Source organism: Apium graveolens, chromosome 3 (genome assembly GCF_009905375.1).
Source record: "Apium graveolens cultivar Ventura chromosome 3, ASM990537v1, whole genome shotgun sequence".
Taxonomy (NCBI): Eukaryota; Viridiplantae; Streptophyta; class Magnoliopsida; order Apiales; family Apiaceae; genus Apium; species Apium graveolens.
The window spans coordinates 124,957,963-125,030,051 of record NC_133649.1 but is presented as its reverse complement, the minus strand read 5'-3'; positions in this window follow the sequence as shown (position 1 = coordinate 125,030,051).

The window sequence follows — 72,089 nt, the reverse complement described above, 5'->3', positions numbered from 1 at the left end:
AAAGGTCCTGAAAGAATTTCTCACCGCATTGTTTCCTCAGGGTGGTGGTTGGGGATAATAGTCTAAGTCCTTTTTAGACAGGTCCATGAATTGCCGTATAGGAGTACCGTCTCGGGTCTCCTTTCCTTACTCGACTTTCTGTTTCCTTAGTATGAAATGTTTCATCCTTCTCCCATACTTGGGGTTATCTTATACGTTAAAATCCTCATTTTCCACTTCATTATGTTATGGGTTCCTTCTATCTTGATGGCGTCCTCCCTGACTATCACATTCAGGGTTTGCCTTTAATCTTATTCCTTGAACTCTGACTTTCATATAAGATCTCATCTTTAAGCTCTTGAACATTTGGAACCCAAATTCTATAGGAATACCTCATTATTCCCTTATCATCTTTCTCGGTATTAATCTCATATCTATTTGTTGGCTCTCTGCCTTCATTCATCACTTTTTCTGGCACAATATGTTCTTTTCCAATAATTCGGTCTGTATTGCAATCTCAAACAGCTTTTCGGTACCGGCTCCGGTTACCTTCACTTCTATTTCCATTTTCTCAAAATCTCTTATAAACTCTCCCAAAGACATTATTAACTTGAGTCTCTCCTTTTTACTAAGGGCATCAGCCACCACATTGGCTTTCCCCGAATGATAAAGAATCTCCCAATCATAATTCTTGATTAGCTCTAACCGCCTTTTCTGGCGTATGTTGAGCTCTTTCTGCGTGAAAATGCACTAGAGCACGTATGGCTTGTGTAAATCTCGCACTTCTCTCCGTACAAGTAGTGCCTCCAATATTTAGGGCAAAACTATTGCCACGAGCCCAAGCTCATGGGTGGGGATATCGAATTTTATATTCCCTTAATTGTCTTGACACGTACGTGATTACCTTGTTGTGCTGTATAAGAAGCACCCTAATTCCTTATGCGAAGCGTCACTACACATCACAAAATCTCCTTTTCCATCCGGCAACGCCATCATAGGGGCCGTCACCAATCTTTGCTTCAGTTCTTGAAAGTTGTTCTCGTATTTCTCTGTCCATTCAACTTCTCAGTCTTACGAGTAAGCCGCGTTAAAGGGGGCTACTATCTTTACAAACTTGAACGAACCTCCGATAGTGACCGACCAATCCTACCTCTGGTAGTCGACCTAACCATGGTCATCAATTCATCAGTGGTCCTTTATTCATTCTTGTCAGGATCCTCCATGGGATCCTCCTCAGCAACTATCCCTTCTAGGACAACATCCTCAACCGCTACATCCTCAATATGAACATCATCTGGTCCCGTGTTAGGACGCTCTATTGGATCCACAATCTGATCTCTAATAACTAATGAAACATCATCGCGTTGTTGCTCCTCAACCTCAGGGTTCGGAGTCCCGCTAACATATACGATAACGAACTACGCTTCTATCACGATATTTATAAGGGTTCCCATAAGGGTTTTAACTGTCAGTACTACGTTAGGTAGCCCGACCATGAACTTGGCAAGAGTTCTTATTATCTTAGTGAACTTATTATCTTAACGTCACATCATCTCTAAGGTTTATAACGCTTGGCTCTGATACCACTTCTGTAACACCCCCAAATCCGGGGTCGGGGATCCGGGTTGTCACGAGTTCCATTTCCCTTAATAACACCCAATATAAATAAATAATCAACTACTCTGTACTGTGACCCCACAATAAACACACACACCACAAGTTATAGTCTCAAAGATGAATATCCAACAATAATCACAAGTCGTTTTATTCCACAATTATATGCCAATACACCTTAAAAGGGTTCCTGAATAAATTTACATTTCTTTGCCATTATTACAATTGATAAAGATACATAAGTCTGGTACATCAAAATTTGAAAGCCTAGCCTATTGGTAGATCCTACCTCAGCTACAATGGCATCAACGCCTACAGGAAATTGCGGAACGTTTCCTATCCGCTCGCGAATTGGGAGCTTAATCATGTTCATCTTGTCTATCTAATGTTGTGTGATGAAAGAAGAAAGCAAGGGTGAGCAACAAGCCCACCGAAATAATATGTATAATAATTAACAATATATGAGCATTCTCATAGTACTCATGAAAGTCTTGGTCAAGAAGAAATGAACCAAGTTTGATATCTTAACGCGACCAAGTCGCAAAATATTCAGTATATATACATATATACTTTTCAAAATCTTGGAAGTCCTCTTCCATGCATAATATACACAGAGTTCCAGTTTATAACTGTATAAAAATATCGTTGCAAGGTGATCTCATATATCTAACCTTGTCTCAACGTTTTTCCGAAAATCTTTGACACGCACAAGATAATCATTTACTAGATATAAGTTTAAAAGATGAATTTACAAGATACTCCAATATACTTATATATTTCCGAATACTACTTGAACTACCACCGTTCAAGTTATAATTAGTTTCAAAAGTTCATCACATAGATGAGAATACAAGATAAGACTTGAATAGATTCAATCTTTGAAATATTATTGAATGAAATGAAGTTACAAGATACTTCATTAAGTCCCGATATATATATATATATATATATATATCCATATATATATATCTCTCATACATTTCCTGAAAACCTCTGTCATGTAAAGTATGAACAGAGTTGCAATATCCAATGAATTTTGGAAAGAAAATAATTTTGGCATAAACCCGATATCTTGCTGATCAGGCAAAGATACCAATAAGTAACCTTTTCTACTAGTAGATGGATGAATCCCCCACCGGTCATCACCCTGGCCACATAAGGACCTTGTGCTGGACCGCCACCCGGCCTCTTACGCGTTGATGGACTGCCACCCAGCCATTTACACTTTGATAGACCGTACCCCGGCCTGTCGCTTATGCCGACTCATTAGATGGGCTTACTTCCCGAACGTTGGGTAAGTAATCAATTCATTTGTTTTCTCAAAACAGCAACCACGTTGCGGATGTAAAATGCACCACAGAGCTGGATCCCCCAGGTTTTGAGCGAGTATTTAAATCCCCTTTGAAAGGAAGATCTTAAATATAAAAATGAGTTTTGGGGTCCACTCTAACTTTAAAAATCATTTTGAAGACTCGAAAACATTTTTAAGAATGTTTGGAGTACTGCTGATTTATTAAAATAAATCAGTCCCGATATATTAGAAAATATCTGAATATTATTATTTAAATAATATTCTCATAAAGATAATCCTTACAAAAATAATCGAAGTAGAAGTTTTAAAACTTATACTAGAAATGGATATTAAATAACCAAAGATATACATATATGAAAGTACTATCTTTATTTGAATAATCGAAAATAAGTTTGATTATCGAAACATTATTCTTTAATAAAATAAAGAATATTATTAAATAATAAGCGGAGTCATAATACCTCGAATGAATATTCAAGTAATATTCAATAAATAATATAAAGTGAGTCATAAGTCCTCAAATGAATATTCAAGTAATATTCATTAAATAATATAAAGGAGTCATAAATCCTCGAATGAATATTCAAGTAATATTCATTAAATAATATGAAGTGAGTCATAATTCCTCGGATGAATATTCAAGTAATATTCATTAATAATATAAAGTTATCGAATAAACCTTATTTGGTCAATAGTTTTGAAAACTATATCCATATATATATATAAATATATATATATATATATATAATATACTCGGGAACATCGACTCCCGGTTTAGAAATATGTTCACCTTTTGATCCCCTATACTAAGGGTAAACTCAAATACCGCTTATCTCTAGCATATGTATTATGAAACTATAAGCATTGAACCAACAGATATATAAATCAAGAATATGAAACAGGCATGCATATATATCATATCACATGCTACAATATATCGCAAGAATTTGCTAATAACAAATATGCATTTATCGCAAGATCAAGCATATACACATATACATCACACCAATACATCACAACAACAGTTATACGGGTAGAAAACTTGCCTGAGTGCTCCCGGATAGGCTTAAGCTTAGAGTGGGTCCGATAACCTATGAACAACAACATAAGTCAGAATTAAACCCCGGTCGCTTAAGAAACTAGACTTTAACCATTTAGAGTCCTAACGTTCGCTTTCGCGCTTAACGATTTACTTAAGTCGCTCAAGTATCCTCGACTCCACCATTTTTAATAATTTAACCATTACGAGTTTTAAGGCGATTCTTTTGCGAGTGTCTTACCAACTGCCTAACACACTCTACATAAATGTTTCATACTCCAATTAGCCCTTTTTGGTCTTTAACATATGTTTCAAAGTAAGGCGAGGGGTAATGTTTCGTTCGCGAAACGTCGTTACTTAAAACGGCCATTTCTCCTAAACCGTACATCGGAATCAAACGAACCACATATCAAAACGAAGCTCATAACATGAACTATCTAAACATGGAAATTGTCAAAACCTAGCAGGGAGTTCTCGGGTCCTAATGTTATGAACAAAAGCAGTCTAAAGTAAATCGGACATTACGACGGCTATGTTTACGCGATTTCCCAATTTAAAACACTCCAATTCAACCCACAATCAATCCACAATCACAACCCAATCAAAACTCCATCTATACCATACTACAACAGCCCCAACAACTCAATATTACCAATTCATACTTATTTCTCAATTATGAACTAAGAGTTTACTTAAGTTCATTAACTAATAACCAAGACTTCCAACTCCAAAAATATCACAAAACCAACCAATCTCTAAACACACAATAATCATGCCTCTCATCAACTAAACTACTCATAACAAGCTTTAAACATGATTACACACCCATTACACTAACCCATCATCTAAACATTAGGAAATCTAAACAACAAAACTTAAGACTAAGATCATGAAGAGTTATACCTTCCTTGAAGCTTTTAATCCATGAAAGATCCTTGGAATGCCCATGAAAGCCTTAATCTAACCTCCTACAAGCTTGATCTTTCAAAGAAATCAAGAACACAAAAATTAATTTCAAGAAGTACTATTCACCATCTTCTTCCTTGATTTATAAAAAAAGATTGGCTTGGAATTAGAAGCTTAAACTTATAGGAAGTATGTAACTATCCATGGGGAAGCTTAGATAAATACCTTGCCAAATAGTAAGTGGTGGAGCTTGGATCTTCATTTTTGATAAAAGAAGCCGAGAGTTTGAAGTATAGAATGAAAGATGAAATGCTTTTTCTTGCCTTGGTGAATTTGTGTGGTGTTTTGATAGTTTGGTTAACAATTAACCTTGGTTTGACTATGGTTTAAAATGCTTGGCTAGGATTCATTCTTGAAAAATATCTCTTTAACCTTCTTGCTTACCTCATCATCCCTATGTCACTTTCATGCCACATGTCTTTATCTTGTGGTTTGATGACATCATCATCCACTAACCTCTTTGATTATCCCCTAATTACTTGGCTAATGACCGTTTATCTGTTATACGGTTCGCTTAACTCTCGTTCTTGTTTATCGTTTGAGGGATCATACCCGGGATCTTATTACTTAGGTTCCCTTAACCTTTCTCAATACATTATATTCCTTTTTATGATCCTCTAATAAAATCCTTTAATTTAAATCCTTCTTATCCCATTACATTATACTCAATTCTTTCCGTATCTAGTGGATTTCCAGGAAAAATCAAAGTGTTCGGATTTGGATTCTCACGATCTTTACATACACTTATATATCACATAGAGTACCAATAAAATCTCAGAATATCCATAAAAGAACCCCTACATAGTGTGGCATGAAAAGTTTTCTCATTCAGCATAATCTGCAAAATCACTATTCATAAGGGTTTCAAAAATTGGGGTTATTACACGTTAAGATTTGGGGATGTCCAGCTTATGTCAAGTAAGTTGACCCAGATAAGCTGGAATATCTATCCGTAAAATGTAGTTTTGTGGGATATCCTAAAGAGACTTTAGGGTATTACTTTTACACCGATCATCGGGTGTTTGTCTCCAGACATGCTACCTTCTTGGAAAAGGAGTTTATCCTTGAAGGAAACAGTGGGAGCAAAATTGAACTTGATGAAGTTCAACAAGCACAAACTACTACAGATCGAGTGGAAACACATGTTCTGACTGAACAACCTTTTGTGGAACAGCCCATTCATAGATCAGGGAGAGTGTCTCGCCAACCTGAGAGGTATTATGGCCTTGTCATTGATAATGACAATGAGTTGTCGATCATTGATGATGACGACCCTGTAACCTATAATGAGGCTATGAGTAGTGTTGACTCAGAGAAATGGCATAGTGCCATGAAATCCGGAATGGAATCTATGTATACGGTATACAAAAGATAGATTATAGTAGATGGCCAGGTGGAGACCTATAAGGCCAGGCTTTTGGGAAAAGGATTCAGACAAAGGCAATGGATTGACTTTGATGAAACCTTTTACCTGTATCCCTGTTAAAATCAGTTCATATTTTGCTTGCGATTGCTGCTTACTACGACTATGAGATCTGGCATATAGCCAGATGGTTTTCTTTCCAAGGGAAATGAAAACCTAGTGTGTAAGCTGCTGTGAACCATATGTGGTTTAAAGCAAGCTTCTCGACAGATGGAACATTCGTTTTGATGAGACAATCAAAGAGTTTGATTTTATCAAAAACGTAGATGAACCATGCATTTACAAAAGGTTAGTGGGAGCGCAGTAACATTTCTTATATTGTATTGAATTAGAGTTGACACACATAACAACATAGCAGACCCACTCACAAAGCTACTTTATGAAAGTCACTTTGATCGTCATAAAGACAAGATGGGTATTAGATACCAGAGTGATTGGCTTTAGTACAAGTGGGAGATTGAAAGAAATATGTCCTAAGTCCAATCTTGTCTATCTGATGTTGTGTGATGAAAGAAGAAAGCAAGGGTGAGCAACAAGCCCACCAAAATAATATGTATAATAATTAACAATATATGAGCATTCTCATAGTACTCATGAAAGTCTTGGTCAAGAAGAAATGAACCAAGTTTGATATCTTAACGCGACCAAGTCACAAAATATTCAGTATATATACATATATACTTTTCAAAATCTTAGAATCCTCTTCCATGAATAATATACATAGAGTTCCATTTTATAATTGTATAAAAATATCGTTGCAAGGTGATCTTATATATCTAACCTTGTCTCAACGTTTTTCTGAAAATCTTTGTCATGCATAAGATAATCATTAACCAGATATAAGTTGAAAAGATGAAGTTACAAGATACCCCAACATACTTATATCTTTTCCAAATACTACTTGAACTACCACCGTTCAAGTTATAACAAGTTTCAAAAGTTCATCACACAGATGAGACTACAAGATAAGACTTGCATAGATTCGATCTTTGAAATATTATTGAATGAAATGAAGTTACGAGATACTTCATTAAGTCCCGATATATTTATATATATATATATATATATCCATATATATCTCTCATACATTTCCTGAAAACCTCTGTCATGTAAAGTATGAACAGAGTTGCAATATCCACTGAATTTTGGAAAAAAAGAATTTTGGCGTAAACCTGATATCTTGCTGATCAGGCAAAGATACCAATAAGTAACCTTTACTACTAGTAGATGGATGAATCCCCCACCGGTCATCACCCTGGCCTCATTAGAACCTTGTGCTGGACCGCCACCCGGCCTCTTACGCGTTGATGGGCTGCCACCCAGCCACTTACACTTTGATAGACCGTACCCCGGCCTGTCGCTTATGCCGACTCAATTAGATGGACTTACTTCCCGAACGTTGGGTAAGTAATCAATTTATTTATCAAAACAGCAACCTTGTTGCGAATATAAAATACATCACAGAGCCGGATCCCTCAGGTTTTGAGCGAGTATTTAAATCCCCTTCGAAAGGAGGATCTTAAATATAAAAAAATGAGTTTTGGGATCCTCCCAAACTTTTAAAAATCATTTTCAAGACTCGAAAATATTTTTAAGAATGTTTGGAGTAATGCTGATTTAATGAAATAAATCAGTCTCGATATATTAGAAAATATCTGAATATTATTATTTAAATAATATTCCCATAAGGATAATCCTTATAAAAATAATTGAAGTAGAAGTTTTAAAACTTATACTTGAAATGAATAATAAATAACCAAAGATATACTTATACGAAAGTACGATCTTTATTTGAATAATCGAAAATAAGTTTGATTATCGAAACATTATTCTTTAATAAAATAAAGAATATTATTTAATAAACGAAGCGGAGTCATAAGTCCTCGAATGAATATTCAAAATAATATTCATTTAATAAAATAAGCATAGTCATAAGTCCTCAAATGAATATTCAAAATAATATTCATTAAATAAAATAAAGTTATCGAATAAACCTTATTCGATTAATAGTTTTGAAAACTATATCTATATATATATATTATACTCGGGAACATCGACTCCAGGTTTAGAAAATGTTCACCTTTGGGTCCCCTATACTAAGGGTATACGCAACTACTGCTTATCTCTAGCATAGGTATTATGCAACTTATATGCATTTGAATCAACAAAGAGATATCAAGATTACGAAACAGACATGCATATATACCATATCAGCATGCTCCAATATATCGCAAGATTTGCTAATAACAATCATGCACTTATCAAAAGATAATGCATATACATATATTTACATCACAACAACAGTATAACGGGTAGAAAACTTGCCTGAGCGACTGGGGGTGGTAAAAGTCCTTGGATGAGTCTGGTAACCTATAAACAATATATAAGTTGGAATTAAACCAAAGTCGCTTAAGAATCTATACTTTAACCAATTAGACCCTAACGTTCGCTTTCGCGCTTAAGGATTCACTTAAGTCGCTCGAGTACCCTCGGCTCCACCATTTTTAATAAATTAACCATTAGGAATTTTAAGACGATTCTTTCGCGAGTACTCTACCAACTACCTAATCTACTTTACATAATTGTTTCATATTCCAATTAGTCAGTTAAGGGCCTTAACCAAGGTTTCAAAGTAAGGTGAGGGGTAATGGTTCGGTCGCGAAACGCCGTTACTTAAAACGGTCATTTCTCCTAAACCGTACATCGTATTTAAGCGAACCATATATCAAAACGAAGCTCGTAACATGAACTATCTAATAATTTCAATGGTCAAAACCTAACAGTGAGTTGACGGGTCCTGATGTTAAGAACAAAAGCATTCTAAGGTAAATCGGGCATTACGACGGCTATGTTTATGCGATTACCAAATTCGTACAACTCCAAATCAATCCAAAATCAATACCACAATCATTACTACAACCAAACTCCATCCATACTCTACTATAACAGCCCCAACATCTCAATCATGAACTAAAAGATTATACTTAAGTTTCATTAACTCTAAACAAGATTCAATCATCCAAGTCGCTACAAACCCAACCAAACTTTAAACACACAAGCATCAGGCTTCTCATGAACTATATTAATCAAAACCACTCCTAAATATTCAAAGTAAAACTAGGGTTTGAAGTTTTATACCTTCCTTGAAGCTTTTAATCCATGAAAGATCCTTGGAATGCCCATGGAAGCCTTTATCTATACTTAAGCTACCTTGACCTTACAAATAAAATCAAGAATAAAAAATTTGTTCTTGAAAGTTACTATTCATGCTAAACTAAAATGATTTGTTTGAGATAGAAAACCTTTGATTCAAGCACTCAAACTACTTGCTCTTCTTAGTTATGAAATATAGGATCCAAAGAAACAAACCTCTTGAATTATGATTGAGTGGAGCTTGGGTTTGGAAATTTTTCTTCTTGTTTTTCTTCAAAAAACCGTGAGCAAGGACATGGGGGGAAGAGAAATGAATGTGTTTGCTTGGTTACTTTGTTTTTGTTGTTAATTAACCTTTTACCATGGTAAAATTTGTGTGGCTTATAATCAACCAACAATTCATTCCCATTGTGTCATGCTTATGTCATCCTCTTATGTCATCTTCCCACACTTGTCTTTTTCTTGTTGGTGTGATGACATCATCATAACTAACCTCTTTGATTAACTCCTAATTACTTGGCTAATGATCGCTGATCTGTTATACGGTTCGCTTAACTTTCATTTTCGTTTATCGTTTGAGGGATCATACCCGGGATCTGATTACCTGGGTTCCCTTAACCTTTCTCAATGCATTATATTCTTTTTATGATCCTCTCATATAATCCTTGAATTTAAATCCTTTTTATCATGTTACCTTATACTCAATTCTTTCGGTATCTGGTGGATTTTCGGGAAAAATTAAAGTGTTCGAATTTAGATTATGACGATCTTCACATACACTTATATACCATATAGAGCACTAATAAGATCTCTGAATAACAATAAAAGAACCCCTACAAAGTGTGGTATGAAAAGTTTTCTTATTCAGCATAATCAGCAAAATCACTATTCATAAAGGTTATAGGAAGTCCAAAATTTTGGGGTTATTACACCATATACAGATTTCAGCAAATCTGCTGCATCCGATTCAGAATCGTATCAAATACAATTCTTATAATAAGAAAAAATTCAAAACATGTATATATTAGTATATATACAGATTACATAATCATCATATGATTATACAACTCTCATGAATATCATATATTCAAAACATATACATACGCATATATAAAGATAACAACATGTAAAACATACAAAATCGCATACATAACAGTTATGGAATATTGTATACATGTTATCATCATAAAACCAGTAAACATATAAATGAATTAAATACTTTTCGCAAGTAGCTCTGATGCCATTGAAGGGTTTCGAGCACATAAACGCAATGGAAACAGTAACTAAAAATATAAAAAATCAGAATTTTCGAAACCCACCGCAGGATCCATGCGAAAAACATATATTTAATTCGTAGATCAGATTATTTACCTTAAGAAGCTTTACCAATTGGTTGACTAATGGAGATCCAAAGCTTGTTCAATCATCACGCATCCCGCTCTCGCTATCTACGCTATATCGGTATCCACACGAATGCTTGAACTCAAGGATTGGATGTGTACTAGCACAAACCCGTTTCTTCTTGCTCTCTCCATCTTCTTTCTTGGTGGCTAGGGTTTTAGTAAAAGTCTTATACACCCAAAAAAATCAGCCACACAAGAGATATTATATAGAGAGTAGAAAAACGAATTATAACTCTTAACTAATTAGGAGTTATTATTAATCTGAAATCCTTATTTGTATTATAATTAAGTCTCACTTAATTATTTAATAAATAAATTTCATAATTAATATTAGTAAATTCGAATATCAATATTTATCTAATTAATTAATTCATACTTAATAAAAGACTTGTTTTGGTTTTATTGCGGGCTTTATCTATTTAAGTGTTTAAATAAGATATACTATAGTTTAGAGTAAAGCTTTTTATGGATTATGATGAGATCATAATAATGAGACCTAAAAGATGATAACTCTGAACTTAAATATTTCCTGGTCGTAGGATTACTAACTGGTAATTAGTAATCCGCAAAGATCGGTACATACTATGCTTGCTTTATTATGAAGGATGTCTGTTCTCATAGACATTTGTGTGGTGACACTATAGCTAGTATGTAGGTACTTATTATAGAATAAGTTCACTGAACATGACTCACACAGCTGAACAACAGATGGAGTTCACTCACGTGTCAGCAGATGTTCACATAGTGATAGTTGTACAAGTATCCTTAGACTTGAGGTCATCATAGTCATCTTGTGTACACAGAACTATACTTTGGTTTAGTTCTTAGTCTCCAGGGACAGTAATAAGGGCTCTACTGGGTGTAGGAATTTGTACACGAAGATAGTGTATGATCAATAAAGGATCTACCCTTTCCAGTGAAAGGAAGAGAATGTTCTACGCTGATCCACTTATGCTAGTTCAGGAATCTCTGACCAGAGTGAATGAAATTAGAAAGGAGTTTCTAATTCACATTAATTAGAACTAAGCATAGTGAATGGGAAAGCATATGATTAAATAAGATAGGCTTGACACGAGTTCTATGCCTTGTATTTAATCATGACATTGCAGGATAGAAGGAATTAAATGTACGGTAACTATTCACTGAATGAGTTCTTGGTATTCTAAGTAGTGAATTCGTATTATCCGGATAGTCGCGATATGCTGAGAAATATCCCTCAAGATGTAGAATAAATATGATTAATTAATTAATCATATTTAATGAATTAGAGAATTTATATAAATAACGATAAAATAGTTTTATTATTATTTATTTCTACTACCGGCTTAATATTGAACCTACAGGGTCACACCATAAAAGAGAATGATTTAATGGTGGAGGAATTAACTAATAATGGCTGGTAATTATTTTTTTGTGAAATAAATAATTAATTAGAAAATTTAATAATTGATTAAATGAGATTTATTTAATTATAAATTAATTAAGAAAAGTTCTTAATATTATTAATTAAGAATTTAATTTTGGAAATTAAATAAAGTGAGAGAAATATTTCTAAAGTGTTTAGAAAAAGGATTAATAATTAAAAGGTGTTTTAATTATTTGTTAATAGGTTAATAAGAATAAAGGGTTAATAATAATTATAATTTATGGGCAAATTTTCAACTGAAAATATACTATTATAAACCCTTATTTTGCCTCAACCTAAAAGGTGAAGAAAACCCTAATTCTCCCACCCCTTCCTCCTCCATCACATTGATCTCTTGGTGGATACCGGTGGAGTGCTTCACACTTGAGGAGCAGCTGCTAGGGATCTCCGCTCATCGTTCTTGGATCGCTTTTAAAGGTTAGAAACGATCCCATATGATTTAATCATGATTTGTATGCCTTTATTTGGATTTTATATCAAGAAAATTGTTTTACCATGCTTTCGTGATGAATAAAATCCTACAATGGTATCAAAGCATAGGTTGTATGCATATAGATCTGTGATAAAAATTTCAGAATTTTATGAGCTTGTATGAATTTATTATGATTTTTGCAAGTTATATCATGGATTAATTATGATTGATTAGAAATTGTTTCTCAAAATTGTTTTGACTGTAGATCTGGGTTCTACAAGTGTTGTAGATGGTCTGGTTATTTTTACATAATTTTCTGATGTGTGGATTAATTATTATGAATTTTTGAAGTTGTTTTTATTAAATTTGTAATTAAATATATATATATATATAATCTGTTAGTATATATATATATATATATGTTTGGTATCCTGCTGATTAAAGAAAAGGGCAGTACGTTCTGATGTTGATGCTGATGGTGATTGGCACGTCGTTCAATGGCTGTTGCGGCGACTGTTTGATTAATAAAAAAAACTGACAGGCGCAGAAGAAAGGAACAGGCGCGTGCAGGGAAGGGGGTGTCGCGCATTCCGGGAATGCGTTACACCCTGTGGTGCATTTACGGAATGCGTTACACCTTTTAATGGCTTAAAAGAGTTGTAACGCATTACCGAAATGCGTTACAGGGCTTGTAACGCGTTCCTGTAATGCGTTACAGCCCATCTATTTTTTTTAATTTGATTTCTGGGAGTTTCGTAACTCCGTTTTGGGCGTGCAATATATCGTTGGATTTATTTTTCCGAGACGGATCTAATGGAGTGGTCAAATATTTTTTATATAAAAGTTTTGAACTGTTTATATTCTCGAAAGTGTTTTAAAGCATGTTTTAATTGTTTTAATTGCTTTTAAATGCTATAATAAATTCATACATCATTATATCAATGTGTGACATGATATTGCTTGCATGTTTACTTGTTTATTTATTTTTATATATGAAATATATGCCTATGTTTACCATGCGATGATAGATTTAGGTGAACTTAAATCAATATAAGGCGTTTGTTAGACAACCTAGTATAGTGAAATTGTTTTATAACCTTAATAACAATATTATGAATACAATCATGAGATTCTTGTGTTTATGAAACACGTAATTGAATATGAATTTTCAATATTGAGAGAAAGGATGATTCTGTCAACAACAGATTTCTATCTGTAAGAAAGGGGTATTAAGTGACGCCTCTTGACAATGCTCCTCCCGAATTGGGAATCATCTAATTATCGATTATTGATTTGAAATATTTAATTTAAAAGGAAGAATCTCTTTATAATATGATTATGATTGTAACGTAATATAATCCCTCTAAAATTAAATAATATCAAGTAGAAATTGGTCAATGACACAACGGGTTTGTGTCGGTCAAAGCCTTCCAACATGGTAGAAAGTAGTTCTTATTTTTGAATCATTATCGTTTCATGCTACAGCCGAGGGCTTTGATTTCGAAATAAGAAATACTTGTCTATTACATAGAGATGTGTGCATTAAATTAGAATCTAAAGGTCGTTACGTGCTGTAGCCGCGTTGGAGACTGATTCAATTGTACGAAATGTTGGGTTAGACTTGACTTAGAATATTGAGTCTGTCGTGCTACAACCGTGACTCAATTATTCAAGAGGCTAAAGTTTTATTAGGGAATAACATAAGATGTAATTGACAAGAGTTGTCTGCCTATTGAACATCACATGATGTTTCGTGCTACAGCCGAGGTTATGTGATGGAATATAGGATCCCTATTCCCACTAGCATTATGAATGCTTAATTTTCACTTAGGGGTTGTATAAATTAGATAAACTAGTGGGAGCCACTTATGAATAAAGACCCGATTCATATAGTGTTTTGAAATGAAATTGAATATTTGCTAAGTATTGTTATGTGTTCATCATTTACAGATTTACTATATACGTTATGTCTTTTGCACTATCACTCCGGAGCATACTAGATGCTCACAAGTTGACTGTTCCTAATTTTATTGACTGGCTTCGAAACTTGAGAATTGTTCTCAAGGTTGAGAAGCTGGAATATGTGACTCACCTAAGCCTACTGAACCTGCTAGCGATGCACATAATGATGAAAATGTTGTGTATCGTAAGTGGTTAGATGATGCAAATATTGCTCAATGCATCATGCTAGCTTCCATGAACATTGAGCTACAGAAGCAACATGCGAATATGGATGCTCACACTATCCTTATGCATCTACAAGAGTTGTATGATGTGGCAGGGAGGACAGCTCGATATGAGATATCGAAGGAGCTGTTCGGTTGTAGGATGTCTGAGGGATCATCTGTGAATGACCATGTACTTAAGATGATCAATTTGATTGAACGTCTTGGACAACTTGGTTTTGCCATGGATGGGGAGCTGAGCCAAGACTTGGTCTTGCAATCACTTCCTAGTTCGTTCTCGCAGTTTGTTGTGAACTTTCACATGAATAAGCTGGATGTCAGCCTGCCTGAACTCCACAACATGTTGAAGACTGCGGAATCGAATTTCCCCCCTAAGAAGAGTTATGTTCTTCTAATTGGTGAAGGTTCCAATCCTAAGAAAAGGAAGAAGAACCCTTCCAAAAAGAAGAAAGTAGGTGAGAAAAAGCCGGTTCCACCAAAAGCTGAAGACCCCAAGAGCAAAGTTGTTTGCTTTCACTGTAACAAGGTGGGGCACTGGAAGAGGAACTGCAAGGTTTACCTTGCAGAATTGAAGAAGAAGAAGGATAGTGAGACTAACGCTTCTGATTCAGGTATGTTCATGATCGAAGTTAATATGTCACTAAGTCAAATTTCTACTTGGGTATTAGATACCGCCTGTGGTACTCATATTTGCAATTCGTTGCAGGGACTAAAGGGAAGCAGGACTCTTGAAGAAGATGAGGTGATTCTACGTATGGGCAATGGAGCAAGGGTTACCGCCATATCTGTAGGATCATTTAGTTTACATATGCCTACGGGCAAGACTATTATTTTGAATAATTGTTATTACGTTCCCTCTATTGTGAGGAATATTATTTCTATTCCTATGTTGGATTTGGATGGTTTTTCATTTATTATTAAGAATAATGAATGTTCTATTCTTACAGATAATGTTCTTTATGTTATTTATGGATGTGGTACTTTAAATAATGGTTTGTATGTATGTGACGTTGAGCATAATTTACTTCAGATTGAACAAACTAATAAAAGAAAAAGGGATGATGAAAATCTCACTTTCTTGTGGCACTGCAGACTTGGTCATATTAGTGAAAATAGACTGCGGACATTGCATAAGGAAGGGTTACTTGACCCCTTTGATTTTGAATAATATCCTACATGCGAGTCTTGTCTATTGGGTAAAATGACCAAATCTCCATTTAGTGGACATGGAGAGAGGGCTACAGATTTGCTAGGATTGGACACAAAGATGTATATGGACCAATGTCTACGCAAGCCATGCGTGGATTTTCATACTTCATTACTTTCATAGATGATCAATCTAGATTCGGATATGTATATTTGATGAAACACAAGTCTGAATCCTTTGAAAAGTTCAAAGAATATAAGCATGAAGTGGAGAAACAAACCAAACATAGTATTATAACTCTTCGAACAGATCAAGGTGGTGAATACTTGAATTGAGAGTTTCTAGATTATCTCAAAGAAAATGGTATAGTCTCCCAGTGGACTCCTCCATATACTCCACAGTTGAATGGGGTATCTGAAAGGAGAAATCGAACTTTGTTAGACATGGTTCGGTCCATGATGAGCTATGCGAATCTTCCAGTATTTTTATGGGGTTATGTATTAGAAACCTCAGCATATTTACTAAATAAGGTGCCTTCCAAATCTGTTCCTCAAACTCCATATGAGATATGGAAAGAAAGGAAACCGAGTCTTAAACACGTTAAGATTTGGGGATGTCCAGCATATGTCAAGAAAGTTGACCCAGATAAGCTGGAATCTCGATCCATAAATGTAATTTTGTGGGATATCCTAAAGAGACTTTAGGGTATTACTTTTACACCGATCATCGGGTGTTTGTATCCAGACATGCTACCTTCTTGGAAAAGCAGTTTATCCATGAAGGAAATAGTGGGATCAAAATTAAACTTGTTGAAGTTCAAGAAGCACAAACTACTACGGATCAGGTGGAACACCTGTTTAGACTGAACAACCTTCTGTGGAAAAGCCCATTCGTAGGTCAGGGAAAGTGTCTCGCTAACCTGAGAGGTATTATAGCCTTGTCATTGAGAATGACAATGAGTTATAAATCATTGATGATGACGACCCTGTGACCTATAATGAGGCTATGAGTAGTGTTGACTGAGAGAAATGGCATAGTGCCATGAAATCCGAAATGGAATCTATGTATACCAACCAAGTATGGACTCTGGTTGAGGCGCCTGAAGGTGTTAAGTCTATTGGGTGCAAGTGGGTATACAAAAGAAAGATTGGAGCAGATGGCCAGGTGGAGACCTATAAGGCCAGGTTTATGGCAAAAGGATTCAAACAAAGGAAAGGGATTGACTTTGATGAAACTTTTTCGCCTGTAGCCCTGTTAAAATCAATTCGGATTTTGCTTACGATTGCTGCTTACTACGACTATGAGATCTGGAAAATGGACGTGAAAACGGCCTTCCTCAATGGGGAACTTGAAGAGAAAGTGTATATGACACAGCCGGAGGGTTTTCTTTCCAAGGGAAATGAACACCTAGTGTGTAAGCCGCTACGAACCATATATGGTTTAAGGCAAGCTTCTCATAGATGGAACATCCGTTTTGATGAGACAATCAAAGAGTTTGGTTTTATCAAAAACATAGATGAACCATGTGTCTACAAGAATGTTAGTGGGAGCGCGGTAACATTTCTTGTATTGTATGTGGATGACATACTTCTTATAGGAAATGATATACCGATGCTGCAATCAGTCAAAGTATGGCTATCGAAGAACTTCACCATGAAGGACTTGGGAGAAGCATCCTACATTCTCGGTATAAAGATCTATGGAGATAGATTTAGAAGAATGATAGGTCTTACCCAGGGTACATACATCCAGAAAGTGCTTAAAAGGTTTAGCATGGAAAACTCCAAAAGGGGTCTCATACCGATGAGCCATGGAGTGTCCCTTTCCGGAAAGATGTCTCCTAAGACACCTGAGGAAAGAGAGCGTATGAGTAAGATTCCTTATGCTGAAGCAATATGATCTATCATGTACGCGCTGTTGTGTACTAGGCCTGATGTTGCTTATTCAATTAGTGTGATGAGCAGATATCAGTCCAATCTAGGTGAAGACCACTGGAAAGCAGTGAAGAACATCCTTAAGTACTTGCGAAGGACTAAGGACATTTTTCTTATTTTTCGTGGTGAATCTGAGTTGAAAATAGAGGGTTATACTGACTCTAGTTTTCAATCAGAAAGTGATGATAGCAAATCCATGTCAGGGTATGTGTTTACTCTGAATGGTAATGCGATTAGTTGGAAGAGTTCCAAACTGTCTACAACGGCTGACTCCACAGCGGAAGCAGAATATATAGCTGCAAGTGAGGCTGTAAAAGAAGCCGTTTGCATGAGGAAATTTTTTTCTGAGTTGGGAGTTGTTCCTAGCGTTGAAGAGCCTATTATGTTGTATTATAATAACAACGAAGCAATATCACAAGCCAAGGAACCTAGGTCTCATAAAAATTCCAAACATGTCCTGCGGCGCTTTTATCTGATTAGGGAGATTGTTGAAAGAGGAGATGTCAACATCGAGAGAGTTGACACACATAACGACATAGAAGACCCTTTAACAAAGCCACTTTCTCAAAGTCACTTTGATCGTCATAAAGACAAGATGGGTATTAGATACCAGAGTGATTGGCTTTAGTACAAGTGGGAGATTGAAAGAGATGTGTCCTAAGTCCAATCATGTATGATGAATTAGGAATAACTTTTATGTAATCTGTTTTGATTTCATTGATATTAATAAAAGACTTGTTTTGGTTTTATTGCGGGCTTTATCTATTTAAGTGTTTAAATAAGATATACCATAGTTTAGAGTAAAGCTTTTTATGGATTATGATGAGATCATAATAATGAGACCTAAAAGATGATAACTCTGAACTTAAATATTTCCTGGTCGTAGGATTACTAACTGGTAATTAGTAATCCGCAAAGATCGGTACATACTATGTTTGCTTCATTATGAAGGATGTCTGTTCTCATAGACATTTGTGTGGTGACACTATAGCTAGTATATAGGTACTTATTATAGAATAAGTTCACTGAACATGACTCACACAGCTGAACAACTGATGGAGTTCACTCACGTGTCAGCAGATGTTCACATAGTGATAGTTGTACAAGTATCCTTAGACTTGAGGTCATCATAGTCATCTTGTGTACACTGAACTATACTTTGGTTTAGTTCTTAGTCTCCAGGGATAGTAATAAGGGCTCTACTGGGTGTAGGAATTTGTACACGAAGATAGTGTATGATCAATAAAGGATCTACCCCTTCCAGTGAAAGGAAGAGAATGTTCTACGCTGATCCACTTATGCTAGTTCAGGAATCTCTGGCCAGAGTGAATGAAATTAGAAAGGAGTTTCTAATTCACATTAATTAGAACTAAGCATAGTGAATGGGAAAGCATATGATTAAATAAGATAGGCTTGACACGAGTTCCATGCCTTGTATTTAATCATGACATTACAGGGTAGAAGGAATTAATTGTACGCTAACTATTCACTGAATGGGTTCTTGGTATTCTAAGCAGTGAATTCGTATTATCTAGATAGTCGCGATATGCTGAGAAGTATCCCTCACGATGTAGAATAAATATGATTAATTAATTAATTAATCATATTTAATGAATTAGAGAATTTATATAAATAATGATAAAATAGTTTTGTTATTATTTATTTCTACTACTGGCTTAATATGGAACCTACAGGGTCACGCTATAAAAGAGAATGATTTAATGGTGGAGGAATTAATTAATAATGGCTGGTAATTATTTATTTATGAAATAAATAATTAATTAGCAAATTTAATAATTGATTAAATGAGATTTAATTAATTATAAATTAATTAAAAAAATTTCTTAATATTATTAATTAAGAATTTAATTTTGGAAATTAAATAAAGTGAGAGAATTATTTCTAAAGTGTTTAGAAAAAGGATTAATAATTAAAAGGTGTTGTAATTATTAGTTAATAGGTTAATAAGAATAAAGGGTTAATAATAATAATATTTTATGGGAAAATTTTCAGCTTAAAATTTTGCCTATAAATATACTATTATAAACCCTTATTTTGCCTCAACCTAAAAGGTGAAGAAAACCCTAATTCTTCCACCCCTTCCTCCTCCATCACATTGATCTCTTGGTGGATACCGGTGGAGTGCTTCACACTTGAGGAGCAGCTGCTAGGGATCTCCGCTCGTCGTTCTTGGATCACTTTTAAAGGTTAGAAACGATCCCATATGATTTAATCATGATTTGTATACCTTTATTTGGATTTTATATCAAGAAAATTGTTTTACCATACTTCCGTGATGAATAAAATCCTATAATATGCTCTGTCAGAGCTTTAGAACATGGAATAAATCTGGTTCATTCAACTTCTTGGTCCACTCAACACCTCTGTGAGTATCCTCCCAAGGAATAGGTGCTTCACTTTCAACAAATTTCTTCACCAATTCTTCCTTGCTCAGAGTAGGTACTGGAGTCTCAACAGAAACACTGTCATCAGAACTTGAGGAAGACTCATTCTATTCTGATAGCTCAGCAGTGTGTGAAGCAACTAGAGATTCAGGAATAACATCATCTAAATTCTGATCAACAGAATTTATCTCCAGAGCTGGTGTCTTTGATGTAGATGGAGCTTCCAGATAAAGGACTTCAGGTATATTCAAATTATGAATATCTATTTCAGAATTATCAGTTTATTCTTTAGCATCATCTGTAGCTTTAATAGGAGAGACAGGAGGGGTAAGAACTGTGTCATTAGCAGTGTCTTTGGCTTGAGCTGGAAGGGCTTCAATGATAATTGGTTCTTGTGAGATCAGAGGTTCCTGATCCCCTTCCTCAGCTTCTTCAGTATCTTCTGATATAGCCTTATCCAAATACCTCATTGCCTTCATTTTCTTCAATCTCCTTGCCAATGAAGGAGTTGCTTCAGCAGCATCAGAATTTACAAATGTCCTTTTCAAAGTATCAGAACTTTGAGCTGCTGTTTCTTTCTGAGAAGTAACATTCTCAACTTCTGTTATCACAGGTTCAGATGCATGAACTCGTGCTTTAATTATTTCTTCTTCGCTCTCAAACTCATTTCTGAGAATCATCTTCCTTCTCTTTTGTGGAGGTTGAGGAACAGACTTTGTCCTCTTAGAAGTTTTGGAAGATGAAGGTCTAGTTGTTTGTGCTGATGGTTGAGAAGTCTGAGGTGTTTGTGTAGAGGTGGTAAGTGCTGATGGTTGAGGTTCAGATGGTTTGACATCAGGATATAGTGCAGTATATTTAACTGGATCATAGATTATTTAGGCTTGTTTGACAGATAAAGGAACTCGAAGGGGTCTTAACATAACCTTCTTATTATCAATAGATAATAAGTCATTAAAAGCTCTTTTAGCTAGTCTGAATGATGGAATTAATTCACTAGATGACTGGGGCTTATCATCACAACAAAAACTATAAATAAGCTGACAGAATCTAGCAAAATAAACAGTATTTTTGTCTTCTGTCATCCTATCCCCAATAAAACCTAAGACAACACTTGCATAATCAAAATCAGTTTGATTAATGAGAGCATACCCGATTTATTGACTGTATATGGGGATTGCATCAAAGTTAGAACATTTGTTTGCAAAAGTCTTGGTAATGCAGTCAAAGAAGAAACTCCATTCCCTCCTTATGTAAGGTCTCTTCAATTGACCCATCTTGGCCAATGTCCTTTCATACCCCAGACCAGCCATCATATTTTAAAGAACTGGCTCCTCAATAGTTGAATAGGCGCAGTTCTCAGGTAGCTGCAGTGCTTGGCGTACTGTAGCCAAAGTTACGACATGCTCGTCCTCCCCTGATGAAAAGATTATACTTGGGGACCCTTGAGCACCACCATCATCATATACTCCACTTCTCCAGAACTCCAGCACTTGAGTTCCAGAGACTGCATCAGGTTGGGTTAGAGCATACCCAATATCAGAATTAGCGAGAAATTCCTGAATGAAGTGAAGTTTCGATGGAGTTTCAGCCTTGCTAAGAATGACGGAGTAGTTATTAGGAACAAACTTAGCTCCATTAAAAATTACATCTTTTGGTGCCATCTCTATAAGAAATTAAGTGAGAAGGAGAGTGTTTGCAAAGTGTTTGTTAAAAGTCCTGAAAGAAAATGCTTCAGAGAATATTAGAGAGAGAGAATAAGAGAGATGAAAAATAGAAAAGTAAGTAAAAGATTATAAAATATGTTAACTCCCATATATATACTCTCTCCACTCAACAGTTATATTTTTGAAGCATAATATACACTTTACACCTGGCACCGTGTGAACAGACAAAAACGACTGGAGAGGAGTTAATGGGCACGTAAAATAAACAATAATTACCGTGCACATGCAGGTTTTTAGGATATACACGTTAACCACTAACCCATAATGATTATGACTGTTTTTATCGCACCCCAATTTTATTCTGATTTAAATATGACTGTTTCATATTTTATCACAAATAAGTCAAGTAAAGAAAAATGCCACGTAAGCATCAAGGATTCCATCAGGATTAAATATCAGAACTTAACTTATATCGGATTTTAACAGTCATCAGGACATGGCTTCTGTACTCAAATAGTGAATATATTTTTCTGTGATTCTTCATACAAATACTGACTTGTTTTCTTCAGAGTTTAATCATAAGAATTTCCATCAGAACTTGTCCTCAGAATTTATGCAAATGGCACTTAACTGTTTGTCAAAAACAACTTAATCACCACAGTAATTTTCACCATTCATATGGAGTGAAAGTGTGTGCATTCAGCAAAATATCAGATACAGATTAAAGTCTGATCAACTTCAGTACATCTTAGAAATAAGGCATAACTAAGAAAAATGCTTAAAATCTGTCATCAGTCATGATGTCTACTATAGAACAAATTTATGCATGAGTCTACCTCAACTATTTGTGCTCATTTTATGCATCTTTTGAAATTCCTTTTTACAGTGGCTTCTTAGTGTAAGTGAGTCATGACTGGTTATCTGAATTTATGTTGTTATCAGAGTATTTCTCCAGTAATCATAGAGTATGAAAAGTCATCAAGAAAATTATTTGCTTTTCTAATGCATACTACTTAATACCAGCAATGCACTTGGGTCTTCCCTTCCACATTTTTACTCTAGATCTCAAAGGAGTACTTGACTTTTATTCTTTTCTTTTCTTTTCTTTTGATAAGTGAGGCTTATCAGCACTTAGTTCATTCTTAAGATTTACTGACATCAGAATTTGAAAGATAAGAAACAAAAATCTAGTTTGTGACTTAGTAATAAGATACACAAAGTAAACTTGACTAAGCTCAATATCAGAATATGCTTGTGTTAATGAGTTTCCACATAAACAACTAATTCAAACATGGGAATTCTAGTATGTTAAAGACTACTAGGTCAGCATCTAGCACAGTTATCCTCATTGGATTGAATAGTCACAGAACATTCAAAACACTTATCAGAGTATATAAATCCACATCAGATAACAATCAGCATTTAATGAATTTTCAAATTACGCACATATTACATATAGATAATATAATCTGTAAACACTGATCAAAAAGTCTGATGCATGAGAACAAAAACTAAGTAGATTTAGAGAAAGAACCTGAAACCATTCCAAGTTCATTTACCAATCTTATAAAAGTAGCTTCACATAGTGGTTTTGTGAAGATATCTGCTAGCTGTTGATCTGTTGGAAAAAAATGCAATTCCACTGTACCTTCATCCACATGTTCCTTATGAAATGGTACCTAATGATGATGTGCTTTGTCATTGAGTCTTGAACTGGATTACCTGTCATAGCAATAGCACTTTGATTATCACAGTAAATAGGGATTTTAGAAAATTCTAACCCATAATCCAGTAACTGATTCTTCATCCAAAGAATCTGTGCACAACAGCTTCCTGCAGCAATATATTCTGCTTCTGCAGTTGATGTGGAAATTGACATTTGTTTCTTGCTAAACCAAGAAACCAATCTGCCTCCAAGAAATTGGCAGCTTCCACCAGTGCTTTTCCTGTCAATTTTGCATCCTGCAAAATCTGCATCTGAGTAACCAATTAGCTTAAAGTATGATTCCCTAGGATACCACAATCCTAGATCAGCTGTACCCTTAAGGTACTTGAAAATTCTTTTCACAGCTAATAAGTGAGGTTCTCTTGGATCTGCTTGAAATCTTGCACAAAGACAGGTAGCATACATGATATCCGGTCTACTTGCAGTTAGATAGAGTAATGAGCCAATCATACCTCTGTAGTTAGTAATATCTACTGATTTACCAGTATTCTTATCTAACTTGGTTGCAGTGGCCATGGGAATGGATGCAGTTGAACAATCTTGTATTCCAAATTTCTTCAGTAAATTTCTGGTATACTTGGATTGACAGATAAAAGTGCCATCTTCAGTTTGCTTGACTTAAAGGCCCAGAAAATAGCTGAGTTCTCCCATCATACTCATTTGATATCTTGACTGCATTAGCTTTGCAAACTTCTCACACAGTTTGGAATTAGTAGAACCAAATATGATATCATCAACATATATATGTACCAAAAGTAATCCTTTCCATGGTTGAGGTAGAATAAAGTCTTGTCAATTGTGCCTCTGTGAAATCCACTTTCCACAAGAAATTAAGCTAAAGTCTCATACCATGCTCTTGGAGCTTGCTTAAGGCCATAAAGTGCTTTTTCAAGCCTATAGACATGATTGGGAAATTTAGGATCTACAAAGCCTGGAGGTTGTTCAACATATACCTCTTCTTCCAATTCTCCATTGAGAAAAGCACTTTTCACATCCATTTGAAAGACTTTAAACTTCTTGTGAGCAACATAAGCCAAAAAGATCCTTATGGCTTCTAATCTAGCAATTGGTACAAATGTTTCACCATAATCAATACCCTCCTGCTGAGAGTAACCTTTAGCAACCAGTCTTGCTTTATTCCTGGTAATTATGCCATCAATGTCAGTTTTGTTTCTCAACACCCATTTTGTACCAACAACTGATCTATTCTTTAGTCTTGGCACTAGGGTCCAGACTCTATTTCTTTCAAATTCATTTAACTCTTCCTACATTGCTTGCACCCAATCAGCATCTTGAAGAGCTTCTTCCACTTTCTTTGGTTCAGTCTGAGATAAAAAAGAATGATAGAGACATTCATTTGAAGTTGCAGTTCTAGAAATGACACCTGCTTCAGGATCTCCAATGATTAAATCAGGTGTATGTGCTTTAGTCCATTTCCTTGCAGATGGAAGTTGATCTCTAGAACTTAATCCTCCCCCATAATCCATGCTGTCTCCATCAGCATTTTCTGATGCTCCCCCTGTAGTTATGCTCTCTGAGACTTCAGAATTTGAATTTGATTTTTCAGGAGTTGAAGAATCAGAGCTTCCAGAATTATCAGAGTTTGGCTCATCAGAACTAGATGAATCAAAACTTGAAGAGCCAATGACAGGTTCTGATGCTTCTCGAGAGTCTTGAGATGTGGTAGGATCTTCAGCTTGTTCCCCCTGGACAGGTGCATTTTCCTTTGGAGTTGTTACCACGGTTTCAATGACATCAAAACTTAATCCATCAGAACTTACAGGATTAGAATTTTCTAAGATCAGAATTTAAATCTTCATTCTCAAATCTCAGCTGATCATGATCATCAAAATCTTCAAGTCCAGTAATCTTCTTATCATCAAAAGAGACATTGATAGATTCCATGATAACTCTTATTCTTAAATTGTAGACTCTGAAGGCTTTTGTGGAAAGTGGATATCCAACAAAAATTCCTTCATCAGCTTTTAGATCAAATTTTGACAGCTGCTCAGGATGAGTCTTAAGAATAAAACACATGTAACCAAATACATGAAAGTATTTCAGATTTGACTTCTTCTTCTTCACCATCTCATATGATATTTTTCTATGCTTGTTTATAAGTGTAGCATTTTGTGTAAAACAAGCAGTTTGCACAGCTTCAGCCCAAAAATAGGTTGGTAGCTTTGATTCATCAAACATTGTTCGTGCAGCTTCAATAAGAGTCCTGTTCTTTCTTTCTACAACTCCATTTTGCTGTGGAGTTCCAGGTGCAGAAAATTCCTGTTTGATTCCATGATCTTTGCAGAACTCTTCCATGATTGAATTCTTGAACTCAGTGCCATTATCACTCCTTATGATTTTAACAGAATCTTTGATCAATTTATCCAGCTATCTGACATGATCAGTTAGGGTAGATGCAGTTTCAGTCTTCTTGTGCAAGAAGTACACCCATGTGTACCTTGTGAACTCATCCACTATAACCATAGCATATTTCTTCTTTACAATAGACATGACATTGACTGGACCAAATAGATCAACATGCAGTAGGTGATAAGGCTCAAGAATTGATGACTCAGTTTTTCTCTTGAAAGAAGATTTTCTTTGTTCTGCCTTCTGACATGAATCACAAAGGCCACCAGGAGCAAATACTGTTTTTGGCAGTCCCCTCACAAGATGTTTCTTTACAAGCTCATTTATATTATATAAATTTAAATGAGAGAGTTTCTTGTGCCAATTCCAGCTTTCTTCAATTGATGTTCTACTCAACAGACAGATTGCAGAACCATCAGTACTTGTTGAAAGTCTGGCTTCATAAATGTTACCATGCATGTATCCTTTCAGAACCACTTTTCCTGTTGAATTACTTATTACTACACAGTGTTCTTCAAAGAAATCCACATGATAAACTCTATCACAGATTTGACTTATACTCAACAGATTGTGTTTAAGTCCTGAGACAAGAGCTACCGTTTCAATGATGACATTCCCAAGATTGATCTTTCCATATCCCAGAGTTTTCCCAACGTTGCCATCTCCATAAGAAACTTCTGGGCCAGCTTTCTCCACAAAGTCTGATAGCAGGGCTTTATTTCCAGTCATATGTCTTGAACATCCACTGTCCAGAACTAGGATGTTCTTCCTGTTGCCCTGCAATCACAAAGACCATTAAAGGTTAGTTTTAAGGACCCGGACTTGCTTGGATCCTTTGGCTTTTTAAGTTTGTTAACATTTAGAGCGGATTTAACATCAGAGTTTATGCTAACATTTTTCTTATCAGTATTGACAGTATCAGACTTTGCATCATACTTTACACTAGAAGGAATTAAAGTAACTTTCTTCAAAGAAGGTTTAATCTGATAATAATCATAGTACAAACTATGATATTCCTTACAAGTATAAATGGAATGCCACACACTACCACAATAAAAACAAGGATTTTGTGGCTTAAACCTAACGGACTGACTCTTAACTCCTGACTTAGAAGGTAAGGAGTTTATATGCTTATTCTTCCTGCAAAAAGAAACCAGATGGTTAGAGTTTCCACAGTTATAGCATTACTTTCTAGGAGCATCAGGAACAGGTATATAATTGTTGCTTTTATTCACACCTTCCTTTCCATTCCTATTTTTCCTAGCTTCCTTTACCTTGTTTACACTGGTAATCTCTTTCAGCTTATATTTAAGCTGCTTCTTTGTCATTAAGCCTATATTAACTTTAGTTGGTTTATCCTGTTCTAATTTGTCAGAAGTTGACTCTGCTATCACTTCTGTCTCAATATCTTTCATCTTTTTAGAATTAGACTTTACCGTTTTAGCTACAAATTTAACAGGATTTACCTTTGGCTTAGTAGTCTATTTATAATAATTGACTTAACTTGTTCAGTTCCTTTTTCACTTTTCTCTTCTCCATAACCTAAGCCCTATTTCCAGTTTCCACTACTTAGTATATCCTGAGTTGCTCTGTCATAGTTAGTCCAAGTCCTGATAATCTCTCTCTCCTTTTCTAACTCAGTTTTTAGAGATTTATTCATTTTTAGCACTTCATCTCTTATATAGAAAGAATCATCTCTATCCTTTTGAGTTTGATGGAACATAACTAACTTTTTTTCTAAATAATCATTCCTCTTTTTAAAAGCAAGATTTTCAGAAGTTAATCTTTCACATGTTAAAGTTTGATCTCTATAGCTAATAAACATGGTTTTAAGATATAATCTCAACTCAGTAATATCATCAGTATGAAAGGCATAAGTTGTTTGAGGTACCTTTAATTCAGCAGCATCAGAACTGCTATCAGCACTTGCCATTAAGGCATAGTTCTCCTCATCTTCAGAATTTGAGGTGTCTATCCAGCTTTTCTTCTTTGTGACAAGTGCCTTGCATGTATCACTCTTTCCTTTCTTGCATTCAGGAGATATGTGGCCTTTCTCACCACAATTGTAGCATTTGACATTTTAGTAATCTCCTCTGTCAGACTTTCCTCCTTTACCTTCAGATTTTATAAAGCCCTTCTTATCAGAACTTCTACCTTTCCTGGAAAACTTCTTTCCTCTTCTGAATTTCCTGTATGTTATCTTTGTGATACCCTTCACTATAAGAGCACACAGCTTCATCATCTCTTCATCAGCATCTACTTCAGGTAGACTTTCAGTTTCTTAATCATCATCATCAGAACAGTTTCCTTTTCCTTTCTTTGAGACAGCCACTTTGGGGGATTCCTCCTCAGCGTTAAGAGAAACTGTTCTTGACTTTCTCCCATATCTCTTGCTTCTTTGATCCATCTCAGGTTCATAAGTCTTGAGCATTCCATAAATTTCATCAAGAGTAGTTTCATCAAGACCATAGCTATCTCTTATAATAGTAGCTTTCAAATCCCAACTTTCAGGAAGATCTAAAAGGAATTTTAGATTTAAATCTTCAATGTCATATTCCTTGTCCACCAGTGACAGATCATTCAAGAGTTTGACAAACCTGTCATATAAGTCAGTTAATGACTCATCACTTTTTGAGTCAAAGTGCTCGTACTCTTGAGTGAGTATAGTCCTACTGTTTTTTTTATTGCATTAGTTCCCTGACACCTTGTCTCCAATGCATCCCATATCTACTTTGCAGTCTTGCAGTGAATTACCATATTTGACATGACATTATCAATGGCACTATGCAGCAAATGCCTTACCTTTGCATCCTTGGCAATAGATGAGATATCTTCAGCTGTGTATTCACTTTTCTCCTTTGGTATGGTCTTTGCTGGCTGATCTGCAACTACAACAGAGAGCTTGGTTGGATTTTCTCAAGGTATTCTGGATCTGTAACTTCCAGAAACATAGCCATCTTCACTTTCCATATGGGATATTAGGACGGTCTCAGCATGGGAACCCTGATAGTCTCATATCGACTATGGGTTTGAGTCTTTGGAGTTTCTTCAGTTTTAGCGGGCTTGGTTGGATTTTCTACTTCTTCAGACATGATTGTTTTGGATCTTTACTGTATGTGTGTTAACAGATAGGCTCTGATACCACTTGTTAGGTCACATAACACTGTAGAAGGGGGTTGAATACAGTGTAAAATACAATCAAATCGATTTAAAGCACAAGTAATAGAAAACAGATGTATTCGATATAACAAACTCTGTTACAATGGAACTGTTCTCTCTCAGTGATGAACAAATATCACGAGAGCTGCTAGGTTACAATATATGATCTTCTCGATGATCGTAACTCTTATAGAGTAAACCTATGTCTGTGTTTATATAGACACACAGTTACAAGATAACTTCTAGTTGATATGGAATATAATTCTGTCTCCTAATATATATCAACCAGATATCTTATATAATTCTTCTAGTCCTCGAACTCTTTCCATGCATATCTTCTTCTTGTATTAGTCTCGATCTTCTTTCCTGTGAATCAGCTTCCTTCCTTAACCGTTAGTCCTCCAGTACTTAAGTTCTGATATCCATCTTCTGATAATCTAAGTCCTGATATTCTTAAGTCCTGACTTCCAGTAAGTCATTATTCCAGTAAGTACTGATATTTCCTGTTAGTTATGATCTGAAAACTAAACATGAAACATATTAGACATGACATCTCAAATATATCCAACAACATCATTGCTACCCAAGTAATAATAATTGAATCGGTGATCGATTAAACCTTTCGTGAATAATGTATAATGTAATATAATCCCTTTAACCACATATTATAGATTAAACTAGAGGCATGTAATGTGTCATCCTCATCAATATTTAATCCAGGTTTCCTTGATCAATTAGTAGACTATCATATCAAACCAACATTTGAGTGTGGCCACGCATTTCGTATTCTAGCTCACATAAGAGGCCAATAATATCACTCCTAAAATAGGACGGTTAAATCACATCTAGATCATTCATATTTCTCATACGATTCATAATATACCCAATGTCCACTTTTATTATTACCTGGTCAAGGATAACTTTTAATGAAATCAATGTATATTAATTCTCGTATATAAATATAATGACTTCAGGTCTAAGGACCATTACATCATTATTACTGTGAGAATTACTTATGATACAATAGACATGTGGAATCTCACATTGGGTCTGTCCAGCACCATGTACATATACATATGCCTATGTTTTTGACTTTAGTATCACTATACCTATGATCAATGAGATGTGATCATCAGTCAACAAATACACCAGCCTTAATGCATTATTATTGTCCCTTAATAATAATACTCGACTAGGGACCTTTAGGAATATTGATACTATTCTCATATCTAAGTCACGTACTTAGAGATATAAAATTGCATATCATATTCCAAAGACATTTATTAATCTAACATTTATATCGCAGTAAATTAAGAATTAATAAATTATAAAGAGAATAATCGATAGAACATAAACATTAATAATCCTAATATCTTAAACTAAAACATCATAGTGTTGTCTCTAGGACATAAACACTAACAGTTTTAACTACTTACGTATAATTTTGGTTGTATTTTTCTTTCTTACTTTTTAAGATTTTTTATAATTAATAATTTTATTGAAAATTGTCACAACTTATGGTTACCCTTCGGTTGTTCATCTCGATAACACCGGAATTGACATTACTCTTGTGGAGATTCTTCTTCTATGGTAGTTCATGGTCATGATACTACTTTTCCTATTACTGTTGAAAAGACGAGAAAAAAGTCTCACATTGCATCAGATATAAGATGCTACATCATTCAAATAAAATTCCATGTGATGTGAAATATACTTTTAATACAATTAAATAGGATCTTTCACATCACCATGGTCTATAAGTTTTATCTGAATGAAGTAGCATTTTATGTTTGATTCATTATTAGATTGTTTCCCCTAATGCTCTTGGAAGATCAACCTCGACGAGTCCGACAATTCGACAAAAGTAGCAGCAGAGTCCGACAAGTCAACAGAAGCTATCAAGTGGTCTACTGATGTCAAACATGACATGTTAGTGAACTTTCACAGTACTCAAATTTACCCATTTTTCTCAGTATTGCATCATGTTCATCATGTTTACAATTTTTATTTACATGCTTATTCCAGTCATTGGCAATGTAAGTTTTAGTTGGAGCAGTTGTATCAAAGTATATGCGTTCGAATATGCCTAATATTTATTCTCAAATGTTTGATTAAATAAAAAGAAAAATAGGAGATGGCTTGGTGTGGTGGTTGTCATATGTAATAAATGTTTCATAAATTCATGATTTGTAGAGATATTGAGAAAAGATTGTTATGATCGAATTGTTGACACGTGGTTGTTGATGCCTACTTACGGTCTAATTATAAAAGTAACAGATCTTTACTGCTGGAAATAATACTGAACCCTATCTTTAGAGATGTCATTTACATTATCTTTGTAAGGAGCTCAAACGTCAAAGCTATTAATTTGCATTGAAAACCCTGTACGTTTTTTGGTCTAAGCTTATTCACTTGTAATCTGTAAGAGTGTTTCTTTTTCAATTTTCAAGATTTTGTATTGAACATGGGCTTAATAATAACATGGATTAATTAATAGTGAGGTGCATGATATTTCTGGTCGTTTCATTTTTTTATTTAGTTAAAAACATCACAGATTTTAGTATAATTTTGATTTTTAAGTGTCTAGAATGAGAGGGTAAACCCAAATATACGTGATTACTACTAACAAAAAAATTCATCTACCTTATAGGGTCTATCTCTTCTTTGTATGCCATCTCTCAATGTTGTTATACCAATTCCATTGGAAACAAAGGGCTGCAAAGCGCAATATACCAGCAGCAACCACCTCAACAAATGCCATCTAGAATTATGGCTGAGGAGATACACAGGTAGTTTCTATAGACAACATGACTCCTTCAAAGTTGTAGGGTACAATAAATTTTCCAGATTTTATGCCACTTAAAGCTTTTCGTGCAACTTCCTCAGCTTTCATTGAACTAGACAAAGCTGCTATATACTTGTTTATGCAGAATTTTTAGAATATTGTTTAACTTAAGAATATTGTGATTGCTGTATGGCTTGGTTTTTATGGATGTTTTACTAAATTTGGGGTTGCTTAAACATCAACATCACATTTTCAACTTTTTATTTGTCAAAGTGTTACATTAGCTTCATAAATTATTACCAAAGGCAATGTAAATATTTCAGTAGCTTACATACAAATGTTACATTAGGTAATAAAGTGTTACAATAGCTACTAAAAAAATACAAGTAAAATAGGTCCCACATGCCATGTCACCACTGTGGGAACCACATGCCACGTAACCACTGTGGGAACCACATGCCACGTCGTTTAATGATGTTTTCATAATTAATAATTAATTATTCAATAATTATTAATTAATTAATATTAATTAATTAATTAATTATTATTCATTAACAACTAAATTTACAGAGAAATACTAAGGATGCAGCTTACAATTATTTCTCTGAGATAATGTTCTTAGTCTTGTTCTTGTTTTTCTATTTGCTACTTCTTGGTTTATATATCACCAAGGTTACAAAGTAATAAGACAAGATAATAAAATAAAATCTATTAAGTCTAATACTATGCTGCTTCATTACTCTATTCCAGCATCTTTAAATATCTTCATAATAGCATGGAAATGGCAATGCTTCTTTGTTCTCTAAAACCCAGTTGAATAGGCTTCCACATTCCTTTTGCATACATTTGACGCATGTGACTGTGTTGTCACTGTCAATAGATGTTTGAATTGATTATCCGTCAGGTACATGATCATCCGTCGGGTTGCCTTGTTGATCATCCGTCGAGTGGCATTGTTGTTTATCCGTCGGGTAGCTATCTGGCACTTGACTTCATTTCATTTATGCAGAATTACAAGACATCATCTATGTACAATTAATCAACCTATTCTGCATATCTAATTAAAGTCAATATGACTTGAGTGCTACTACAGAATCTAAACAAGGTGTATGCAGAAATGTGCTACAGACTCATTATTACACAAGCTACTCACTCGATGGATAATAAATCATCATCCGTCGGGACTATATTGAGTCATCCGTCGAGTGCTACATTTTTCACTAAGTAAAATCTACTAAGGTATTTTGTTAATGAAATCATTAAGTTCACAACATATCCACAACATTCTCCCCCAATTTATATCTACTGGAATTGTAGTCATAAATTAAGAGAAACTTGATGATAATAAAACACCCTAAAAATACAACTTTAAAAGTAAGTAGATAAAACTGTAAAGTGCTTCAAATAACAAAATGCACAAAGATTAGCTCACAGTCATTTTCAAGGTGCTCCTCTAGCCTGAGCAGATTAATCTAATTCCTTGAAGATCTGGATCTCTTTCCAAGCTTTTTATTGTTTTCTTCTATCTGATTTTGGAGCTGTCCGTGGAATTCCAGTTCATCAGTTTCTGAGAGATTTAGCTTTTCTTGCACTTCCAAAAGAGTCTCATTGCTAGAGATGCTCAATTGGTCTTCTAATCTGAAAAATCTTCTAACTCCTTTGTCATCCATGAACTCCATCAGCCAGTAGGGCTTTAGATGCACTCTACTCCCTGTGTAAGGAATAGTTAGAGTCTTTGGGATTGCATCTTTAGCTCTAATACTTCTCAGTTCTTCAATCTTCTTTAGAACAAGTCTTCTTGCAGTTACATTGAATCCAAAGTTCTTCTTGAATGATGAATAAACCTTTATCAGCACAAATTGACTTTCTTGAAAGATCCTGTGAATTGGCCATTGAATCTTCCTTTCCTTCCTTGTACTTGAAAACTAACCTTTCAGGTAGATTCTTGTAGGCATCAATCCCTCTAACTTCTTCCAGTTCATCTAGATAGAGGTTTAGATCAGAGAATTCCTTGATGTCACAGAAGTACATGTAATCTCCCTCATTGACTTTGGATTGAGCATTGGTTAGAGATTTGGATTTGATAGATGACAGCTTCACTTTCTTGACTGCTCTTGACTTTGTTCTCTTTGGCTTGTTAAGGATTGGCAAATTGAAGTCAGGAATTGGTAGACTTTCCCAGTCTATTGGTTCATCCTTAGGCACAATAGGTTCACCATGAATGTTCCTGTAAAGATCCACCACCTTAATGTCTTCAAATACCACTGAGGGTTTTGATGCTTGAGTTGTAGTTGGAATGGATTCCTTGGGAAATTGATCCTCCAATTCCTTACAAACAAAGTTCAATTTCCTTTTGGTTCTTTTGGCCAATTCCTTGTATATGTGAGATTTCTTCTGTTGTGGTTCAACTTGCTTCTTTGAATCTTGAGATTCAGTGATTTTAGATGGCTGAGCAGGAATTTGTTGTGTTGGTTTCACAGCTTGTAGTTTGGCCAAGATAGCAGCTTGCTCTTTCTTTTGTTTAACCTTTTTAGCATCTAGAGCAGCTTGCTTCTTTTCTTGCTTCAATCTTGCCTTTTCTTCTCTCTTTGCTTTAGCAAATTGAGGATGTCCAGCCACCACACAAATTTCTTTACCATTCCTGAAAACTTTAGTAATTCTATTTTTCAAAGCTGAATCAGCTGGATCCTTGTAGAAGGCAATGGATCTTGACAACAGTTTCTTCTCATCAGGCTTTGGTGTCTCATACACTGTATCCAAAGGGTTCTTTAGTGATGATTTTGGATAGTTCACCCTTAGCTTCAAAAGTACTTCATCCTTTGGAGATTTGATGCATGATGGCTGTCCTCTTTCCCGATAGTTCATGCTCATTTCATTCACAGAGATTTGCCTGACTTAAGAGTGATGAATGGCTGACTTTTATGGCTTCTTTGCTAGCCCAAACTTCTTTTGAATATCCTTATCAATTTTCTCCCAATTGATTGGATTCAACTGCTCCTTTTTAGCTACTTGCAAAGTAGCTGCTGCTTCCTTTATCAGATCAATATTGTCCTTAGCTGGTGGCTTTGAGATAGTAATTGTAGGCACAATTACTTTGCAAAATTGAATGTTGAGCACTTTTTGCTCCCCCTACTCCTAGAACTCTCTTTCTCCCCCTTTTTGTTATCATCAAGCTGAGTAGAGGAGGAGATTTGTGTAACCACCAGTTTCTGAAGCAAGTCTATTTGTTGAGCTTGGTGTAGATTAATTACTGTAAGATATGATTCCATTGCTATCATTCTTGTATCCAAGGCATCTATCTTTGTGGAAAGATCAAAATTTTTCTTGAGTTGTCTCTTAATGTCAAGTATTGTAGCTTCTGGAAGTTTAGAGTCCATCTTATCAGAAATGGCCTTTTTCATCTCATCAATATCACCTTTGATAATGTTAACATCTTGAGCATGTTGAAAACCTTGTATTGTAGTTGCAGAGAAGCAAGATGTGCTTGAAGGATCTTTTTGGTGCTGGCATTTGTGGTGGTTTGAAGAGCAGAATTTGTCTGATTTATGAGTTGAATCAGGGTTGTCTTGAAGTAGTGTTCATCACATTGCTTTGAAAATACCCAAGATGGCATGCCTGATCTTGAACTAGAGCCTACTTCTCCCCCTATGTCCAATGGCTCTTCTTCACTATCTCCACCTTCACCTCCAAAGAATTCTTCTTAACCACCAGTCTCATAATCAACATCACCAGCTGTAGAAGTCAAAGCTGTGATGGCATCCTTAGCTCTTTCCATGGACTGTGTGGTGTGCACCAAGTTTAGCATCCTTTCTGCATTGCCATTGCCCTGTCCAGCTAGAAGTTGGTAGGCTGGAACAGGGTGAGTAAATCTCTCAGCATCTAAGGAGGTGGAATCTATAATAGCTTGAGTTTGATGAGATAGTCCCTCCCTGACTGCATCCTGGACATTCATTAACACACTTACAATAACATCCACCCTTATATCTTCAGTACCTACTTTTCTCTCATTTTCTCTCTTTTCTTGCATCAAGGTCTCACCTTGCCTCACCACCCTCACCTTTACCATCTAAGGTGGGACTCCTCACACTCTCTTTTGCCAATCCTGAAGAACTGGATTGCATATTTTCACTCTTTTCCACTCCTTTTTCCTGGGAGCAACCCAGACTCTCACTCAGTTCACTCCCTTCCCTCAATCCTTGGAGTGATTGTACTACCACTAAGTCTTCTGCACTTGAGATAATTGATGAAATTTGAAGCTGTGCAGAGATACTCGATAGATAAGGGATATCCGTCGGGTTAGCAGTTTGACTATCCCACAGATAACTGCTGTTAAGCTTATCCGTCGGGATACAATCACTACTCGACGGATGAGCAGTATCCATCGAGTGAGTAGAAATGAATGTGTTTGGAGTGGAAACTATTGTGGACTCTGTGCAGATTGATGAGAATTTTGGCACAGATGTCTCAACAGTTCCTGAAAAAATTGGCAAGTGAGCCAACAAATCATCCAAAAGATGATGCTCACTTGCACTAGATGTTGGCTTTCCCAACAGAGTTAAAGAAGGGGAATCAGGAATTGATGTCTTGATCATATCCATATCCATAGAGTTTGTGGGAGAATTTGGTGTTTGAGGTGCTTCTATAACTAAAAAATTTGGCTGTGACTCCACATTTATTGGAGCCACATCAAACTGACTTTGAAAATGTGCAGTGACTGTGTCTTCAGCACCAGTTTGCACAGTGTGTGAACCCTGTGCATCCCCAAGGGTTTTTGGTTTCTTCTTTATAGTATAGGTTTGGGGTGAGCTTGTGTCCCTTACCCTTTTGGCCTGTGCTCTTGGCTGAGAGCTTTGTTCAATAGTCACATCCTTTTGGGAGGATGCAACTATCAATGAGCTTATGTCCTTATTAAGCACTGCAGTTTGTTGGGTAGCTGCAGTGTGGCTAGGCTGGGAAACATTCATCTCTCCAACCTTATCCATAGGGTTTCTTTGATGTTCACCCTGTCCCTCACCTTTCTTACCCACCTTCACACTCCCCTCTTTTGGTTTGGTGGATTTTGCAACTGGCATCTTTTGAGAGATACCAGAGGGGGCTTTCTTTGACTTGGATTTTGAAATTTTTGATGGTTTGGTAGCTTGGGTAGGCAACTGTTGGGTCATTGACACAGTTGCCAGAGCTACACTAGAAGGCAAAGAAATTTGTGAGGCTGAAAGAGTAGGGACAGCTGAACTTACCTCACTTACCTGAGGTGCCTCCATAATAGGAAAATAGAAGAGTGGCACCTCTTTGTGATGGTTTACCCTGTTCAAATATGCAATAATCCTTCTCTCTTGAACCCAACAATCTAATTTGTTGGTTGGGTTTTCAAGCACAATATCCTCAGAGAGGTGGTTAACAATCATCATTAAAAATCTAGCATAATAAACATTTTTGCCCCTCTTATTTAACTCCCCTAACTTAAACCCCAACTCAATTATGATAAGATCACTAAAGTTAAAAATTTATCAGTAACAAGCATGTAAAGCATGTTAAGCATAGAGATATTGACAAAATTAAAATTACTGATTTTACGAATAAAGACCTTGGTAAATACATCACACAGATAACTCCATTCCTTTCTAAGACCCAACCTCCTAATTTCACTCAATTTAGAAGTAGAGAGTGCATAGTTCATGGAGTTAAGCATGTTAATAATGCCAGTGTCTGTGTGTGGTGAAGTTACAGTATTATCAGGAATCTTGAAACATGCTTTAACAATGTCACTATTAACACAGAATTCCTTACCTTTAATAGTGAAAGTGATAGTCTTATCAGCTGAGTTGTATGTATCAGTTGTCCACATCTCTTCAACAACCTCACAGTAGATGGGGGTGATTCCAGTATGGCATAGTTAAGTTTGCAGTTCTTCACAAAATCCATCATCTTGTGGTAGTCACCAGACTGTTGAATCCCCTTGTTCACAAGAGCAGTGAAGTTGTTCTTCTCATGAATAAATCCAGTTTGAGACGTTATCTTGACGACAGGTGCCATTGTTAGAGAGTAAAAACTTGCAGAGAGAGAGTAAGTGCTTTTGAGAAAGAAAGAAATTAGAGCAGATGATTTGAGAATGATAAAAGAAAAGTAATGAAAATGAATTAAGCTTTTATACTATCTTAAAAATAACTGTAAAAAATAATAAAGTAAAATAAAGTAACCAATAAGAATTGCTCAAAGTAGCCGTTTAAAAAATAAACTATAAAAAATTCCATCAATTATCCGTCGTGTTATGCTTACAAACTGTAAGTATACTCGATGGATAATGTTCAGATAATCAACGGCTAAGAATAAGACAATTCGACGGATGAGGATAAATTAGTTATCCGTCGAGTCATAAAATATTCTAGAAAAGTAATTGATTTTATTAACAAATAGTATACCAACGGATGATCAAACTCGATGGATAGTGATCATCCGTCGAGATATAAATTTTGACTTAGCCAAAATTTCATCCATGACTGAAAAATCAATTAAATTTCTGGCTGCATTACAACTTACGAACAATCTATAAAGATTCAAGAGTAATTTAGCATACCTAACTCACTTACCAACCTTGAAAAGGTGGATTCATCCAGTGGCTTGGTAAATATATCTGCAAGCTGCTTTTCACTTGGAACAAAATGTAGTTCCATAGTACCATTCATTACATGCTCCCTTATAAAGTGGTACTTGATGTCTATGTGCTTTGTCCTTGAATGCTGTACTGGATTTTCAGTGATGGCAATTGCACTTGTGTTATCACAGAAAATGGGAATCCTTTCAACTTGAAAACCATAGTCTAGCAATTGGTTTTTCATCCACAAAATCTGTGCACAGCAACTTCCAGCAACAATACATTCAGCTTCAGCTGTAGAAGTAGAAACTGAATTTTGCTTTTTACTGAACCAGGACACAAGCTTGTTTCCTAGAAATTGACAGGTTCTTGTTGTACTTTTTCTATCAATTCTACAACCTACATAATCTGCATCTGAATAACCAGTTAGATCAAAACCAGAATCTCTAGGGTACCAAATGCCAAGTTTTGGTGATCCCTTGAGATATCTGAAAATTCTCTTAATAGCTACTAAGTGAGATTCTCTAGGATCAGCCTGAAATCTAGCACACAAACATGTAGCAAACATTATATCTACCCTACTAGTTGTTAAGTATAGAAGTGAGCCAACCATGCCCCTATAACATGAAATATCTACAGACTTTTCAGTAGTGTTTAATTCAAGCTTAGTTGTAGTGGCCATGGGAGTTTTTGCAGATATGCAATCCATTAGATCAAACTTCTTTAAAAGATCATAAATATATTTAGTTTGACTAATGAATATTCCATCACTAACTTGGTTAACTTGCAAACCAAGAAATTAAGTTAGTTCTCCCATCATACTCGTTTCATACTTACTTTGCATCAATTTGGAAAACTTTTTGCAAAGTTTTTCATCTGTAGAGCCAAAAATAATGTCATCTACATAAATTCTAACAAGTATAAAAGAGCCATTAACATTTCTAAAGAAAAGAGTTTTGTCTACAGTACCTCTAGTGAAGTGATTATCTCAAAGAAAATTTGACAAATTTCATACCAGGCTCTAGGTGCTTGCTTAGTCCATAAAGTGCTTTTAAAAGATAGTAAACATATTCTGGAAAATTTGGATCTTCAAAACCAGGAGGCTGACTGACATAGACTTCCTCCTCCAAATCTCCATTCAGAAAGGCACTTTTGACATCCATTTGATAGACTTTGAAATTGGCATGGGCTACATAGGCTAAGAAGAATCTGATGGCTTTAAGTCTTGCAATAGGAGAAAATGTTTCATCAAAATTTATTCCTTCTTGTTGACAATAGCCCTTAGAAACCAATCTAGCTTTGTTCCTGACTACCATACCATTTTCATCCATCTTGTTTCTAAATACCCATTTGGTGTCTACTGGATTCTTTCCTTTAGGCTTGGACACCAGCTTCCATACCTTATTCCTCTCAAATTGGTTTAGCTCCTCCTGCATAGCTAAAATCCAATCAGGATCCAACAAAGCTTCTTCTACCTTCTTTGGTTCTTCCTTAGAAAGAAAGATGATGTATAGACATTCTTCTTGAGTTACTCTCCTTGTTTGATCTCTAGAAGATACATCACCAATGATGAGCTCAAAGGGGTGATCCTTTGTCCATTTCCTTTGTTGAGGTAGATTACCACAAATAAGTCAAGTAAATAAATAATGCCAGGTAAGCATCGGAGTTTCCATCAGAATTTAATATCAGAACTTGACTATTATCATATTTTAACAGTCATCAGAACCGACGGATGGTGAATTTTGAGTACTGACGGATGAAGCTGGTTGTCTCCCGATGGATAAAGCAGATTGTCTCCCGACGGATGAAGCATTATGCAACTCGACAGATGTTAAATTTTGTGCTTCATTGGTAGTCCTTTGATACTATTTCTTGATCACTTTCATCACCACTATCATCACTAACCATCTCTACATTGTCAAATTTGAGGCTCTCATCATAATCTTCATCTTGCAGTCCTTCAATATTTTTATCATCAAACACAATATGTATTGATTTCATAACAGTGTTGGTTCTTAGATTGTAGACTCTATATACTTTACCAACAGTATATCCAACAAAAATTCCTTCATCTGCTTTAGCATCAAACTTCCCATTCTGATCAGTTTGATTTCTCAAGATATAACATTTGCAGCCAAAGACATGAAGAAAATTTAGAGTTGGCTTCTTGTTCTTGAACAATTGATAGGGAGTCATGCATTTTGCTTGATTAACCAGAGAAATATTCTGAGTGTAGCATGCAGTATTTACAGCTTCAGCCCAGAAATATGTTGGTAACTTAGACTCTTCAAGCATTGTCCTTGCAGCTTCAATAAGTGATCTATTCTTCCTTTCTACTACTCCATTTTGTTGTTAAGTTCTTGCTGCAGAAACTCATACAAAATCCCATTTTCTTCACAAAATGCTCTCATGAAAGAATTCTTGAACTCAGTTCCATTGTCACTCCTGATTCTTCTAACTTTGAAATCAGGATTATTATTGACTTTCCTTATATGATTGATGATGATTTCACTAGCCTCATCTTTAGACTTTAGGAAATATGTCCAAGAGAACTTTGAGAAATCATCTACAATTACTAGGCAAAATATTTTCCTTGAGATGGACAACACATTGACTGGTCCAAACAAATCCATGTGTAGCAGTTGCAAAGGTTCTTCAATTGTTGAATCAAGCTTCTTTCTGAATGATTCTTTGATCTTATTTCCTTTTTGGCAGGCATCACACAATCCATCCTTAGAAAACTACACTTGAGGAATACCTCTAACCAATTCTTTCTTTACAAGTTCATTTATGGTCTTGAAGTTTAATGGGATAACTTCTTGTGCCATAACCAACTTTCATCCTGACTTGCTTTGCTGAGAAGACAAGTAACAGATTCTGTATTTGATGAGTTGAAGTCAGCTAGGTACACATTTCCTTTTCTCACTCCAGTGAGAACCACTTTGTTGCTTCTTTTATTAGTCACAACACAGGCTTCTGAGTTGAAGGTTACTGAGTTGCCTTTATCACAAAGCTGGTTGATACTCAACAAATTATGTTTGAGACCATCCACTAAGGTAACCTCCTCAATGATGACATTGTCCTTTAAAATCAAGCCATATCCCAGAGTATAACCTTTTGTGTCATCTCCAAAAGTAATACTTGGGCCAGCTCTCTCCTTGAACTCTGTGAGCAGGGTAGAATCTCCAGTCATGTGTCTTGAACAGCCACAATCCACGTACCATAGATTCTTTCTGTTTCCCTGCACACATCAAAATCAAATCAAGTTGATTTTGGTACCCAAGTTTCCTTGGGTCCTGCCTTGTTAGCTTTCTTTTTCTGTTTCTTAGGTTTGATCTCATTTGACTTGGGGATATCAGATTCATCCTTAGTCATTTGAGTTAGACCTTTGAAACCATTCATTACAGCAGAATTATCATGCATATTTTGATTAATAGGAAATGGCATGCTACTAGTAAACATGTTATTCCAGTAAGGTATGCTAAATGGCATTTGTGGCATACTAAATACAGCATAATAAGGATTAGGTGCAAATGGCATATTAGCAAACTGTGCATTCATATTATGTGTAGACATAGAATTCATAGGCATAGAAGGTATGGCATTTATGTTGGGAAGATGAGGTGGCACAGATATGGAAGTAGACATGGCAGTTTTGCAATTAACAGATAAATGATTTACACTACCACACTTGACAGATTTTTCTAGGAGCATATTTATCAGGTGTGTAGTTGTTATGCTTGTTAATTCCTACTTTACCATTTCTATTATTTTTCTTTTTAGCCTCTGTTTTAACCTCAATCTTTTCCAGTCTGTCACTCAATTGCTTGACAGTCATATGACCAACATTAGCCTTTTTCTCCTTCTTCACTTGACTGGATTCTCCTGGAACAAAATTCTTGGAAATTGATCCATATTTCTCATTTAACTTGGCAATTTTGGCTTTACTCACAGGTTTGCTCACAGTCGATGGATGAGGATTTATATCACTCGACGGATAACCCTTTTTATTATTCGATGAATGACCCTTATCAACCGTCGAGTCTACATATGTTAGCAATCCTTCAACCAAATTAGATTCCAGCTTCTCCTTATTCTTCTTTCAGGCTGCATCACAAAAGGACTCAATACCTTGAACTTTGGTGATTTGAGCATGAACGTCTCTAGATGTTTTCCATGCCTTAATCACCTCCTGTTCTCGTTCAAGCTGCTTCTTCAAGATCTCTTCTTTCTTCAAGGACTCAGTTAATTCATCCTTAGCAATATTACACTCAATTATCAATTTTTCAAATTCAATGAACTGAGACTCTAGCACATTATTCCTCTTATTTAAAAACAAATTGTTTTCTTTGATTTTAGCTTTTTCCTTAGTAAGAGACTTAAGTGTAACACGCAAATGATATAATTCTGTAGACATGTCATTTATTGCATCATTAGACTCAGCTTTAGATAAATGTGCAAGGTTAGTGGTGATTACCTGTTTACTTGAAGAACTTGTCTCTGTTACATCATACTTGGCCATTAGGGCTAGATTGACATAGCTGACATCCTCATCCTCATCCAGACCATCTGCTGCCCAGTCATTTTCTTGTGTAATGAAAGCCCTTTCCTTTTGTTTGAGCAACTCAAAGTATTTATGTTTATAATCCACAGGTTCAAACTTCTTTTTGCAGGAATCTGACTTTCTACACTCACTGGAAAAGTGCCCTGCTAAGCCACATTTGAAACATTTGAATTTTGATTTATCCACCATGTTTCTATTTGGCTTAGCTTCTCCAAAGTTCTTCTTGAACTTGAGCTTGGAAAATCTTCTGGAAAGAAATGCAAGATGTTCATCAATATCCTCCATATCATCTTGGCTCAAAGAATCTTTATTTTCTGTTACCAGCCCATTGCCCTGGTTTTCACAGACCTTTGAAGTTGATTCAACAGCTTCCATCTTCATCTCCTTCTCTTTCTCTAACTCAATAACTAGTACAATGGATCCTCCTTTCTTCTTTCCTCTCTCCATCCTCTCATCTTGCTCTATTTCAAGCTCATAAGTTTTTAGGATGCCATACAGTCTCTCCAAAGTAAACTCCTTGTAATCTTGAGAGTTTCTCAATGAGGCTGTCATAGGTTTCCATTCCTTTGGAAGAGATTTAAGGAACTTAAGGTTGGAGTCTTTTGTCTGATAGACCCTTCAATGCAACTTCAGAGCATTTGGTAATTTTTGAAATCTACTAAAAATGTCAGTGAGAGACTCACTATCTTCACTATGAAAGTGCTCATATTGCTGAATTAGCAGTTGCATCTTATTTTCCCTGACTTGTTCAGTGCCATCACAGATAATCTGTATTGTATCCCAAACTTCCTTGGCAGTTTTGCAATTTATGATGTTGTCAAACATGTCACCATCAACTCCATTGAACAGAATATTCATGGCCTTCTGTTAGTCCCTTAACAATATAGCAAGAATTACAGAAGGGGGGGGGGTTGAATGGAATTCTTGAACCTTTTTCTCGAAATAAAAATGTTCAACTCGAATATAGAATTAAGTGTTTTGATTAGCACAATGCGGAATAGAAACTTAATTGAATCAAAACATAAGTAATTAAAAACAAGAGTCTTTAAAAAATTTCTGGTGGATTTAAACAATTCCACCATAGATATATATTATATATCGAGAGGACTCTATGTGCAGGAATGCTCACAACTACTTACAAATTGAATTGTTGAGAATACAGGAAATGCTAATAATTCTGCTTACAAAGATTTCTCTGTTTTTGTGTTTCTCAGCTCTCTTTTTCTATTTGCTACATTCTTGGTTTATATATTACCAAAATTACAAAGTCAAAAAGACTGAACAAATATAAAAACTATCAGTCTTAAGCTTTGCTACTTTTCGTCCTCCATTACCCGGTTAATGGGCTTCCATAGTAGATTTGTATACATCTCGACGGCTGTGCTCAGCTTTCACTATTCAACTGCTGTTTGAATTCTTTATTAGTTGAGCACATGATCATCCGTCGGGTTGTTGATCATCCGTTGGGTTGTTGATCATCCGTCGGTTGCTTTGTAGGTTAGCCGTCGGGTAGCAATCAAGCATATGACTTCACTTATACAGAATTACAAGACATCATTTATGTACAATTAATCAACCTATTCTGCATATCTAGTTAAAGTCAACATGACTTATATGCCACTACAGATTCTATACAAAGGTGCATACATAACTGTGCTACAGACTTATTATTACATAAGCTACTCACTCGATGGATAATAAGTTAACATCTGTCGGGACTATAATGAGTTATCCGTCGGGACTATGATTCTTATCCGTCCAGTGCTACAATATTTCACTAAGTAAAATCCAATTAGATGTTTTGTTTATGAAATCATCAAGTACACAACATATGCACAACAATCTCCCCCAATTTATGTCTACTGGAATTGTAGCCATAAATTAAGAGGTACTTGATGATAACAAAACATCCTAAACATACAGCTTTAAAGATAAGTAGATAATACTGAAAGTGCTTCAAATAATCAAAGTGTACAAGGTTTGGCTCACAGTCATTTTCAAGATGCTCCTCTAGCCTGAGCAGATTTTTCTAGTTCCTTAAAGGTCTGGATCTTCTTCCAAGCTTTCTGTTATTTTCCTCAATCTGATTTTGGAGCTGCCTGTGGAATTCCAGTTCATCAGATTCTGAGAGATCTAGCTTTTCTTGCATTTCCAAGAGAGTCTCATTGCTAGAGATACTCAATTGGTCTTCTAATCTGAAGAATCTTCTCATACCCTTGTCATCCATGAACTCCATCAGCCAGTAAGGCCTTAGATGCACTCTTCTCCCTGTGTATGGGATGATTAGATTCTTTGGGAGTGCATCTTTAGCTCTAACACTCCTTAGTTCTTCAATCTTCTTCAATACTAGTCTTCTTGCAGTGACATTGATCCCAAAGTTTTTCTTGAAGGATGAATAAACTTTAATCAGCACAGCTTGGCTCTCTTGAAGAATCCTGTGAAGTGGCCACTGAATCTCCCTTCCTCCTTTGTACTTGAACACCAACCTTTCAGGTAGGTTCCTGTATGCATCAATTCCCCTTACTTCATCCAGTTCATCCAGATAAAGATTTAGATCTGAAAATTCTTTGATGTCACACAAGTACAAGTAGTCTCCCCTGTTGACTTTGGGTTGAGCTTTAACTACTGATTTGGATTTGAGAGGTGACAGCTTCACTTTCTTGACTGCCCTTGACTTTGTCCTTTTTGGCTTGCTAAGGATTGGTAAGCTAAAGTCATGAATTGGTATGTTATCCCACTCTATTGGCTCATCCTTTGGCACAATAGGTTCACCATGAATATTCCTGTAGGGATCCACCACCCTTATGTCTTCAAATACCACAGAGGGTTTTGATGCTTCAGTTGTAGCTGGTGTGGGTTCCTTAGGAAATTGATCTTCCAATTCCTTGTCAACAATATCCAGTTTCCTTTTTTTCTTCTAGCCAATTCTTTCTTCCTTGGGGATTTCTTCTGTTCTTCAATTTTTTTCTTTGATTCAGCAGCTTCAGATGGTTGAGAGGGAATTTGTTGAGATGAATTCACAGCCTGTAGCTTGGCCAAGATAGCAATCTTCTCTTTCTTTTCTTTAGACTTCTTTGCATCTAGAGCAGCTTGCTTCTTTTCCTGCTTCAATCTGGCTTTTCCTTCTCTCTTTGCTTGAGCAAATTGTGGATGTCCAGCTACCACACAAATTTCCTTTCCATTTCTGAATATCTTAGCAATTCTCCTTTTTGAAACTGAATCAGCTGGATCTTTATAGAAGACAATTGACCTTGACATAAGGTTCTTCTCATCAGGCTTGGGTGTCTCATAAACAGTGTCCAAGGGGTTCTTCAAAGATGATTTTGGATAATTTGCCCTTGGTTTTAGAATTGTTTCAGCCTTTGGAGACTTGATGCAGGAAGATTATCCTTTTTCCAGATAATTCATGCTCGTCTCATTCACACTGATTGGCTTGATTTGAGAGTGATGGATGGCTGACTTAACTGGCTCCTTGACAAGTTCAAACGTTTTCTGTATCTCCTCATCAATCTTATTCCAGTTGATTAAACTCAACTTTCCTTTTTCAGCAACTTTCAAATTTGCTGCTGCTGCTTGAATTAGATCTATACCATCTGCAACTGTTGGCTTAAAGACAGTAATTGAAGGTACAATTACCTTGCTAATTTGTACTTGAAGTTTCTCCCCCTCAGTTGGTCCTTTCTCCCCCTTACTTGATTCTCTCTCCCCTTTTTTGTTATCATCAAGTTGAGGAGTTAGGCCTTGTGCTTTAGCCAGTTGCATGAGAAGATTTGTCTGAGTCTATTGATTTTGAAGAAGGATAGCCACTGAATTCTCAATAACTTGAACTCTGTTTTCCAGCTTGGCCAGCTTCTTTTCAAAATCTTATTCTCTCCTCAATCTTAGTAATAGATCTTGCATAGTACCATATGGCATGACTGAATCCAGCTTCTCAGAATTGTAGGTCTTCAAGTCAGCTATATCCCTTTTTATTTCATCCACACTCAGATTCTATCTTAACTGCTGGATCTTCATGAGATGTAGAGAGTCTAGATGAGCTTGAAGAATAGCCTTGGTACCAGCATCTGAAGTTTTTTGAAGGGCCTTTTGAATAGCCATTACTTGCTTAAGCAAGGATACACCAAATTGTCCTGGTGTAGATTCCTTTATCCATGCCCATTCAGGTAAATCTGAAACAGAACTTGGACCTCCATCTCCCCCTAAGTTCATGCTTCCATCCAAAGAAACAGAGTCATCATCATTAGAATTTACTTCAAATTCTACAGATGGCTCACCAGCTTGAGAAGGCATCCTATTGACAACAGCTTTATCTCTTTGAAGAGATTCTGAGGTGTGTACTAAGTTCAAAGTCTGTTCTGCCTCCACATTGCCCTGAGCAGCCAACAATTGATAGGCTGACACAGGATGAGTAAAAGTGTCAGTATCCAAGGAAATGTTATCAATTACAGCTTGGTAATATTGCTGGAATTGTCTTCCCTTTTCAGCATCATCCACAATCATTGACTAACTAGCAATGGCTGGATCCACCCTTATTTCCCCTGTACCTACTTTTCTCTCAAAATCTCTCTTTTGTTGCATCAGGGTCTCACCCTGGCTCCCCACCCTCACACCCTCACCTTCACCTATTAAGGTGGGACTCCTCTCACTCACTTTTGTCAATCCTAAATAAATGCATTACTGATTTTCACTCTTTTCCTCTCTTTTTTCCTGGGAGCAACCCAGCCTCTCACTCAATACACTCTCCTCTCTCAGTCCTAAGAGTGACTGTACAACCACTAAATCTTCTGCACTTGAAATAATTGAAGTTTGAAGTTGTGCAGAGATACTCGACGAATAAGTGATATCCGTCGAGTGAGTGGTAATGCTCTCCGACGGATAACTGCTGTTAAGCTTATCCGTCGGGATACAATCACTACTCGACGGATGAGCAATATCCATCGAGAGAGTAGAAATGAATGAGGTGGGAAGAGAAACTATTGTTGACTCTGTGTTGATTGAAGTTATTTGAGGCACAGATGTCACAATAGTATCTGAAAGAATTGGCAAGTGAGCCAACAAATCATCTAAAAGATGATGCTCACTTGCACTAGATTTTGGCTTCCCCAACAGAGTTAAAGAAGGGGAATCAGGATTTGAAGTGTGTATCATACCCACTTCCAGAGAGTTTTTTGGTGAGTATGGTGTTTCAGATGCTTCTATTATTAGAGATTTTGGTTGTGACTCCACATTTATTGGAGCCACATCAAACTGAATTTGAGAAGGTGCAGGGACTGTGTCTTTAGCACCAGTTTGCACTGTGTGTGTGCCCTATGCATCCCCAGTGGTTTTGGATTTCTTCTTTCTTGTGTAAGTTTGGGGTGAGCTTGTGTCCCTAACCCTTTTGGCATGTGCTCTTAGCTGAGAGCTTTGTTCAATAACTACATCCTTTTTGGAGGATGCAGCTAGAAGTGAGCTTTTGTCCTTTTTAAGCACTGCAGTTTGTTGAGAAAATGCAGTGTGGCTAGGCTGGGATTCACTCAACTCTCCAACCTTATTCTTGGGGTTTCTTTGATGTTCACCACTTCCCTCACCTCACTTACCCTCCTTCACACTCCCCTCTTTGGTTTTGGTGGATTTTGCAACTGGTACCTTTTGAGAGATACCAGAGGGGGTTTTCTTTGATTTAGATTTAGAAATAACAGTAGTTTTTGGCAGCTTTGGTAGGCAACTGTTTGGTCATTGTCACAGTTGCCATAGCTGCTCCAGAACTCAAAGAAATTGAGGGGGTTGGAATAGTTGAAGGGATGGATGAACTTACCTCACTTACCTGAGGTGCCTGCATTACAAGAAAGTAGAACATTGGCACATCCCTGTGATGGTTGGCTCTGTTCAAGTCTGCAATGAGTCTTCTCTCTTGAACCCAACAAGCCAGTTTATTGTTTGGGTTCTCAAGCACAATTTCTTGACATAGATGGTTAGCCAATAACATGAAAAATCTAGCATAATACACATTCTTTCCTCTTTTAGCTAACTCACCTAGTTTAAAACCTAACTCAATCAAGACAAGGTCACTGAAATTGTAAAATTTATCTGTGACTAGCATGTATAGCATGTTAAGCATGGAAATATTTACAGAATCAAAATTACTGATTTTTCCAGAGAAAACCTTAGTAACTACATCACACATGAAACTCCACTCCTTCCTAAGACCCATTCTTCTAATATCACTTAGTTTAGAAGTAGGAAGTGCATAATGCATGGAATTAAGCATATTGATAAGATCAATGTCAGTGTGTGGTGAAGTCACATTATTATCAGGAATTTTGAAACATGCTTTTATCACATCACTATTGATACAGAATTCCTTACCTTTGATGGTTAGAGTGATGGTCTTGTCAGTAGAGTTGTAGATTGCAGTGGTCCATATCTCTTCAACAACTTCACATAAAATTGTGGGTGATTCCAGCATGGCGTAATTTAACTTGCAGTTCTTCACAAAATCCATCATCTTATGATAGTCTTCTGATTGCTGAATACCCTTATTGACTAAAGCAGTGAAGTTGTTCTTCTCATAAATAAACCCAGTTTGAGACATAATTTTTACTACAGGTGCCATTGTTAGAGAAAGAAAGCTAGAAGAGAAAGAGAATATTTTCTTGAGAGAGAATGAAATTAAAAGCAGTTGAATTTGAGAATAATAAAAAAATGATTGGAATGAAATAAGCTTTTATACTATCTCAAAAAAACAACGGATAAAAATAATAAAGAAGAGTAAATTAACCAATAAAAATTGCCTAAAATAGCCGTTTAAAAAAATAAACTGTAAAAATTCCACCCATTATCCGTCGTGTAATGCTTACAAACTATAAGTATACTCGATGGATAATGTGCAGGAAATTAACGGCTGAGATTTAGACAATTCGACGGATGAGGATAAACTGTTATCCGTCGAGTTTTAAAAGATTCCAGAAAAGTAATTAATTTTTATTGGCAAATAGTATATCGACGGATGACTAAACTCGATGGATAAGGGTCATCCGTCGAGATGCAAATTTTGACTTAGCCAAAATTTCATCCAAGACTTAAAAATCAGCTAAATTTCTGGCTTACTTTTCAACTTGCAAAATAACTCAGATAAATTAAGAGTAATTAAGCATACCTAACTCACTTACCAACCTTGAAAAGGTGGATTCATCCAGAGGCTTGGTAAAGATATCTGCAAGTTGCTTCTCACTTGGAACAAAGTGTAACTCCACAGTACCATTCATTACATGTTCCCTTATGAAATGGTACTTGATGTCTATGTGCTTTGTCCTTGAATGTTGTACTGGATTTTCAGTGATGGCAATTGCACTTGTGTTATAACAGAAAATAGGAATCCTTTCAACTTGTAAACCATAATCCAGCAATTGATTTTTCATCCATAAAATCTGTGCACAGCAACTGCCAGCAGCAATATATTCAGCTTCAGCTGTAGAAGTAGAAACTGAATTTTGCTTTTTACTGAACCAGGACACAAGCTTGTTTCCTAGAAATTTACAGGTTCCTGTTGTGCTCTTTCTGTCAATTCTACAACCTGTATAATCTACATCTGAATAACCAGTTAGATCAAAACCAGAATCTCTAGGGTACCAAATGCCAAGTTTTGGTGTTCCTTTGAGATATCTAAAAATTCTCTTAATAGCTATCAAGTGAGATTCTCTCGGATCAGCCTGAAATCTAGCACACAAATATGTAGCAAACATTATATCTGGCCTACTAGCTGTTATGTACAGAAGTGAGCCAGCCATGCCTCTATAACTTGAAATATCCACAGACTTTTCAGTAGTGTTTAATTCAAACTTAGTTGCAGTGGTCATGGGAGTTTTTGGAGATGTGCAATCCATTAGATCAAACTTCTTTAAAAGATCAAAAATATATTTAGTTTGACTAATGAATATTCCATCACTAACTTGCTTAACTTGTAAACCAAGAAAGTAAGTTAGTTCTCCCATCATACTCATCGCATACTTACTTTGCATCAATTTGGCAAACTTTTTGCAAAGTTTCTCATCTGTAGAACCAAAAATAATATCATCTACATAAATTTGAACAAGTATGCTAGAGCCATTAACATTTCTGAAAAATAAAGTTTTATCTACAGTACCTCTTGTGAAGTGATTTTCCAAAAGGAACTTTGATAAAGTGTCATACCAGGCTCTAGGTGCTTGCTTCAGTCCATAAAGTGCTTTCATTAGATAATAGACATATTCTGGAAAATTTGGATCTTCAAAGCCAGGAGGTTGACTGACATATACTTCTTCCTCCAAATCTCCATTCAGAAAGGCACTTTTGACATCCATTTGATAGACCTTGAAATTGGCATGGGCTGCATAGGCTAAGAAGATTCTGATGGCTTCAAGTCTTGCAACAGGAGGCAATGTTTCATCAAAATCTATTCCTTCTTGCTGGAAATAGCCTTTAGCAACCAATCTAGCTTTGTTCCTGACTACTATGCCATTTTCATCCATCTTGTTTCTGAATAGCCACTTGGTGTCTATTGGATTCTTTCCCCTTAGGCTTGGGTACCAGCTTCCACACTTTATTCCTTTCAAATTGGTTTAGCTCCTCCTGCATAGCTAAAATCCAATCAGGATCTAACAAAGCTTCTTCTACCTTCTTTGGTTCTTCCTTTGATAGAAAGCTGTTGTATAGACATTCTTCCTGAGTTGCTCTTCTTGTTTGAACTCTAGAAGACACATCACCAATGATAAGCTCAAAGGGGTGATCTTTTGTCCATTTCCTTTGCTGAAGTAGATTAGCTCTAGATGAAGAGGCCTCATGATTGTCTTGATGTGTGATTGAATTTTGATTGCTAGAAACTCCCCCTGAGTTTATGGATATTTGATTTGAGAAGGGAGAATTTTTTGTAGGTGATCTGTCTTGACCTTCTGCTCATTTTGATAACCCGACGTATGGTGAATTTTGATTATCGACGGATGAGGCAGGTTGTCTTCCGACGGATAACACAGATTGCCTCCCGACAGATGATGCATTATGCAACTCGACAGATGTAGAGTTATGTGCTTCATTGGTAGTGGATTTATCTACATTATCCTTAGACCCTGTTTCTTGATCACTTTCATCATCACTTTCATCACTAGCCATCTCCACATTGTCAAATTTGAGGCTCTCATGGCAATCTCCATCTTTTAGTCCTTCAATCTTTTTATCATCAAACACAACATGTATAGATTCCACAACAATGTTGGTTCTTAGATTGTAGACTCTATATGCTTTACCAACAGCATATCCAACAAAAATTCCTTCATCTTCTTTAGCATCAAACTTCCCATTTTGATCAGTTTGATTTCTCAGAATGTAGCATTTACAGCCAAAGACATGAAGAAAGTTTAGAGTTGGCTTCTTGTTCTTGAACAATTGATAGGGAGTCATGCATCTTGCTTGATTAATCAGAGAAATGTTCTGAGTGTAGCATGCACTATTTACAGCTTCAGCCCAGAAATATGTTGGTAGTTTAGATTCTTTAAATATTGTCCTTGCAGCTTTAATAAGTGATCTGTTCTTCTTTTCCACTACTCCATTCTGTTGTGGAGTCCTTGCTGCTGAGAACTCATGCAGAATCCCATTTTCCTCACAAAATGCTCTCATGACATAATTCTTGAACTCAGTTCCATTCTCACTCCTGATTCTTCTAACTTTGAAATCAGGATGATTGTTGACTTGCCTTATGTGATTGATGATGATTTCACTAGCCTCATCTTTAGACTTTAAGAAATATGTCCAAGAGAACTTTGAGAAATCATCTACAATTACTACGCAAAATCTTTTCCTTGAGATTGACAATACATTGACTGGTCCAAACAGATCCATGTGAAGCAGTTGCAAAGGCTCTTCAATTGCTGAATCAAGTTTCTTCCTGAATGATACTTTAATCTGCTTCCCTTTTTGGCAGGCATCACACAGTCCATCCTTTGTAAACTCCACTAGAGGAATGCCTCTTACTAGTTCTTTCTTTACCAGCTCATTAATGGTCTTGAAGTTTAAATGGGATAGCTTCTTGTGCCATAGCCAACTTTCATCTTGACTTGCTTTACTGAGAAGACAAGTTATAGATTCTGCTTTAGTTGAGTTGAAGTCAGCTAGGTACACATTTCCTCTTCTCACACCAGTGAGAACCACTTTGTTGCTTTGACTATTAGTCACAACACAGGCTTCTTTGTTGAAGGTTACTGAATTGCCTTTGTCACAAAGCTGGCTGATACTCAACAGATTGTGTTTGAGACCATCCATTAAGGCAACCTCTTCAATGATGACATTGTCCTTTGAAATCAAGCCATATGCCACAGTATAACCCTTGTTGTCATCTCCAAAAGTAATACTTGGGCCAACTCTCTCCTTAAACTCTGTGAGCAGGGTAGAATCACCAGTCATGTGTCTTGAACAACCACTATCCAAGTACTAAAGATTCCTTCTGTTTCCCTGCACACATCAAAATCAAATCAAGTTGATTTCGGTACCCAAGTTTCCTTGGGTCTTGCCTTGTTAGCTTTATTCTTCTGTTTCTTAGGTCTTATCTCATTTGACTTAGGAATTTCAGATTCTTCCTTTGTCAATTGGGTTGTACCTTTGAAACCACTAAATGCAACAGAATTATCATGCATATTATGGCTAACAGGAAATGGGATGCTTGGTGTAAACATGTTATTCCAGTAAGGCATACTAAATGGCATTTGAGGCATACTGTATGCAGCATAATATTGATTAGGTGCAAATGGCATATTAGCAAACTGTGCATTCATATTCTGTGTAGGCATAGCATTAACAAGCATGGGAGGCATGGCATTTATGTTAGGAAATTGAGACGGAACAGACATGGGAGTAGGCATGGCAGATTTGTAATTAACAGACAAATGATTTACACTACCACACTTGACACAGATTTTCTAGGAGCATGTTTATCAGGTGTGTAGTTATTGTGTTTGTTGATCCCTAATTTACCATTCCTATTGTTTTTCCTTTTAGTCTCTGTTTTGATCTCAATTTTCTCAAGTGTCACTTAACTGTTTGACAGTCATGTGACCAACATTAGCCTTTTTCCCTTTCTTAGCTTGACTTGACTCTCCTGAAACAAAGTTCTTGGAAATAGACCCATACTTCTCATTTAGCTTAATTAGTTTGGCTTTGCTAATGGGCTTGCTTACAGCCGACGGATGAGGATTTTCATCATTCGACGGATAACACTTTTTGTTATCCGACAGATAGTCCTCATCATCCGTCGAGTCTACATCTGTTAGCAGACCATCTACCAAATTGGGTTCTAGTTTCTCTTTGTTCTTTTTCCAGGCTTCATCATAAAAAGACTCAATTCCTTGAACTTTGGTGATTTGAGCATGGACATCCCTGGATGTTTTCCATGCTTTAATCACCTCTTGTTCACGCTCGAGCTGCTTCTTTAAAATCTCTTCCTTTTTCAAGGACTCAGTTAATTCCTCCTTGGCAATCTTACATTCAATTTTTAGTTTCTCAAACTCAACAAACTGAGACTCAAGCACATTATTCCTCTCACTTAAAAACAAGTTATTTTCTTTGATTTTAGCATTTTCTTTAGTAAAAGACTTAAGTGTAACACGCAAATGATATAATTCTATAGACATGTCATTTATGGCATCATTACACTCAGCTTTAGATAAATGTGCAAGGTTTGTAGTGATTACCTGATTGCTTGAGGAACTTGTCTCTGTTTCATCAGACTTGGCCATTAGGGCTAGATTGACATAGCTGACATCTTCATCTTCATCCAAACCATCTGCTGCCCAGTCATTCTCTTGTGTAATAAAAGCCCTTTCCTTTTGTTTGAGTAGATCAAAGTATTTTTGCTTATAATCCATAGACTCAAACCTTTTCTTGCTGGAATCTGACTTTCTACACTCATTTGCAAAATGCCCTGCCAAGCCACATTTGAAACATTTGAATTTTGACTTATCCACCATGTTTCTATTTGGCTTGGCTTCTCCAAAGTTCTTTTTGAACTTGATTTGCAAATCTCCTGGAAAGAAATGCTAGGTGCTCATCAATGTCCTCCATGTCATCTTGGCTCAATGAATCTTCACTTTCTACTGCAAGCCCCTTGCCCCTATTCTCACAGACCTTTGAAGTTGATTCAACAGCTTCCATCTTCACTTCCTTCTCCTTTTCCAGATCAGCAACTAGTGCAATGGTTCCTCCTTTCTTCTTTCCTCTCTCCATCCTTTCATCCTGCTCTATCTCAAGCTCATAGGTCTTCAGGATGCCATACAGTCTCTCCAAAGTAAACTCTTTATAATCTTGTGAGTTTCTCAAAGAGACTGTCATTGGTTTCCATTCCTTTGGAAGAGATCTAAGGAATTTCAGATTAGAGCCTTTAGTCTAATAGACTCTTCCATGCAATTTAAGAGCATTTAGTAGTTTTTGGAATCTACTAAAAATGTCAGTGAGTGACTCACTTTCCTCATTGTGAAAATGCTCATATTGCTGAATCAAGAGCTGCATTTTATTTTCTCTAACTTGTTCAGTGCCATCACAGATTATCTGTATAGTATCCCAGACTTCCTTGGCAGTTTTGCAGTTTATAATGTTATCGAACATGTCTAAATCAACTCCATTGAACAGAATGTTCACGGCCTTTTTATCCTTCCTGACTTGTTCAATGTCAGGATCAGACCATTCATGCCTTGGTTTGGGAACAGATGGCTCGTTTCCTGTTGCAGCTCTCATTGCAACATGAGGACCCCTTTCTATGCAGTCTACATAGGCCTCATCTTGAGAAAGCATATGAAGATACATCTTTACCTTCCAATGATGGTAATTATCTTTATCAAGAAAAGGAATCTTGACTCCAACGTCTTTCTTGTTCATCTTGCTGAATTGTTTTGATCTTTAAACTCTTTGTAGATTAAGAGCTAGCTCTGATACCAATTGTTAGACCCTTAACAATATAGCAAGAATTACAGAAGGGGGGGGGGGTTGAATGGAATTCTTGAACCTTTTTCTCGAAATAAAAATGTTCAACTCAAATATAGATATAAGTGTTTTGATTAGCACAATGCGGAATAGAAACTTAATTGAATCAAAACATAAGTAATTAAAAATAAGAGTCTTTAAAAACTTTCTGGTGGATTTAAACAATTCCACCAGAGATATATATTATATATCGAGAGGACTCTGTGTGCAGGAATGCTCACAGCTGTATACAAATTGAATTGCTGAGAATACAGGAAATGCTAATAATTCTGCTTACAAAGATTTCCCTATTTTTGTGTTTCTCAGCTCTCTTTTTCTATTTGCTACATTCTTGGTTTATATATCACCAAAATTACAAAGTCAAAAGGACTGAACAAATATAAAAACTATCAGTCTTAAGCTTTGCTGCTTTTCGTCCTCTATTACCCGGTTAATGGGCTTCCACAGTAGATTTGTATACATCTCGACGGGTGTGCTCAGCTTTCATTGTTCAACTGCTGTCTGAATTCTTTATTAGTTGAGTACATGATCATCCGTCGGGTTGTTGATCATCCGTCGGGTTGTTGATCATCCGTCGGTTGCTTTGTAGGTTATCCATCAGGTAGCAATCAAGCATATGACTTCACTTCACTTACAAGACATCATTTATGTACAATTAATCAACCTATTCTGCATATCTAGTTAAAGTCAACATGACTTATATGCCACTACAGATTCTATACAAAGGTGCATACATAACTGTGCTACAGACTTATTATTACATAAGCTACTCACTTGATGGATAATAAGTTAACATCTGTCGGGACTATAATGAGTTATCCGTCGGGACTATGATTCTTATCCGTCCAGTGCTACATTATTTCACTAAGTAAAATCCACTTATATATTTTGTTTATGAAATCATCAAGTACACAACATATGCACAACACCTTCTTATCCTTCCTGACTAGTTCAATATCAGGATCTGACCATTCATGCCTTGGCTTGGGAACTGATGGCTCATTTCCAGTTGCAGCTCTCATTGGTACATGAGGGCCTCTCTCTATGGAATATACATAAGCCTCATCTTGAGAAAGTAAGTGAAGATGCATTTGTACCATCCAGTGCACAGCAACTTCCAACAACAATACATTCAGCTTCAGCTGTAGAAGTAGAAACTGAATTTTGCTTTTTACTGAACCAGGACACAAGCTTGTTTCCTAGAAATTGACAGGTTCTTGTTGTACTTTTTCTATCAATTCTACAACCTGCATAATCTGCATCTGAATAACCAGTTAGATCAAAACTAGAATCTCTAGGGTACCAAATGCCAAGTTTTGGTGTTCCCTTGAGATATCTAAAAATTCTCTTAACAGCTACTAAGTGAGATTCTCTAGGATTAGCCTGAAATCTAGCACACAAACATGTAGCAAACATTATATATGGCCTACTAGTTGTTAAGTACAGAAGTGAGCCAACGATGGCCCTATAGCTTGAAATATCTACAGACTTTTCAGTAGTGTTTAATTCAAGCTTAGTTGTAGTGGCCATGGGAGTTTTTGCAGATATGTAATCCATTAGATCAAACTTCTTTAAAAGATCATAAATGTATTTAGTTTGACTAATGAATATTTCATCACTAACTTGCTTAACTTGCAAACCAAGAAATTAAGTTAGTTCTCCCATCATACTCGTTTCATACTTACTTTGCATCAATTTGGAAAACTTTTTGCAAAGTTTTTCATCTGTAGAGCCAAAAATAATGTCATTTACATAAATTTGAAGAAGTATAATGGAGCCATTAACATTTCTAAAGAAAAGGGTTTTGTCTACAGTACCTCTAGTGAAGTGATTCTCTAAAAGAAAATTTGACAAATGTCATACCAGGCTCTAGGTGCTTGCTTCAGTCCATAAAGTGCTTTCAAAAGATAGTAAACATATTCTGGAAAATTTGGATCTTCAAAACCAGGAGGCTGACTGACATAGACTTCCTCCTCCAAATCTCCATTCAGGAAGGCACTTTTGACATCCATTTGATAGACTTTGAAATTGGCATGGGCTACATAGGCTAAGAAGATTCTGATGGCTTCAAGTCTTGCAACAGGAGAAAATGTTTCATCAAAATTTATTCCTTCTTGTTGACAATAGCCCTTAAAAACCAATCTAGCTTTGTTCCTGACTACCATACCATTTTCATCCATCTTGTTTCTGAATACCCATTTGGTGTCTACTGGATTCTTTCCTTTAGGCTTGGACACCAGCTTCCATACCTTATTCCTCTCAAATTGGTTTAGCTCCTCTTGCATAGCTAAAATCCAATCAGGATCCAACAAAGCTTCTTCTACCTTCTTTGGTTCTTCCTTAGAAAGAAAGCTGCTGTATAGACATTCTTCTTGAGTTACTCTCCTTGTTTGAACTCTAGAAGATACATCACCAATGATGAGCTCAAAGGGGTGATCCTTTGTCCATTTCCTTTGTTGAGGTAGATTACCACAAATAAGTCAAGTAAATAAATAATGCCACGTAAGCATTGGAGTTTCCATCAGAATTTAATATCAGAACTTGACTATTATCAGATTTTAACAGTCATCAGAACCGACGGATGGTGAATTTTGAGTACCGACGGATGAAGCTAGTTGTCTCCCGATGGATAAAGCAGATTGTCTCCCGACGGATGAAGCATTATGCAACTCGACAGATGTTAAATTTTGTACTTCATTGGTAGTCCTTTGATACTGTTTCTTGATCACTTTCATCATCACTGTCATCACTAAACATCTCCACATTGTCAAATTTGAGGCTCTCATCGTAATCTCCATCTTGCAGTCCTTCAATCTTTTTATCATCAAACATAACATGTATTGATTTCATAACAATGTTGGTTCTTAGATTGTAGACTCTATATGCTTTACCAACAGCATATCCAACAAAAATTCCTTCATCTGCTTTAGCATCAAACTTCCCATTCTGATCAGTTTGATTTCTCAAGATATAAGATTTGCCGCCAAAGACATGAAGAAAATTTAGAGTTGGCTTCTTGTTCTTGAACAATTGATAGGGAGTCATGCATTTTTCTTGATTAACCAGAGAAATATTCTGAGTGTAGCATGCGGTATTTACAGCTTCAGCCCAGAAATATGTTGGTAACTTAGACTCTTCAAGCATTGTCCTTGCAGCTTCAATAAGTGATCTATTCTTCCTTTCTACAACTCTATTTTGTTGTTAAGTTCTTGCTGCTGAAAACTCATGCAAAATCCCATTTTCTTCACAAAATGCTCTCATGAAAGAATTCTTGAACTCAGTTCCATTATCACTCCTGATTCTTCTAACTTTGAAATCAGGATTATTATTGACTTTCCTTATATGATTGATGATGATTTCACTAGCCTCATCTTTAGACTTTAGGAAATATGTCCAAGAGAACTTTGAGAAATCATCTACAATTACTAGGCAAAATATTTTCCTTGAGATGGACAACACATTGACTGGTCCAAACAAATCCATGTGTAGCAGTTGCAAAGGTTCTTTAATTGTTGAATCAAGCTTCTTTCTAAATGATTCTTTGATCTTCTTTCCTTTTTGGCAGGCATCACACAATCCATCCTTGGAAAACTCCACTTGAGGAATACCTCTAACCAGTTCTTTCTTTACAAGGTCATTTATGGTCTTGAAGTTTAAATGGGATAGCTTCTTGTGCCATAACCAACTTTCATCCTGACTTGCTTTGCTGAGAAGACAAGTAACAGATTCTGTATTTGATGAGTTGAAGTCAGCTAGGTACACATTTCCTTTTCTCACTCCAGTGAGAACCACTTTGTTGCTTCTTTTATTATTCACAACACAGGCTTCTGAGTTGAAGGTTACTGAGTTGCCTTTATCACAAAGCTGGTTGATACTCAATAAATTGTGTTTGAGACCATCCACTAAGGCAACCTCGTCAATGATGACATTGTCCTTTGAAATCAAGCCATATCCCAGAGTATAACCCTTGATGTCATCTCCAAAAGTAATACTTGGGCCAGCTCTCTCCTTAAACTCTGTGAGTAGGGTAGAATCGCCAGTCATGTGTCTTGAACAGCCACTATCCAAGTACCATAGATTCTTTCTATTTCCCTGCACACATCAAAATCAAATCAAGTTGATTTTGGTACCCAAGTTTCCTTGGGTCCTGCCTTGTTAGCTTTCTTTTTCTGTTTCTTAGGTTTGATCTCATTTGACTTGGGGATATCAGATTCATCCTTAGTCATTTGAGTTGGACCTTTGAAACCATTCATTACAGTAGAATTATCATGCATATTTTGATTAATAGGAAATGGCATGCTACTAGTAAACATGTTATTCCGGGTAGGTATGCTAAATGGCATTTGTGGCATACTAAATGCAGCATAATAAGGATTAGGTGCAAATGGCATATTAGCAAACTGTGCATTCATATTATGTGTAGACATAGCATTCATAGGCATAGAAGGCATGGCATTTATGTTGGGAAGATGAGGTGGCACAGATATGGAAGTAGGCATGGCAGTTTTGCAATTAACAGACAAATGATTTACACTACCACACTTGACACGGATTTTTCTAGGAGCATATTTATCAGGTGTGTAGTTATTATGCTTGTTAATTCCTACTTTACCATTTCTATTATTTTTCTTTTTAGCCTCTGTTTTAACCTCAATCTTTTCCAGTCTGTCACTCAATTGCTTGACAGTCATATGACCAACATTAGCCTTTTTCTCCTTCTTCACTTGACTAGATTCTCCTGGAACAAAATTCTTGGAAACTGATCCATATTTCTCATTTAACTTGGAAAGTTTGGCTTTACTCACAGGTTTGCTCACAGTCGATGGATGAGGATTTATATCACTCGACGGATAACCCTTTTTGTTATTCGACAAATGACCCTTATCATTCGTCGAGTCTACATTTGTTAGCAATCCTTCAACCAAATTAGATTCCAGCTTCTCCTTATTCTTCTTCCAGGCTGCATCACAAAAGGACTCAATACCTTGAACTTTGGTGATTTGAGCATGAACGTCTCTAAATGTTTTCCATGCCTTAATCACCTCATGTTCTCGTTCAAGCTGCTTCTTCAAGATCTCTTCTTTCTTCAAGGACTCAGTTAATTCATCCTTAGCAATATTACACTCAATTCTCAATTTTTCAAATTCAATGAACTGAGACTCTAGCACATTATTCCTCTCATTTAAAAACAAATTATTTTCTTTGATTTTAGCATTTTCCTTAGTAAGAGACTTAAGCGTAACACGCAAATGATATAATTCTGTATACATGTCATTTATTGTATCATTACACTCAGCTTTAGATAAATGTGCAAGGTTAGTGGTGATTACCTGTTTACTTGAAGAACTTGTCTGTGTTTCATCAGACTTGGCCATTAGGGCTAGATTGACATAGCTGACATCCTCATCCTCATCCAGACCATCTGCTGCCCAGTCATTTTCTTGTGTAATGAAAGCTCTTTCCTTATGTTTGAGCAACTCAAAGTATTTCTGTTTATAATCCATATGCTCAAACTTCTTTTTGCAGGAATCTGACCTTCTACACTCACTGGAAAAGTTCCCTGCTAAGCCACATTTGAAACATTTGAATTTTGATTTATCCACCATGTTTCTATTTGGCTTAGCTGCTCCAAAGTTCTTCTTGAACTTGAGCTTGGAAAATCTTCTGGAAAGAAATGCAAGATGTTCATCAATATCCTCCATATCATCTTGGCTCAAAGAATCTTTATTTTCTGCTACCAGCCCATTGCCCTTGTTTTCACAGACCTTTGAAATTGATTCAACAGCTTCCATCTTCATCTCCTTCTCTTTCTCTAACTCAGCAACTAGTACAATGGATCCTCCTTTCTTCTTTCCTCTCTACATCCTCTCATCTTGCTCTATTTCAAGCTCATAAGTTTTTAGGATGCCATACAGTCTCTCCAAAGTAAACTCCTTGTAATCTTGAGAGTTTCACAATGAGGCTGTCATAGGTTTCCATTCCTTTGGAAGAGATATAAGGAACTTAAGGTTGGAGTCTTTTGTCTGATAGACCCTTCCATGCAACTTTAGAGCATTTAGTAGTTTTTGAAATCTACTAAAAATGTCAGTGAGAGACTCACTATCTTCACTATGAAAGTGCTCATATTGCTGAATTAGCAGCTGCATCTTATTTTCCCTGACTTGTTCAGTGCCATCACGGATAATCTGTATTGTATCCCAAACTTCCTTGGCAGTTTTGCAATTTATGATGTTGTCAAACATGTCACCATCAACTCCATTGAACAGAATATTCATGGCCTTCTTATCCTTCCTGACTTGTTCAATATCAGCATCTGACCATTCATGCCTTGGCTTGGGAACTGATGGCTCATTTCCAGTTGCAGCTCTCATTGGTACATGAGGGCCTCTCTCTATGCAATATACATAAGCCTCATCTTGAGAAAGTAAGTGAAGATGCATTTGTACCTTCCAGTAATGGTAATTATCTTTGTCCAGAAAAGGAATTTTGACTCCTACATCCTTCTTGTTCATCTTGTTGTTTGTTGTGATCTTTAAACTCTTTGTTCTTCAAGAGCTTACTCTGATACCAATTGTTAGTCCCTAACAATGCAATAAGAATTACAGAAGGGGGTTTGAATGAAATTCTTGAACCTTTTTCAAGAATTTATAAAATGTTCTTTCTTAATAATATATAAGTGTTTGATTTGCAAAGTGCGGAATAAGAAGTTAGTAAAATCAAAACACAAGTAATTAAAAACACAAGTATTTAAAAAACTTTCTGGTGGATTTGAATGTATCCACCAGAGATATATATTATATCAAGAGAACTCTGTGTAGCAAGATTAGCTCACAGCTGATTACAAATATGAAAAACTAAGTTTACAGAGAAATGCTAAGGATGCAGCTTACAATTGTTTCTCTGAGATAATGTTCTCAGTCTTATTCTTGTTTTTCTATTTGCTACTTCTTGGTTTATATATCACCAAGGTTACAAAGTAATAAGACAAGATAATAAAACAAAATCTATCAAGTCTAATACTATGCTGCTTCATTACTCTATTTCAGCATCTTTAAATATCTTCATAATAGCATGGAAATGGCAATGCTTCTTTGTTCTCTAAAACTCAGTTGAATAGGCTTCCACATTCCTTTTGCATACACTCGACGCATGTGACTGTGTTGTCACTGTCAACAGATGTTTGAATTGATTATCCGTCGGGTACATGATTATCCGTCGGGTACATGATCATCCGTCGGGTTGCCTTGTTGATCATCCGTCGAGTGGCATTGTTGTTTTGTTTATCCGTCGGGTAGCTATCTGGCACTTGACTTCATTTCATTTATGCAGAATTACAAGACATCATCTATGTACAATTAATCAACCTATTCTGTATATCTAATTAAAGTCAACATGACTTGAGTGCTACTAGAGAATCTAAACAAGGTGTATGCCGAAATGTGCTACAGACTCATAATTACACAAGCTACTCACTGGATAGATAATAAATCATCATCCGTCGGGAGTATATTGAGTCATCCGTCGGGACTATATTTCATATCCGTCGAGTGCTACATTTTTCATTAAGTAAAATCTACTAAAGTGTTTTGTTAATGAAATCATAAGTTAACTAGATATCCACAACACATTCCTTTAACTATTTATCTTTGAAGTGTAGATTATTTAAATATGTTGGTTTTGATTGGAGTGTTTTTTGGTTTGTTTTTAATTTGTAGAGCATTGATATGTATTTTGTTTGTGATGTTTTGATAATCTGGGTTCGTTGGGGTTTTTTGGCTTCGAATAATATTTGTGTTTTTCTGGGCTTCTCCTCTTGGTTTTCTTGAGTTTTATGTAGTATATGTGTATATATAGGTAAAATTAGTATGATTTGGTGTTTGATTTATATTATGTAGTATTTCTGTAGGTTAGAGTTTTAGGTTGGGTCTGGACCGGTAGTAGGGGTCCGGATCTAGCTAATTTTATGTTTTTGATGAGTAGTGGTAGTACACCTGACTTCCAGTCCGGGCCTATGTTGTATTACGGGGCCCAAACCTTTGTGTTATAGGACTAACACAACATGACTGGTCTGAACTATATTAGGTTTTGAGAAAAAAGTTTAGGATTATCACTATGGTTTGGACCATTGCCCGTGCATAGAGATATTTGTTTTGCTACCCTGGTCCGTCAAGCGGCGAATGTAATTCGGGTTCTTTCTGAGTATCTAGGTAGCCGGGTAGAGATAGGAGAGAAGGTTTCGTCTTCTGATGGCTTGACGAAGCTCTGGGTCAAGGAGCTTCATGCTAAGCAGGTTCCTTGCCCCAAATACATTCTGGATTAATGGCAAGTACCAATTCTTGATAAAACGATTCTGTAAGTAAGGACGGGTACTATAGGTGCATCGATAACGGCAATGCCAAATAATCCAGTGGTCATCTCGGACCATATGATGAGGTAGAGTTCGACCGATAATTTTTCGGGATGATTGTGAGTAAAGCTCCTTATGAGTTAAGGTTGAGTTTGATGCGTTGGGCTGACTGAAATGAATAGGGAGGTCCGGGCTTCCTTTTAGCTAGATTCCCGTTTTTAATGGAGATGGTTTTATCCTGGTATGGTTGGAGCACCTGAGGTCTGGGTGAAACCCCAAATGCCACGAAGCACCGTTACAAGTACATTTATAAATTTCTGCCTATACAAATTACCCCAAACATTATAATGCGGAAGTTATTTTGGTTAAAAGGTTAGATATCTTTTACATGCCTTATATTATCACGAGGGTGCAGAGACGCGTTTCAAACGTCCGATTTTAAAGGGGGGATCTTTGCAACAAGTTTTTGACTTTTGTGAGTGTCTCTGGTTTCAGCGAACCCGGGTGACCCGGGACACCTTTATGAACCATAAGAAGCTGTTCGAAATCGGTTATAAGTTTCATGAGCTATGTATTGTGTGGTTTTAAGTCTAGGTTACCATGATTCCTCCTTTATCTTAAACTGACTTTCCCTTGTGTTTTATTTTAGGTCTTCCCTACTACAATCCGAATATGTCTTTCTCTTATTATAGTTGATAGGGATAAATAAATTATGATTGTATAATTAAATACTGCATTAATTGTACAAGCTGTGGGCTGCTAGGCCCAATAAATAGATATATGATACTCAAACCAGAAAGGTTAAGCCTGATGGACCAGATCAGGCCTGACGGAATAAAAAAGGCCCAAAAGCCCTGATTATTAATTAATTTCGTAATTAATTAATAGGGGAGAAATCAGATGTTGAAAAGAGTCCCGATAAGGATATAAATCCTTAGAGATTAGCCTCAAGGGGACCTAAAAGGATAAGGAATCAGCTTCCTACTTCCTAGGACTCCTAAGTCTATCCTAATTCAGAGGCTTATCCACCAAGTCTCCTATACCAAGTCCAATTCAAGGACTCCCACATCTATATAAGGGGTCTCACCCCCACCAATCAGAACTACGTTTTTTGACTTGATCCTTGGCAATCAGCAAGGTACGTAGGCATCTTGTTAAGGCAGATTGAGTCACGAAACACAAGAGCAGTCAAATCGAGCCTCGAAGCTCACGTTCCTTAGTATTAAATACAGCAATTATATATAGTAGTTTTAATCCATAACATTTGGCGCCGTCTGTGGGAATAACGCAACAACAACCATGGCGAGAACACGGAGAACAACCAGCACTCTGGAGGAGGGAACACCATCAGGGACAACCCAGGTGATTTCATCAACCGTGGAGGTTCCTCCCCATTCAACTTATGCATCTACTCAGGGGGAAGCCCAGACAGGGGCAACTCATCCTCAGCCACAAGGGACAACTCCCCCGATTATTCAAGGTACGAATCCTCAAGTTCAACAAATACATATACCTGTGAATTCTCGACCCGTCGGGTATGAATATTCAACTATTGTTACTACTAACCCCCCTTATGGGATGCCCCTTCACCCTGAGGTTGGAGGAAGTGGATATGCGGGGCGAAGCGAAGCACGAGGGTGGTCGCCCCCCTATATACGAGGTTTGGATCCTATCCCTGAGGATCGGGAATTTTCTGGTCCATACACTGAGAGAGACTCCGAATCTTCGGATGATGAAGTGGCCCCGAGAAGGAGGCGTCCTGGAAAAGAGCCAATGGCCGATGGAAGGCAACACCTATGATGGCACGGGAGACCCCGCTAATCATGTTAGGACATTCTCTAATGCACTGCTGCTGCAACCCGTGAACGATGCTATAAAATGTCGGGCCTTTCCTCAAACCCTGTCGGGTATGGCTCAAAGATGGTACAGTCGCCTACCCCCAAATTCTATTGGATCATTCAGAGAATTAAGTCAGGCTTTTATTAAGCAATTCATCAGTGGAAGAGTCCATGAGAAAAGTTCAGCATCTCTTATGAGTCTTGTGCAGGGAGCTAAGGAATCCTTAAGAGATTACCTGAATCGTTTTACAAAGGAGGCTTTAAAAGTCCCAGACCTTGATGATAAGGTAGCCATGATAGCACTGCAACAAGGAACTAGGGATGAGTTTTTCAAGATGTCTTTGGCCAAACGACCCCCTGAGAGCATGTTGCAGCTCCAAGAGAGGGCAGGGAAGTATATCAAGGTTGAAGAAAGTATGAGGAAGACTGTAGTAAGTAATGAGCCCACTGGAGGCAAGAAACGAAAAACTGATTTGGAGTATATCGCTAAGGATAAATATCCTATAACTGAACAAAACCCTGATTCAACCCCCAAGAAGGGAGGACCTGGGCAAAAGTTCACTGAATACGCTAAGCTGAATGCTCCCAGAAGTCAGATTTTGATGGAGATTGAGAAAGACAGAGATATTCGCTGGCCTAAGCCCTTGAAGGCTGATCCCGCCAAGCTAGATAAGGGCAAGTATTGCAGGTTTCACAAAGATGTTGGCCATGACACCGATGAGTGTAGGCAGTTGAAAGATGAAATTGAGTTTTTGATTCGAAAAGGAAGATTGAACAAGTATACTGGAGATGGAGGAGACAGAAATAATAATAGAAGGAAGAACTTTGAAGATCGTAGGAGGGACCAAGATGATCAGGGGCGGAATCCCCAACCTAGAGGACCAGTTATAAACACCATTTATGGAGGGCCGAGACCTCGAGGGCCTGTGATAAACACGATCTTTGGAGGTCCAACTGCTGCTGGATTGTCCAAAAATTCCAGAAAGGCATATACTAGAGAGGTTATGCATATTGTTGGAGAAGCCCCGAAGAGGGCCAGGACAGAAGTAACATTGGCTTTTGATGATTCCGACCTAGAGGGTGTGAAGTTTCCCCATGACGACCCGCTGGTCATAACGCCGATAATAGGAAATAGCCCGGTTAAGAGGGTCCTGGTGGATAATGGTGCTTCTGTGGATATTTTGCTCCACGACACCTTTCTAAGGATGGGGTATAACGACTCTCAGTTGACACCAACCGACATGCCGATATATGGATTTGCTGGAGTAGAATGTCCTGTGGAAGGGATAATTAAATTGCCTATCACCATAGGTACGGAGCCAAGGCAAGCAACGCAGATGCTGGATTTTGTGGTGGTAAAGGCTAGTTCAACTTATAATGCTATCATGGGGAGAACAGGGATACATGCCTTCAAGGCAGTCCCCTCTTCCTACCATTCAGTCATGAAGTTTCCCACCCGAAACGGGATTGGAGAAGAGAGAGGAGATCAAAAAATGGCTAGAAGCTGTTATGTGGCCTCTTTGAGGGCAGATGGAGTCGGGGGGCAGGTTCTTCCTATTGAAGATATGGATGTTCGAGAAAATGATGAGAATAGAGGAAGGCCAGCAGAAGAATTGGTTTCGGTTCCTTTAGATCCCAAGAATCCTGAGAGGATGACTTTCATTGGAGCTACATTAGAGGAGCCCCTTAGAGGGAAGTTAGTGAAATTTTTGCAAGAAAATAGTGATGTGTTTGCATGGTCAGCAGCTGATATGCCAGGCATAGACCCGGAGTTAATTACCCACAAGTTAAACGTGGATCCAAGCCGGAAGACAGTGAAACAAAAGAAAAGAAATTTTGCCCCGGAAAGACAAGAGGCTATAAAGCAGGAAGTGGAAAAGCTCTTAGAGGCTGGTTTCATTGAGGAGATTCAATTTCCGGAGTGGTTAGCAAACCCTGTAATGGTGAAGAAGGCTAATGGAAAGTGGAGGATGTGTATAGACTTCACCGATCTGAATGATGCATGCCCCAAAGACTGTTTTCCGCTGCCTAGAATTGATACTTTGATTGATGCCACCGCTGGACATGAGATGCTGAGTTTCATGGATGGGTTTAGCGGATACAACCAGATCAAAATGCATAAGGATGACATTCCAAAGGTATCATTTATCACTGACTTTGGTGTTTATTGTTATCTTGTTATGGCGTTTGGTCTCAAGAATGCAGGAGCCACCTATCAAAGGTTGGTGAATAAAATTTTTAAGGATCTTATTGGGAAGACTATGGAAGTCTATGTTGAAGACATGCTAGTCAAGAGTCTAGTAAAGACTGATCATATAACCCATTTGAGGGAAGCTGTTGAGGTCCTGAGGTACCACAAGATGATGTTGAATCCCACGAAGTGTGCTTTCGGAGTAGGATCTGGAAAATTCTTGGGATTGATGGTCTCAAAGAGGGGAATTGAGGCTAACCCCGATAAAATAAAGGCAATCCTGGACATGGAACCCCCAAAAACTGTCAAGGATGTTCAGAAACTCACAGGAAGGGTTGCTGCGCTAGGATGATTCATCTCCAAGTCAGGAGACAAGTGCTTGTCATTCTTCAAGTCATTAAAGAACATTAAAGACTTTGTATGGAGTGAGGAAAATCAGAAGGCATTTGAAGAGTTAAAGAAGTATATGGGCCAGGCCCCGTTGTTGGCCAAGCCAGTTCTGGGTGAAGTTTTATTCTTGTACTTGGCTGTTTCAGAAAGCGCCTTGAGCGCGGTGTTGGTTAAGGAGGAACTGAAAGTCCAGAAACCCGTATACTATGTCAGCAAAATTTTGCATGGTGCTGAGTTGAATTATTCAGCCATTGAGAAATTCGCTTTAGCCTTGGTAATGGCTTCAAGAAAGCTGCGTCCTTATTTTCAAGCTCACCAAATTGAAGTGCTAACAAATCAGCCACTGAGAAATATCATTCACAGTCCCAAGGCAAGTGGGAGACTAATTAAGTGGGCAATAGAGTTGGGAGAGTTCGATCTCAAGTATAAGCCACGTATGGCCATAAAAGCCCAGGCACTAGCTGACTTCGTGGTGGAATGTACCATACCCAATCAAGAAGTCGGGGGGCAGGAAGATACCACACCTCAAGACAAGGGAGTCGACAATGGGGACAAGGAGAAAGAATATTGGGTTCTCTATTTTGATGGAGCATCAAAAACAAATTCCAGTGGAGCAGGGTTGGTTTTGCAAAGCCCTGATGGATTCTTAATTGAGTATGCCATGAAGCTAGACTTCCCAACCACAAACAATGAGGCAGAGTATGAAGCCCTGATTGCTGGCCTTGGTCTAGCTGGGACACTTAGAGTCAAAAACTTAAAGGTCCGTGGAGACTCGAAGTTGATCATATCCCAGGTAAAGGGAGAATTTGAAGCAAGGGATGATACGATGGCAAAGTATGTTCGCTTAGTAAGGGCTGTGATGACCCAATTTAATGAATGCCATGTTGAACACATTTCAAGGGAAGAAAATGCTAAAGCAGATGCGCTATCAAAGTTTGCTTCATCTGAGATTGAAGAAAGTTCAGGAAGTGTGTACTTCCGTGTTTTGAAGACACGAAGCATAGATGTTAAGCTTGTGGCTCCCGTAGGCTTGGGGACGTCATGGATTGATCCCATCAAGGCTCACATTCAGACCGGTTGGTTGCCAAGCGATACAATTGAGGCACGGAAGTTAACTGTTCGAGCACTAAGGTACTCTTTGATAGATGGGATTCTATATAAAAGATCTTTCGTGGTTCCTTACTTGAGGTGTCTCAGGCCCGATGAGGCACGCTTGGCTCTTGAGGAAGTGCATGAAGGCATTTACGGGCAGCACTTGGGGGGCAGGGCCTTGGCTCATAAGTTAACCCGTTTAGGCTTTTATTGGCCAAAAATGATGGCTGATGCCAAAGAATATGTGAAGAAGTGTGACCGCTGTCAAAAGCATGCACCAATTGTTAGACAACCCCCCGAGATGCTGACCTCTATCAACTCACCTATTCCCTTTGCCATGTGGGGGATGGATATTCTAGGGCCTTTTCCTATGGCCACGGCACAAAGGAAATTTCTGATTGTAGCCATTGATTATTTCACCAAGTGGATCGAAGCCAAACCTTTGGCCAAAATCACAACTAAGCAGGTTGCACAATTCCTGTGGGAAAACATTATGTGCCGATATGGAATTCCCCGTATCCTCGTCACTGACAATGGAACGCAATTCAACAATGAGGAATTCAAGAAGTATTGTGAAGAAAATGAAATTGAGTTACGATTCACCTCTGTGGCTCACCCGCAAGCCAATGGGCAAGCGGAGGTAGCAAATCGGATAATCCTGGATGGATTAAAGAAGAGGATCGAGAAGTCAAGAAATAATTGGGTGGACGAGATACTTCCCATATTGTGGGCCTATAGGACTACCTGTAGAGTCACGACAAATGCAACTCCTTTCATGTTGGCATATGGGGCGGAAGCAGTAGTTCCCGTGGAGATATCACATTCTTCTCCAAGGATTCAGGCTTTTGATGAAAAAGAAAATGAGGAAGGGCAGAAGTTAGCCCTGGATTTAATCGATGAAGTGCGAGATAAAGCACACGCAAAGATAGTAGAATATCAGAAAAAGGCTTCATTCTACTACAACCTAAGGGTTAAAGAGAGGTTTTTCAAACAAGGTGACCTAGTCTTGAGAAAAATAGAGGCTTCTGGTGTCGGACAGAAAGGAAAGCTTGCCCCAAATTGGGAAGGGCCGTATAGAGTCAAGAGCGTTCAGGGTAGAGGAACCTACAAGCTGGAGACTATGGATGGTTTTGAAGTCCCGAGAACCTGGCACGCACAAAACCTGAAGGTTTACTACGTGTGAAATGGTCGAAGTACGATTCTCACTCGTCAGGATGGCGAGTAGGTTGAAAAGCACCTTGAAGCTTTGCTTGCTTAGGATTTATATGTTTTAGTTTTATTACGAAATTTATTAAGACTTGTGTAAGGGACGAATCCCAGACAATTTTATGAAATTCATAAGTTCTTCAAAGTATGTTTGTGGCCTAACAAATAAAAATCAAATGCATGGATGCAAGCATAAAAGGTGATAAATGAGATAGATCTGATAGATGTTACAAAAGTTTGATAAATAAAGTCTCGAAAATAAAAAAGCCACGCAGGGCTGAAAAAGCTCTAAGGAGCTGAAGTACCCTCGGCATCCATATCATCGTCCTCTCCACTCTCGCTGGATGTCTCTGTCGTCTCGGAGGAGGAGGAAGAACTGTCGTCCTCAGCAGGTCTGGAAGAAGACTCGGGAGGAGGAAGGAGTGGATCCTGAGGAACATGGTCTGAGACAACTACTCGGGTACGAAACCTCTGTAGCAAAGCCTCGTCATTAGGACAGATATAGTCCGCCGGGTTAATATCAGGACAAGCCTCGTTCACGGTCCCAAGGGCCGTGTCCCAACCAGTCCTAAAAAACTCGGGAAAGACTGAATCATCCCTAATCCTCATAGATTGGGCAAACTCCTCCGAGTCCAGATAGTTGTCTATAGCCTTATCCTTATCCGCCCGAAGTACCACCAGCTCGGCGTTAGACTCTCCGAGTTCTTCCTCCTTGCGCTTGAGCTTCTTCTCCAGGGTAGCATACTTCTTCTGCTGCCTCCTGAGGGCATTATCGGCCTTATCAG